We start from the raw sequence: 72,089 nt of genomic DNA, 5'->3' as shown, positions 1-72,089 counted from the left end.
CCGTAAATGTCTACTGGGAGACTGGCCCTGCCCTAAAGATCGTCTGACTCTTGCACTGACCTGCACCTGCCCTCATTTGCAGAACTAACTATCATCTGTAGCTGTAAAGCTTTCTACTCCACATGTGAGTTGCGGACATTTGGCAGCTTATCTGGGTTAGATAATGAGCAGACTTCGTTATTGGCTGACTCAGCTAGCGAATAAAGCTGCGGAATCTGGGGGTAATAACAGACTTGGCGGAAGCTGCACGCGACTAAACAAAGCTTCATGCGATGGCGAATGGCCACACGATTAACGGGTTAAATCGTGTGGGAATTTCCACTGCACTGACGTGCATTTTCGGCCGCTTGCGGCTGCATCCTTGTATGTGTGAGGGGGAGAAACAGCTTTTTTTTTTTAATGTATGGGCCTATATAAAGGCCTTTGTTCTGTTGATAGGCCACTGGATTACTGTTACTATGGTAACTGTGGCACAGAGGCAATTCAAAATGGAATCAGGAGCTGAAGAGGGCCCGAAGAGAGTCACAGGAGCAGGAGTGGCGATGATGCTGATAGGACAGAAGCAACAGCACCAGCGATAGTAAGCCAAGATAAAGAGTCATTGGAGAGAGGAAGCTCCGCCTACCAGAAGACCCCCCCACTGGCCAATAGGAGAGCTGCCTACAGAAAGTCCCACCCCCAAGCAGAGTAGCCAATGGAAATCTTTTCTTTTTTGATGATATTTGAAGAGGACCCAACAGAAGACTGTGACTTAGGAGTTGAGTTATAGACCATAGCCTGTGTCCAGGATAATAATAGCCTCTGTATAGGCTGACAGTGAGATTGGACTGCAGTCATTACCTATATGAGGATTACAAATAGAGCCAGTGAGAGTCAACCAAACTACCTGTGAATGACAGTTGGAGCCACTGAGAGTCTACCTATCTTCGTGTGGATGACAATTGGAGCCAGGGAGAGTCTACCTATCTTTGTGTGGATGACAGTTGGACCCATGGTGAGTCTACCTATCTTTGTGTGGATGGCAGTTGGACCCATGGTGAGTCTACCTATCTTTGTGTGGATGGCAGTTGAACCTGTGTGGTGGCCTCTGTGTGGGTTGCCTCTGAGATGGGCCTACAGTGAGGAAATATCTGCCTACTACTTGTGGATTATAAAGAAAACCAGTGAGGATTCATCTGTGGTATTACCTGTGGATTATAAGAAGACCAATAGAGCCCCCTCCATATTGTAATGAGAATCATTTGTGAGTATACACTGTATGTGAAGATGAGAATATCTTTAGTGGTATCTATATACATCTGATTTAGAGTTGCTGAGACTTATAGTTCTACAAAAGAACATTGTAAAGTGCCTGTTTTTTTATGAACTCCATTGAACTGAAATTGCTGGGATCTGTGGTTCTACCAACCATTATTTGAATACATTTGCTGGGACTTCTAGTTCTTCTGCTTGGTTTTAGTATAAACAGCATTGTCTTTGCTATAACTAGAGTTTGTATGTGTATATATATATATATATATATATATATATATATATATGGTTGTATATTTAGATTAGATGAACTTGATATAAAGTTGTCTACTGATGATATGTGGTAATTTATATGGATTCTGTATTAACCCCTTCCCTCCGCAGCCATTTTTCGGATTTGAACATTTGTTTTTTCCTCCCCACCTTCCAAAAACCATAACTCTTTTATTTTTCCATCAATATTGCCGTATGGGACTTGTTTTTTGCGGGACGAGTTGTAGATTTTCACAGCAGCATTTTTTGTACCATATAATATAGTGGGAAACATGAAAAAATATATATCTCGTGAGGAATAGGAAAAAAACAGCGATTCCTCAACCTTTTGGGTGGTTTTGTTTTTACGGCGTTCACCGTCCGATAAAAACGGCATGTTAAATTTATTCTGCGGGTCGATACGATTACAGCGATACCAAATTTATATTGTTTTCTTTATGTTTTACTACTTTTACAAGGAAAAAACTGATTGTTAAAAATAAAATTTGAGTTTTGTCGCCACATTCTGAGAGCCATAACGTTTTTATTTTTCTGTTGATTTAGCCGTGTGAGGGCTTATTTTTGCAGGGCGAGCTGCAGTTTATATTGGTACCATTTTGGGGTACGTGAGACTTTTTGATCACTTGTTATTTCATTTAATTTTATATCATCGTTAGATCGCTTGCACGATATACTGCAATACTAATGTATTGCAGTATAACACGACTCTGAGGCCTCATTCACACGACATGGTCCGAGTGTCGGCCGGGAAAATCGGCCGTTTTTGGCCGATTTTCCCGGCCGGTTTGCATCCGGTTTGCATCCGTTCCAATTCCGTTCCGGCCCGAGTTGCCGTTTTTACCGGCCGATTTGGATCCGATTTGCATCCGTTTTTTTCCCTGTCCGTTTTAAAATCGGATGAATTTCAATTAAATTTGTTGCCACACGCAGCCCTTTGTAGATAATGCCACAGCCCCCCTGGTAGGTAATGCCACCCAGCCCCCTGTAGGTAATGCCACCCAGCCCCCTGTAGGTGATGCCACCCAGCCCCCTGCCACAGGTCGGGAATTCCGCTTCAGAAGTGAGTGACGTCACTGTGTCCATATATGTACAGTGTAGTCACTCACTTCTCCTGTAGCAGCATCCCCGGCCATAGAATGGGAAGCTTATATTGAAGGTATGCGGATTGTAAATTTAGACGGTGGATCCATCTAGTGGCTGCTGTGGAGTATGACATCTTTCTGACACCAAATACCGTGCAATTGAACCCCCTTCCCGCCCCAGCCACGTAAATTAGTGGGCTAATGGACTCATCCCTGTGCCAGGAACCTGTTCATTTACATGTGTTTATAACACTGCGCGATCCTGCATACAATCCCATCGTTACGATCGGGCTGTCACACTGGCAGCCCGATCCTGTAAAGTGACAGGGAATAAAATAATGAATTCCCTGTTACAAAAAGCCCTAAACACGCGCTCATATGGATAGCTGCCGGATGTTAAAGAGCTGCTTCTGCATTGGCGAAGTTGATAGGGAACCCTGTGACATCACTAATGATGTCACAGGGATTCTCTGTGCAGAGAGGGTTTGTAAGCTTGCATGCCAGACAAGATGCGATCTGTGGCACCAAGACGTTATAGTATTTTCTTTTCCCAACAGTTTGGCATGCACTGAAGGCTTGCACACATGTTGTTAAATTTATTTTTTATAGCCTGATAGTCCAGAATACATACAAGTTTATTAATGTTAAGACAAAGAAAGTTTTCCAGTTCGAATTGGCGTTGTGCCCCTCATTCTTTCCCATATTGTGGGAAAAGAATGGGTCATTTGTTGTAGGTAGAAGAGGAATGGTGTACTAATATTGGTACCAGAAGAACGCGCCTCCAAGGGATGAAGAGGAACTTGGCGCGCTACACACCTGTTGGATCGTGGAGTAACACATTTAGGAAAGGTATGGACAGCACTTGCGATCGGGAGCATTGGATATTCTGGGCCAGCAGGTACTATCCTATATTTAAACTAGATGTTAGGAAATATTGGTGTAATAATACTTCTAAAAATGCACCAATTCTGGAGATGGAATGGCCGGCTGAAGGGGTAGGAGGAGGCCGGATTTTTTTTAACACCATGTGTGCATGCACTGAAGGCTTGCACACATGTTGTTAAATTCATTTTTTATAGCCTGATAGTCCAGAATACATACAAGTTTGTCACACGTTAAGACAAAGAATGTTTTCCAGTTCGAATTGGCGTTGTGCCCCTCATTCTTTCCCATATTGTGGGCAAAAAATGGGTCATTTGTTGTAGGTAGAAGAGGAATGGTGTACTAATATTGGTACCAGAAGAACGCGCCTCCAAGGGATGAAGAGGAACTTGGCGCGTTACACACCTGTTGGATCGTGGAGTAACACATTTAGGAAAGGTATGGACAGCACTTGCGATCGGGAGCGTTGGATATTCTGGGCCAGCAGGTACTATCCTATATTTAAACTAGATGTTAGGAAATATTGGTGTAATAATACCCCTAAAAATGCACCACTTATGGAGATGGAATGGCCGGCTGAAGGGGTAGGAGGAGGCCGGATTTTTTTTAACACCATGTGTGCATGCACTGAAGGCTTGCACACATGTTATTAAATTCATTTTTTACAGCCTGATAGTCCAGAATACATACAGGTTTGTCACACGTTAAGACAAAGAATGTTTTCCAGTTCGAATTGGCGTTGTGCCCCTCATTCTTTCCCATATTGTGGGCAAAGAATGGGTCATTTGTTGTAGGTAGAAGAGGAATGGTGTACTAATATTGGTACCAGAAGAACGTGCCTCCAAGGGATGAAGAGGAACTTGGCGCGCTACACACCTGTTGGATCCTGGAGTAACACATTTTAGAAAGGTATGGACAGCACTTGCCATCGGGAGCGTTGGATATTCTAGACCAGCAGGTACTATCCTATCTTTAAACTAGATGTTAGGAAATATTGGTGTAATAATACTCCTAAAAATGCACCAATTCTGGAGATGGAATGGCCGTCTGAAAGGGTAGGAAGAGGCCGGATTTTTTTTAACACCATGTGTGCATGCACTGAAGGCTTGCACACATGTTGTTAAATTCATTTTTTATAGCCTGATAGTCCAGAATACATACAAGTTTGTCACATGTTAAGACAAAGAATGTTTTCCAGTTCGAATTGGCGTTGTGCCCCTCATTCTTTCCCATATTGTGGGCAAAGAATGGGTCATTTGTTGTAGGTAGAAGAGGAATGGTGTACTAATATTGGTACCAGAAGAACGCGCCTCCAAGGGATGAAGAGGAAGTTGGAGCGCTACAAACCTGTTGGATCGTGGAGTAACACATTTAGGAAAGGTATGTACAGCACTTGCGATCGGGAGCTTTGGATATTCTTGGCCAGCAGGTACTATCCTATATTTAAACTAGATGTTAGGAAATATTGGTGTAATAATACTCCTAAAAATGCACCAATTCTGGAGATGGAATGGCCGGCTGAAGGGGTAGGAGGAGGCCGGATTTTTTTTAACACCATGTGTGCATGCACTGAAGGCTTGCACACATGTTGTTAAATTCATTTTTTACTGTCTGATAGTCCAGAATACATACAAGTTTGTCACACGTTAAGACAAAGAATGTTTTCCAGTTCGAATTGGCGTTGTGCCCCTCATTCTTTCCCTTATTGTGGGCAAAGAGTGGGTCATTTGTTGTAGGTAGAAGAGGAATGGTGTACTAATATTGGTACCAGAAGAACGCGCCTCCAAGGGATGAAGAGGAACTTGGCGCGCTACACACCTGTTGGATCGTGGAGTAACACATTTAGGAAAGGTATGGACAGGACTTGCGATCGGGAGCGTTGGATATTCTGGACCAGCAGGTACTATCCTAACTTTAAACTAGATGTTAGGAAATATTGGTGTAATAATACTCCTAAAAATGCACCAATTCTGGAGATGGAATGGCCGGCTGAAGGGGTAGGAGGAGGCCGGATTTTTTTTAACACCATGTGTGCATGCACTGAAGGCTTGCACACATGTTGTTAAATTCATTTTTTACTGTCTGATAGTCCAGAATACATACAAGTTTGTCACACGTTAAGACAAAGAATGTTTTCCAGCTCGAATTGGCGTTGTGCCCCTCATTCTTTCCCATATTGTGGGCAAAAAATGGGTCATTTGTTTTAGGTAGAAGAGGAATGGTGTACTAATATTGGTACCAGAAGAACGTGCCTCCAAGGGATGAAGAGGAACTTGGCGCGCTACACACCTGTTGGATCGTGGAGTAACACATTTAGGAAAGGCATGGACAGCACTCGCGATCGGAAGCGTTGGATATTCTGGGCAAGCAGGCACTATTCTATATTTAAACTAGATGTTAGGAAATATTGGTGTAATAATACTCCTAAAAATGCACCAATTCTGGAGATGGAATGGCCGGCTGAAGGGGTAGGAGGAGGCCGGATTTTTTTAACACCATGTGTGCATGCACTGAAGGCTTGCACACATGTTGTTAAATTTATTTTTTATAGCCTGATAGTCCAGAATACATACAAGTTTGTTCATGTTAAGACAAAGAATGTTTTCCAGTTCGAATTGGCGTTGTGCCCCTCATTCTTTCCCATATTGTGGGCAAAGAGTGGGTCATTTGTTGTAGGTAGAAGAGGAATGGTGTACTAAGATTGGTACCAGAAGAATGTGACTCCAAGGGATGAAGAGGAACTTGGCGCGCTACACACCTGTTGGATCGTGGAGTAACAAATTTAAGAAAGATATGGACAGCACTTGCAATCGGGAGCGTTGGATATTCTGGGCCAGCAGGTACTATCCTATATTTAAACTAGATGTTAGGAAATATTGGTGTAATAATACTCCTAAAAATGCACCAATTCTGGAGATGGAATGGCCGGCTGAAGGGGTAGGAGGAGGCCGGATTTTTTTTAACACCATGTGTGCATGCACTGAAGGCTTGCACACATGTTGTTAAATTTATTTTTTATAGCCTGATAGTCCAGAATACATACAAGTTTGTTCATGTTAAGACAAAGAATGTTTTCCAGTTCGAATTGGCGTTGTGCCCCTCATTCTTTCCCATATTGTGGGCAAAGAGTGGGTCATTTGTTGTAGGTAGAAGAGGAATGGTGTACTAAGATTGGTACCAGAAGAATGTGACTCCAAGGGATGAAGAGGAACTTGGCGCGCTACACACCTGTTGGATCGTGGAGTAACAAATTTAAGAAAGATATGGACAGCACTTGCAATCGGGAGCGTTGGATATTCTGGGCCAGCAGGTACTATCCTATATTTAAACTAGATGTTAGGAAATATTGGTGTAATAATACTCCTAAAAATGCACCAATTCTGGAGATGGAATGGCCGGCTGAAGGGGTAGGAGGAGGCCGGATTTTTTTTAACACCATGTGTGCATGCACTGAAGGCTTGCACACATGTTGTTAAATTTATTTTTTATAGCCTGATAGTCCAGAATACATACAAGTTTGTTCATGTTAAGACAAAGAATGTTTTCCAGTTCGAATTGGCGTTGTGCCCCTCATTCTTTCCCATATTGTGGGCAAAGAGTGGGTCATTTGTTGTAGGTAGAAGAGGAATGGTGTACTAATATTGGTACCAGAAGAACGTGACTCCAAGGGATGAAGAGGAACTTGGCGCGCTACACACCTGTTGGATCGTGGAGTAACAAATTTAAGAAAGATATGGACAGCACTTGCAATCGGGAGCGTTGGATATTCTGGGCCAGCAGGTACTATCCTATATTTAAACTAGATGTTAGGAAATATTGGTGTAATAATACTCCTAAAAATGCACCAATTCTGGAGATGGAATGGCCGGCTGAAGGGGTAAGAGGAGGCCGGATTTTTTTTAACACCATGTGTGCATGCACTGAAGGCTTGCACACATGTTGCTAAATTTATTTTTTATAGCCTGATAGTCCAGAATACATACAAGTTTGTTCATGTTAAGACAAAGAATGTTTTCCAGTTCGAATTGGCGTTGTGCCCCTCATTCTTTCCCATATTGTGGGAAAAGAATGGGTCATTTGTTGAAGGTAGAAGAGGAATGGTGTACTAATATTGGTACCAGAAGAACGCACCTCCAAGGGATGAAGAGGAACTTGGCGCGCTACACACCTGTTGGATCGTGGAGTAACACATTTAAGAAAGGTATGGACAGGACTTGCGATCAGGAGCGTTGGATATTCTGGACCAGCAGGTACTATCCTAACTTTAAACTAGATGTTAGGAAATATTGGTGTAATAATACTCCTAAAAATGCACCAATTCTGGAGATGGAATGGCCGGCTGAAGGGGTAAGAGGAGGCCGGATTTTGTTTAACACCATGTGTGCATGCACTGAAGGCTTGCACACATGTTGTTAAATTTATTTTTTATAGCCTGATAGTCCAGAATACATACAAGTTTGTTCATGTTAAGACAAAGAATGTTTTCCAGTTCGAATTGGCATTGTGCCCCTCATTCTTTCCCATATTGTGGGCAAAGAATGGGTCATTTGTTGAAGGTAGAAGAGGAATGGTGTACTAATATTGGTACCAGAAGAACGTGCCTCCAAGGGATGAAGAGGAACTTGGCGCGCTACACACCTGTTGGATCGTGGAGTAACAAATTTAAGAAAGATATGGACAGCACTTGCAATCGGGAGCGTTGGATATTCTGGGCCAGCAGGTACTATCCTATATTTAAACTAGATGTTAGGAAATATTGGTGTAATAATACTCCTAAAAATGCACCAATTCTGGAGATGGAATGGCCGGCTGAAGGGGTAGGAGGAGGCCGGAATTTTTTTAACACCATGTGTGCATGCACTGAAGGCTTGCACACATGTTGTTAAATTTATTTTTTATAGCCTGATAGTCCAGAATACATACAAGTTTGTTCATGTTAAGACAAAGAATGTTTTCCAGTTCGAATTGGCGTTGTGCCCCTCATTCTTTCCCATATTGTGGGCAAAGAGTGGGTCATTTGTTGTAGGTAGAAGAGGAATGGTGTACTAATATTGGTACCAGAAGAACGTGACTCCAAGGGATGAAGAGGAACTTGGCGCGCTACACACCTGTTGGATCGTGGAGTAACAAATTTAAGAAAGATATGGACAGCACTTGCAATCGGGAGCGTTGGATATTCTGGGCCAGCAGGTACTATCCTATATTTAAACTAGATGTTAGGAAATATTGGTGTAATAATACTCCTAAAAATGCACCAATTCTGGAGATGGAATGGCCGGCTGAAGGGGTAGGAGGAGGCCGGATTTTTTTTAACACCATGTGTGCATGCACTGAAGGCTTGCACACATGTTGCTAAATTTATTTTTTATAGCCTGATAGTCCAGAATACATACAAGTTTGTTCATGTTAAGACAAAGAATGTTTTCCAGTTCGAATTGGCGTTGTGCCCCTCATTCTTTCCCATATTGTGGGAAAAGAATGGGTCATTTGTTGAAGGTAGAAGAGGAATGGTGTACTAATATTGGTACCAGAAGAACGCGCCTCCGAGGGATGAAGAGGAACTTGGCGCGCTACACACCTGTTGGATCGTGGAGTAACAAATTTAAGAAAGATATGGACAGCACTTGCAATCGGGTGCGTTGTATATTCTGGGCCAGCAGGTACTATCCTATATTTAAACTAGATGTTAGGAAATATTGGTGTAATAATACTCCTAAAAATGCACCAATTCTGGAGATGGAATGGCCGGCTGAAGGGGTAGGAGGAGGGCGGATTTTTTTTAACACCATGTGTGCATGCACTGAAGCCTTGCACACATGTTGTTAAATTAATTTTTTACAGTCTAATAGTCCAGAATACATACAAGTTTGTTACACGTTAAGACAAAGAATGTTTTCCAGTTCGAATTGGCGTTGTGCCCCTCATCCTTTCCCATATTGTGGGCAAAGAGTGGGTCATTTGTTGTAGGTAGAAGAGGAATGGTGTACTAATATTGGTACCAGAAGAACGTGCCTCCAAGGGATGTAGAGGAACTTGGCGCGCTACACACCTGTTGGATCGTGGAGTAACAAATTTAAGAAAGATATGGACAGCACTTGCAATCGGGAGCGTTGGATATTCTGGGCCAGCAGGTACTATCCTATATTTAAACTAGATGTTAGGAAATATTGGTGTAATAATACTCCTAAAAATGCACCAATTCTGGAGATGGAATGGCCGGCTGAAGGGGTTAGGAGGAGGCCGGATTTTTTTTAACACCATGTGTGCATGCACTGAAGGCTTGCACACATGTTGTTACATTTATTTTTTATAGCCTGATAGTCCAGAATACATACAAGTTTGTCACACGTTAAGACAAAGAATGTTTTCCAGTTCGAATTAGCAATGTGCCCCTCATTCTTTCCCATATTGTGGGCAAAGAGTGGGTCATTTGTTGTAGGTAGAAGAGGAATGGTGTACTAATATTGGTACCAGAAGAACGTGCCTCCAAGGGATGAAGAGGAACTTGGCGCGCTACACACCTGTTGGATCGTGGAGTAACAAATTTAAGAAAGATATGGACAGCACTTGCAATCAGGTGCGTTGGATATTCTGGGCCAGCAGGTACTATCCTATATTTAAACTAGATGTTAGGAAATATTGGTGTAATAATACTCCTAAAAATGCACCAATTCTGGAGATGGAATGGCCGGCTAAAGGGGTAGGAGGAGGCCGGATTTTTTTTAACACCATGTGTGCATGCACTGAAGCCTTGCACACATGTTGTTAAATTAATTTTTTACACTCTAATAGTCCAGAATACATACAAGTTTGTTACACGTTAAGACAAAGAATGTTTTCCAGTTCGAATTGGCGTTGTGCCCCTCATTCTTTCCCATATTGTGGGCAAAGAGTGGGTCATTTGTTGTAGGTAGAAGAGGAATGGTGTACTAATATTGGTACCAGAAGAACGTGCCTCCAAGGGATGAAGAGGAACTTGGCGCGCTACACACCTGTTGGATCGTGGAGTAACAAATTTAAGAAAGATATGGACAGCACTTGCGATCGGGAGCGTTGGATATTCTGGGCCAGCAGGTACTATCCTATATTTAAACTAGATGTTAGGAAATATTGGTGTAATAATACTCCTAAAAATGCACCAATTCTGGAGATGGAATGGCCGGCTGAAGGGGTAGGAGGAGGCCGGATTTTGTTTAACACCATGTGTGCATGCACTGAAGGCTTGCACTCATGTTGTTAAATTTATTTTTTATAGCCTGATAGTCCAGAATACATACAAGTTTGTTCATGTTAAGACAAAGAATGTTTTCCAGTTCGAATTGGCGTTGTGCCCCTCATTCTTTCCCATATTGTGGGCAAAGAATGGGTCATTTGTTGTAGGTAGAAGAGGAATGGTGTACTAATATTGGTACCAGAATAACGTGCCTCCAAGGGATGAAGAGGAACTTGGCGCGCTACACACCTGTTGGATCGTGGAGTAACAAATTTAAGAAAGATATGGACAGCACTTGCAATCGGGAGCGTTGGATATTCTGGGCCAGCAGGTACTATCCTATATTTAAACTAGATGTTAGGAAATATTGGTGTAATAATACTCCTAAAAATGCACCAATTCTGGAGATGGAATGGCCGGCTGAAGGGGTAGGAGGAGGCCGGATTTTTTTTAACACCATGTGTGCATGCACTGAAGGCTTGCACACATGTTGTTACATTTATTTTTTATAGCCTGATAGTCCAGAATACATACAAGTTTGTCACACGTTAAGACAAAGAATGTTTTCCAGTTCGAATTAGCAATGTGCCCCTCATTCTTTCCCATATTGTGGGAAAAGAGTGGGTCATTTGTTGTAGGTAGAAGAGGAATGGTGTACTAATATTGGTACCAGAAGAACGTGCCTCCAAGGGATGAAGAGGAACTTGGCGCGCTACACACCTGTTGGATCGTGGAGTAACAAATTTAAGAAAGATATGGACAGCACTTGCAATCGGGTGCGTTGGATATTCTGGGCCAGCAGGTACTGTCCTATATTTAAACTAGATGTTAGGAAATATTGGTGTAATAATACTCCTAAAAATGCACCAATTCTGGAGATGGAATGGCCGGCTAAAGGGGTAGGAGGAGGCCGGATTTTTTTTAACACCATGTGTGCATGCACTGAAGCCTTGCACACATGTTGTTAAATTAATTTTTTACACTCTAATAGTCCAGAATACATACAAGTTTGTTACACGTTAAGACAAAGAATGTTTTTCAGTTCGAATTGGCGTTGTGCCCCTCATTCTTTCCCATATTGTGGGCAAAGAGTGGGTCATTTGTTGTAGGTAGAAGAGGAATGGTGTACTAATATTGGTACCAGAAGAACGTGCCTCCAAGGGATGAAGAGGAACTTGGCGCGCTACACACCTGTTGGATCGTGGAGTAACAAATTTAAGAAAGATATGGACAGCACTTGCGATCGGGAGCGTTGGATATTCTGGGCCAGCAGGTACTATCCTATATTTAAACTAGATGTTAGGAAATATTGGTGTAATAATACTCCTAAAAATGCACCAATTCTGGAGATGGAATGGCCGGCTGAAGGGGTAGGAGGAGGCCGGATTTTGTTTAACACCATGTGTGCATGCACTGAAGGCTTGCACTCATGTTGTTAAATTTATTTTTTATAGCCTGATAGTCCAGAATACATACAAGTTTGTTCATGTTAAGACAAAGAATGTTTTCCAGTTCGAATTGGCGTTGTGCCCCTCATTCTTTCCCATATTGTGGGCAAAGAATGGGTCATTTGTTGTAGGTAGAAGAGGAATGGTGTACTAATATTGGTACCAGAAGAACGTGCCTCCGAGGGATGAAGAGGAACTTGGCGCGCTACACACCTGTTGGATCGTGGAGTAACAAATTTAAGAAAGATATGGACAGCACTTGCAATCGGGTGCGTTGTATATTCTGGGCCAGCAGGTACTATCCTATATTTAAACTAGATGTTAGGAAATATTGGTGTAATAATACTCCTAAAAATGCACCAATTCTGGAGATGGAATGGCCGGCTGAAGGGGTAGGAGGAGGGCGGATTATTTTTAACACCATGTGTGCATGCACTGAAGCCTTGCACACATGTTGTTAAATTAATTTTTTACAGTCTAATAGTCCAGAATACATACAAGTTTGTTACACGTTAAGACAAAGAATGTTTTCCAGTTCGAATTGGCGTTGTGCCCCTCATTCTTTCCCATATTGTGGGCAAAGAGTGGGTCATTTGTTGTAGGTAGAAGAGGAATGGTGTACTAATATTGGTACCAGAAGAACGTGCCTCCAAGGGATGAAGAGGAACTTGGCGCGCTACACACCTGTTGGATCGTGGAGTAACAAATTTAAGAAAGATATGGACAGCACTTGCAATCGGGAGCGTTGGATATTCTGGGCCAGCAGGTACTATCCTATATTTAAACTAGATGTTAGGAAATATTGGTGTAATAATACTCCTAAAAATGCACCAATTCTGGAGATGGAATGGCCGGCTGAAGGGGTAGGAGGAGGCCGGATTTTTTTTAACACCATGTGTGCATGCACTGAAGGCTTGCACACATGTTGTTAAATTTATTTTTTATAGCCTGATAGTCCAGAATACATACAAGTTTGTTCATGTTAAGACAAAGAATGTTTTCCAGTTCGAATTGGCGTTGTGCCCCTCATTCTTTCCCATATTGTGGGCAAAGAATGGGTCATTTGTTGTAGGTAGAAGAGGAATGGTGTACTAATATTGGTACCAGAAATTGTGCATCCAAGGGATGAAGAGGAACTTGGCGCGCTACACACCTGTTGGATCCTGGAGTAACACATTTAAGAAAGGTATGGACAGCACTTGCGATCGGGAGCGTTGGATATTCTGGACCAGCAGGTACTATCCTAACTTTAAACTAGATGTTAGCAAATATTGGTGTAATAATACTAAAAATGCACCACTTATGGAGATGGAATGGCCGGCTGAAGGGGTAGGAGGAGGCCGGATTTTTTTCAACACCATGTGTGCATGCACTGAAGGCTTGCACACATGTTGTTAAATTCATTTTTTATAGCCTGATAGTCCAGAATACATACAAGATTGTCACACGTTAAGACAAAGAATGTTTTCCAGTTCGAATTGGCGTTGTGCCCTCATTCTTTCCCATATTGTGGATAAAGAATGGGTCATTTGTTGTAGGTAGAAGAGGAATGGTGTACTAATATTGGTAACAGAAGAACGCGCCTCCACGGGATGAAGAGGAACATGGCGCGCTACACACCTGTTGGATCGTGGAGTAACACATTTAGGAAAGGTATGGACAGCACTTGCGATCGGGAGCAGTGGATATTCTGGGCCAGAAGGTACTATCCTATATTTAAACCAGATGTTAGGAAATATTGGTGTAATAATACTCCAAAAAATGCACCAATTCTGGACATGGAATGGCCGGCTGAAGGGTTAGGAGGAGGCCGGATTTTTTTTTAACACCATGTGTGCATGCACTGAAGGCTTGCACACATGTTGTTACATTAATTTTTTATACCCTGATAGTCCAGAATACATACAAGTTTGTCACACGTTAAGACAAAGAATGTTTTCCAGTTCGAATTGGCGTTGTGCCCCTCATTCTTTCCCATATTGTGGTCAAAGAATGGGTCATTTGTTGTATGTAGAAGAGGAATGGTGTACTAATATTGGTACCAGAAGAACGCGCCTCCAAGGGATAAAGAGGAACACAGCGCGCTACACACCTGTTGGATCGTGGAGTAACACATTTAGGAAAGGTATGGACAGCAATTGTGAACGGGATCATTGGATATTCTGGACCAGCAAGTACTATCCTATCTTTAAACTAGATGTTAGGAAATATTGGTGTAATAATACTCCTAAAAATGCACCAATTCTGGAGATGGAATGGCCAGCTGAAGGGGTAGGAGGAGGCCGGATTTTTTTTAACACCATGTGTGCATGCACTGAAGGCTTGCACACATGTTGTTAAATTCATTTTTTACAGTCTGATAGTCCAGAATACATACAAGTTTGTTCATGTTAAGACAAAGAATGTTTTCCAGTTAGAATTGGCATTGTGCTCCTCATTCTTTCCCATATTGTGGGCAAAGAATGGGTCATTTGTTGTAGGTAGAAGAGGAATGGTGTAATAATACTGGTACCAGAAGAACGTGCATCAAAGGGATGAAGAGGAACTTGGCGCGCTACACACCTGTTGGATCCTGGAGTAACACATTTAAGAAAGGTATGGACAGCACTTGCGATCGGGAGCGTTGGATATTCTGGATCAGCAGGTACTATCCTATCTTTAAACTAGATGTTAGGAAATATTGGTGTTATAATACTCCTAAAAATGCACCAATTCTGGAGATGGAATGGCCGGCTGAAGGGGTAGGAGGAGGCCGGATTTTTTTTAACACCATGTGTGCATGCACTGAAGGCTTGCACACATGTTGTTAAATTTATTTTTTATAGCCTGATAGTCCAGAATACATACAAGTTTGTTCATGTTAAGACAAAGAATGTTTTCCAGTTCGAATTGGCAATGTGCCCCTCATTCTTTCCTATATTGTGGGCGAAGAGTGGGTCATTTGTTGTAGGTAGAAGAGGAATGGTGTACTAATATTGGTACCAGAAGAACGTGCCTCCAAGGGATGAAGAGGAGCTTGGCGCGCTACACACCTGTTGGATCGTGGAGTAACAAATTTAAGAAAGATATGGACAACACTTGCAATCGGGTGCGTTGGATATTCTGGGCCAGCAGGTACTATCCTATATTTAAACTAGATGTTAGGAAATATTGGTGTAATAATACTACTAAAAATGCACCAATTCTGGAGATGGAATGGCCGGCTGAAGGGGTAGGAGGAGGCCGGATTTTTTTTAACACCATGTGTGCATGCACTGAAGGCTTGCACACATGTTGTTAAATTTATTTTTTATAGCCTGATAGTCCAGAATACATACAAGTTTGTCACACGTTAAGACAAAGAATGTTTTCCAGGTCGAATTAGCAATGTGCCCCTCATTCTTTCCCATATTGTGGGCAAAGAGTGGGTCAATTGTTGTAGGTAGAAGAGGAATGGTGTACTAATATTGGTACCAGAAGAACGTGCCTCCAAGGGATGAAGAGGAACTTGGCGCGCTACACACCTGTTGGATCGTGGAGTAACAAATTTAAGAAAGATATGGACAGCACTTGCAATCGGGTGCGTTGGATATTCTGGGCCAGCAGGTACTATCCTATATTTAAACTAGATGTTAGGAAATATTGGTGTAATAATACTCCAAAAAATGCACCAATTCTGGAGATGGAATGGCCGGCTGAAGGGGTAGGAGGAGGCCGGATTTTTTTTAACACCATGTGTGCATGCACTGAAGCCTTGCACACATGTTGTTAAATTAATTTTTTACAGTCTAATAGTCTAGAATACATACAAGTTTGTTACACGTTAAGATAAAGAATGTTTTCCAGTTCGAATTGGCGTTGTGCCCCTCATTCTTTCCCATATTGTGGGCAAAGAGTGGGTCATTTGTTGTAGGTAGAAGAGGAATGGTGTACTAATATTGGTACCAGAAGAACGCGCCTCCAAGGGATGAAGAGGAACTTGGCGCGCTACACACCTTTTGGATCGTGGAGTAACACATTTAAGAAAGGTTTGGACAGGACTTGCGATCGGGAGCTTTGGATATTCTGGACCAGCAGGTACTATCCTGACTTTAAACTAGATGTTAGCAAATATTGGTGTAATAATACTAAAAATGCACCACTTATGGATATGGAATGGCCGGCTGAAGGGGTAGGAGGAGGCCGGATTTGTTTTAACACCATGTGTGCATGCACTGAAGGCTTGCACACATGTTGTTAAATTCATTTTTTACAGTCTGATAGTCCAGAATACATACAAGTTTGTTCATGTTAAGACAAAGAATGTTTTCCAGTTCGAATTGGCATTGTGCCCCTCATTCTTTCCCATATTGTGGGCAAAGAATGGGTCATTTGTTGTAGGTAGAAGAGGAATGGTGTACTAATCTTGGTACCAGAAGAACGTGCATCCAAGGGATGAAGAGGAACTTGGCGCGCTACACACCTGTTGGATCCTGGAGTAACACATTTAAGAAAGGTATGGACAGCACTTGCGATTGGGAGCGTTGGATATTCTGGATCAGCAGGTACTATCCTATCTTTAAACTAGATGTTAGGAAATATTGGTGTAATAATACTCCTAAAAATGCACCAATTCTGGAGATGGAATGGCCGGCTGAAGGGGTAGGAGGAGGCCGGATTTTTTTTAACACCATGTGTGCATGCACTGAAGCCTTGCACACATGTTGTTAAATTAATTTTTTACAGTCTAATAGTCCAGAATACATACAAGTTTGTTACACGTTAAGACAAAGAATGTTTTCCAGTTCGAATTGGCGTTGTGCCCCTCATTCTTTCCCATATTGTGGGCAAAGAGTGGGTCATTTGTTGTAGGTAGAAGAGGAATGGTGTACTAATATTGGTACCAGAAGAACGTGCCTCCAAGGGATGAAGAGGAACTTGGCGCTACACACCTGTTGGATCGTGGAGTAACAAATTTAAGAAAGATATGGACAGCACTTGCAGGTACTATCCTATATTTAAACTAGATGTTAGGAAATATTGGTGTAATAATACTCCTAAAAATGCACCAATTCTGGAGATGGAATGGCCGGCTGAAGGGGTAGGAGGAGGCCGGATTTTTTTTAACACCATGTGTGCATTCACTGAAGGCTTGCACACATGTTGTTAAATTTATTTTTTATAGCCTGATAGTCCAGAATACATACAAGTTTGTCACACGTTAAGACAAAGAATGTTTTCCAGTTCGAATTAGCAATGTGCCCCTCATTCTTTCCCATATTGTGGGCAAAGAGTGGGTCAATTGTTGTAGGTAGAAGAGGAATGGTGTACTAATATTGGTACCAGAAGAACGTGCCTCCAAGGGATGAAGAGGAACTTGGCGCGCTACACACCTGTTGGATCGTGGAGTAACAAATTTAAGAAAGATATGGACAGCACTTGCAATCGGGTGCGTTGGATATTCTGGGCCAGCAGGTACTATCCTATATTTAAACTAGATGTTAGGAAATATTGGTGTAATAATACTCCTAAAAATGCACCAATTCTGGAGATGGAATGGCCGGCTGAAGGGGTAGGAGGAGGCCGGATTTTTTTTAACACCATGTGTGCATGCACTGAAGCCTTGCACACATGTTGTTAAATTAATTTTTTACAGTCTAATAGTCCAGAATACATACAAGTTTGTTACACGTTAAGACAAAGAATGTTTTCCAGTTCGAATTGGCGTTGTGCCCCTCATTCTTTCCCATATTGTGGGCAAAGAGTGGGTCATTTGTTGTAGGTAGAAGAGGAGTGGTGTACTAATATTGGTACCAGAAGAACATGCCTCCAAGGGATGAAGAGGAACTTGGCGCTACACACCTGTTGGATCGTGGAGTAACAAATTTAAGAAAGATATGGACAGCACTTGCAATCGGGAGCGTTGGATATTCTGGGCCAGCAGGTACTATCCTATATTTAAACTAGATGTTAGGAAATATTGGTGTAATAATACTCCTAAAAATGCACCAATTCTGGAGATGGAATGGCCGGCTGAAGGGGTAGGAGGAGGCTGGATTTTTTTTAACACCATGTGTGCATGCACTGAAGGCTTGCACACATGTTGTTAAATTTATTTTTTATAGCCTGATAGTCCAGAATACATACAAGTTTGTTCATGTTAAGACAAAGAATGTTTTCCAGTTCGAATTGGCGTTGTGCCCCTCATTCTTTCCCAAATTGTGGGAAAAGAATGGGTCATTTGTTGTAGGTAGAAGAGGAATGGTGTACTAATATTGGTACCAGAAGAACGCGCCTCCAAGGGATGAAGAGGAACTTGGCGCGCTACACACCTGTTGGATCGTGGAGTAACACATTTAAGAAAGGTATGGACAGGACTTGCGATCGGGAGCGTTGGATATTCTGGACCAGCAGGTACTATCCTAACTTTAAACTAGATGTTAGGAAATATTGGTGTAATAATACTCCTAAAAATGCACCAATTCTGGAGATGGAATGGCCGGCTGAAGGGGTAGGAGGAGGCCGGATTTTGTTTAACACCATGTGTGCATGCACTGAAGGCTTGCACACATGTTGTTACATTTATTTTTTATAGCCTGATAGTCCAGAATACATACAAGTTTGTTCATGTTAAGACAAAGAATGTTTTCCAGTTCGAATTGGCGTTGTGCCCCTCATTCTTTCCTATATTGTGGGCAAAGAATGGGTCATTTGTTGTAGGTAGAAGAGGAATTGTGTACTAATATTGGTACCAGAAGAACGTGCATCCAAGGGATGAAGAGGAACTTGGCACGCTACACACCTGTTGGATCCTGGAGTAACACATTTAAGAAAGGTATGGACAGCACTTGCAATCGGGAGCGTTGGATATTCTGGACCAGCAGGTACTATCCTAACTTTAAACTAGATGTTAGCAAATATTGGTGTAATAATACTAAAAATGCACCACTTATGGAGATGGAATGGCCGGCTGAAGGGGTAGGAGGAGGCCGGATCTGTTTTAACACCATGTGTGCATGCACTGAAGGCTTGCACACATGTTGTTCAATTCATTTTTTACAGTCTGATAGTCCAGAATACATACAAGTTTGTTCATGTTAAGACAAAGAATGTTTTCCAGTTCGAATTGGCGTTGTGCCCCTCATTCTTTCCCATATTGTGGGCAAAGATTGGGTCATTTGTTGTAGGTAGAAGAGGAATGGTGTACTAATATTGGTACCAGAAGAACGTGCCTCCAAGGGATGAAGAGGAACTTGGCGCGCTACACACCTGTTGGATCGTGGAGTAACAAATTTAAGAAAGATATGGACAGCACTTGCAATCGGGAGCGTTGGATATTCTGGGCCAGCAGGTACTATCCTATATTTAAACTAGATGTTAGGAAATATTGGTGTAATAATACTCCTAAAAATGCACCAATTCTGGAGATGGAATGGCCGGCTGAAGGGGTAGGAGGAGGCCAGATTTTTTTTAACTCCATGTGTGCATGCACTGAAGGCTTGCACACATGTTGTTAAATTCATTTTTTATAGCCTGATAGTCCAGAATACATACAAGTTTGTCACACGTTAAGACAAAGAATGTTTTCCAGTTCGAATTGGCGTTGTGCCCTCATTCTTTCCCATATTGTGGACAAAGAATGGGTCATTTGTTGTAGGTAGAAGAGGAATGGTGTACTAATATTGGTACCAGAAGAACGCGCCTCCAAGGGATGAAGAGGAACTTGGCGCGCTACACACCTGTTGGATCGTGGAGTAACACATTTAAGAAAGGTATGGACAGCACTTGCGATCGGGAGCGTTGGATATTCTGGACCAGCAGGTACTATCCTAACTTTAAACTAGATGTTAGCAAATATTGGTGTAATAATACTAAAAATGCACCACTTATGGAGATGGAATGGCCGGCTGAAGGGGTAGGAGGAGGCCGGATTTTTTTTAACTCCATGTGTGCATGCACTGAAGGCTTGCACACATGTTGTTAAATTTATTTTTTATAGCCTGATAGTCCAGAATACATACAAGTTTGTTCATGTTAAGACAAAGAATGTTTTCCAGTTCGAATTGGCGTTGTGCCCCTCATTCTTTCCCAAATTGTGGGAAAAGAATGGGTCATTTGTTGTAGGTAGAAGAGGAATGGTGTACTAATATTGGTACCAGAAGAACGCGCCTCCACGGGATGAAGAGGAACTTGGCGCGCTACACACCTGTTGGATCGTGGAGTAACAAATTTAAGAAAGATATGGACAGCACTTGCAATCGGGTGCGTTGGATATTCTGGGCCAGCAGGTACTATCCTATATTTAAACTAGATGTTAGGAAATATTGGTGTAATAATACTCCTAAAAATGCACCAATTCTGGAGATGGAATGGCCGGCTGAAGGGGTAGGAGGAGGCCGGATTTTTTTTAACACCATGTGTGCATGCACTGAAGGCTTGCACACATGTTGTTAAATTTATTTTTTATAGCCTGATAGTCCAGAATACATACAAGTTTGTCACACGTTAAGACAAAGAATGTTTTCCAGTTCTAATTAGCAATGTGCCCCTCATTCTTTCCCATATTGTGGGCAAAGAGTGGGTCAATTGTTGTAGGTAGAAGAGGAATGGTGTACTAATATTGGTACCAGAAGAACGTGCCTCCAAGGGATGAAGAGGAACTTGGCGCACTACACACCTGTTGGATCGTGGAGTAACAAATTTAAGAAAGATATGGACAGCACTTGCAATCGGGTGCGTTGGATATTCTGGGCCAGCAGGTACTATCCTATATTTAAACTAGATGTTAGGAAATATTGGTGTAATAATACTCCTAAAAATGCACCAATTCTGGAGATGGAATGGCCGGCTGAAGGGGTAGGAGGAGGCCGGATTTTTTTTAACACCATGTGTGCATGCACTGAAGGCTTGCACACATGTTGTTAAATTTATTTTTTATAGCCTGATAGTCCAGAATACATACAAGTTTGTCACACGTTAAGACAAAGAATGTTTTCCAGTTCTAATTAGCAATGTGCCCCTCATTCTTTCCCATATTGTGGGCAAAGAGTGGGTCAATTGTTGTAGGTAGAAGAGGAATGGTGTACTAATATTGGTACCAGAAGAACGTGCCTCCAAGGGATGAAGAGGAACTTGGCGCGCTACACACCTGTTGGATCGTGGAGTAACAAATTTAAGAAAGATATGGACAGCACTTGCAATCGGGTGCGTTGGATATTCTGGGCCAGCAGGTACTATCCTATATTTAAACTAGATGTTAGGAAATATTGGTGTAATAATACTCCTAAAAATGCACCAATTCTGGAGATGGAATGGCCGGCTGAAGGGGTAGGAGGAGGCCGGATTTTTTTTAACACCATGTGTGCATGCACTGAAGCCTTGCACACATGTTGTTAAATTAATTTTATACAGTCTAATAGTCCAGAATACATACAAGTTTGTTACACGTTAAGACAAAGAATGTTTTCCAGTTCGAATTGGCGTTGTGCCCCTCATTCTTTCCCATATTGTGGGCAAAGAGTGGGTCATTTGTTGTAGGTAGAAGAGGAATGGTGTACTAATATTGGTACCAGAAGAACGTGCCTCCAAGGGATGAAGAGGAACTTGGCGCTACACACCTGTTGGATCGTGGAGTAACAAATTTAAGAAAGATATGGACAGCACTTGCAATCGGGAGCGTTGGATATTCTGGGCCAGCAGGTACTATCCTATATTTAAACTAGATGTTAGGAAATATTGGTGTAATAATACTCCTAAAAATGCACCAATTCTGGAGATGGAATGGCCGGCTGAAGGGGTAGGAGGAGGCCGGATTTTTTTTAACACCATGTTAGCATGCACTGAAGGCTTGCACACATGTTGTTAAATTTATTTTTTATAGCCTGATAGTCCAGAATACATACAAGTTTGTTCATGTTAAGACAAAGAATGTTTTCCAGTTCGAATTGGCGTTGTGCCCCTCATTCTTTCCCAAATTGTGGGAAAAGAATGGGTCATTTGTTGTAGGTAGAAGAGGAATGGTGTACTAATATTGGTACCAGAAGAACGCGCCTCCAAGGGATGAAGAGGAACTTGGCGCGCTACACACCTGTTGGATCGTGGAGTAACACATTTAAGAAAGGTATGGATAGGACTTGCGATCGGGAGCGTTGGATATTCTGGACCAGCAGGTACTATCCTAACTTTAAACTAGATGTTAGGAAATATTGGTGTAATAATACTCCTAAAAATGCACCAATTCTGGAGATGGAATGGCCGGCTGAAGGGGTAGGAGGAGGCCGGATTTTGTTTAACACCATGTGTGCATGCACTGAAGGCTTGCACACATGTTGTTAAATTTATTTTTTATAGCCTGATAGTCCAGAATACATACAAGTTTGTTCATGTTAAGACAAAGAATGTTTTCCAGTTCGAATTGGCGTTGTGCCCCTCATTCTTTCCTATATTGTGGGCAAAGAATGGGTCATTTGTTGTAGGTAGAAGAGGAATTGTGTACTAATATTGGTACCAGAAGAACGTGCATCCAAGGGATGAAGAGGAACTTGGCGCGCTACACACACCTGTTGGATCCTGGAGTAACACATTTAAGAAAGGTATGGACAGCACTTGCAATCGGGAGCGTTGGATATTCTGGACCAGCAGGTACTATCCTAACTTTAAACTAGATGTTAGCAAATATTGGTGTAATAATACAAAAAATGCACCACTTATGGAGATGGAATGGCCGGCTGAAGGGGTAGGAGGAGGCCGGATTTGTTTTAACACCATGTGTGCATGCACTGAAGGCTTGCACACATGTTGTTCAATTCATTTTTTACAGTCTGATAGTCCAGAATACATACAAGTTTGTTCATGTTAAGACAAAGAATGTTTTCCAGTTCGAATTGGCGTTGTGCCCCTCATTCTTTCCCATATTGTGGGCAAAGATTGGGTCATTTGTTGTAGGTAGAAGAGGAATGGTGTACTAATATTGGTACCAGAAGAACGTGCCTCCAAGGGATGAAGAGGAACTTGGCGCGCTACACACCTGTTGGATCGTGGAGTAACAAATTTAAGAAAGATATGGACAGCACTTGCAATCGGGAGCGTTGGATATTCTGGGCCAGCAGGTACTATCCTATATTTAAACTAGATGTTAGGAAATATTGGTGTAATAATACTCCTAAAAATGCACCAATTCTGGAGATGGAATGGCCGGCTAAAGGGGTAGGAGGAGGCCGGATTTGTTTTAACACCATGTGTGCATGCACTGAAGGCTTGCACACATGTTGTTCAATTCATTTTTTACAGTCTGATAGTCCAGAATACATACAAGTTTGTTCATGTTAAGACAAAGAATGTTTTCCAGTTCGAATTGGCGTTGTGCCCCTCATTCTTTCCCATATTGTGGGCAAAGAGTGGGTCATTTGTTGTAGGTAGAAGAGGAATGGTGTACTAATATTGGTACCAGAAGAACGTGCCTCCAAGGGATGAAGAGGAACTTGGCGCGCTACACACCTGTTGGATCGTGGAGTAACAAATTTAAGAAAGATATGGACAGCACTTGCAATCGGGAGCGTTGGATATTCTGGGCCAGCAGGTACTATCCTATATTTAAACTAGATGTTAGGAAATATTGGTGTAATAATACTCCTAAAAATGCACCAATTCTGGAGATGGAATGGCCGGCTAAAGGGGTAGGAGGAGGCCGGATTTGTTTTAACACCATGTGTGCATGCACTGAAGGCTTGCACACATGTTGTTAAATTCATTTTTTATAGCCTGATAGTCCAGAATACATACAAGTTTGTCACACGTTAAGACAAAGAATGTTTTCCAGTTCGAATTGGCGTTGTGCCCCTCATTCTTTCCCATATTGTGGGCAAAGAATGGGTCATTTGTTGTATGTAGAAGAGGAATGGTGTACTAATATTGGTACCAGAAGAACGTGCCTCCAAGGGATGAAGAGGAACTTGGCGCGCTACACACCTGTTGGATCGTGGAGTAACAAATTTAAGAAAGATATGGACAGCACTTGCAATCGGGTGCGTTGGATATTCTGGGCCAGCAGGTACTATCCTATATTTAAACTAGATGTTAGGAAATATTGGTGTAATAATACTCCTAAAAATGCACCAATTCTGGAGATGGAATGGCCGGCTGAAGGGGTAGGAGGAGGCCGGATTTTGTTTGACACCATGTGTGCATGCACTGAAGGCTTGCACACATGTTGTTACATTTATTTTTTATAGCCTGATAGTCCAGAATACATACAAGTTTGTTCATGTTAAGACAAAGAATGTTTTCCAGATCGAATTGGCGTTGTGCCCCTCATTCTTTCCCATATTGTGTGCAAAGAATGGGTCATTTGTTGTAGGTAGAAGAGGAATGGTGTACTAATATTGGTACCAGAAGAACGTGCATCCAAGGGATGAAGAGGAACTTGGCGCGCTACACACCTGTTGGATCCTGGAGTAACACATTTAAGAAAGGTATGGACAGCACTTGCGATCGGGAGCGTTGGATATTTAGGACCAGCAGGTACTATCCTAACTTTAAACTAGATGTTAGCAAATATTGGTGTAATAATACTAAAAATGCACCACTTATGGAGATGGAATGGCCGGCTGAAGGGGTAGGAGGAGGCCGGATTTTTTTTAACACCATATGTGCATGCACTGAAGGCTTGCACACATGTTGTTAAATTCATTTTTTACAGTCTGATAGTCCAGAATACATACAAGTTTGTTCATGTTAAGACAAAGAATGTTTTCCAGTTCGAATTGGCATTGTGCCCCTCATTCTTTCCCATATTGTGGGCAAAGAATGGGTCATTTGTTGTAGGTAGAATAGGAATGGTGTACTAATATTGGTACCAGAAGAACGTGCCTCCAAGGGATGAAGAGGAACTTGGCGCGCTACACACCTGTTGGATCCTGGAGTAACACATTTAAGAAAGGTATGGACAGCACTTGCGATCGGGAGCGTTGGATATTCTGGATCAGCAGGTACTATCCTATCTTTAAACTAGATGTTAGGAAATATTGGTGTAATAATACTCCTAAAAATGCACCAATTCTGGAGATGGAATGGCCGGCTGAAGGGGTAGGAGGAGGCCGGATTTTTTTTAACTCCATGTGTGCATGCACTGAAGGCTTGCACACATGTTGTTAAATTCATTTTTTATAGCCTGATAGTCCAGAATACATACAAGTTTGTCACACGTTAAGACAAAGAATGTTTTCCAGTTCGAATTGGCGTTGTGCCCTCATTCTTTCCCATATTGTGGACAAAGAATGGGTCATTTGTTGTAGGTAGAAGAGGAATGGTGTACTAATATTGGTACCAGAAGAACGTGCCTCCACGTGATGAAGAGGAACTTGGCGCGCTACACACCTGTTGGATCGTGGAGTAACACATTTAGGAAAGGTATGGACAGCACTTGCGATCGGGAGCAGTGGATATTCTGGGCCAGAAGTTACTATCCTATATTTAAACCAGATGTTAGGAAATATTGGTGTAATAATACTCCAAAAAATGCACCAATTCTGGACATGGAATGGTCGGCTGAAGGGTTAGGAGGAGGCCGGATTTTTTTTTAACACCATGTGTGCATGCACTGAAGGCTTGCACACATGTTGTTAAATTCATTTTTTATAGCCTGATAGTCCAGAATACATACAAGTTTGTCACACGTTAAGACAAAGAATGTTTTCCAGTTCGAATTGGCGTTGTGCCCCTCATTCTTTCCCATATTGTGGGCAAAGAATGGGTCATTTGTTGTATGTAGAAGAGGAATGGTGTACTAATATTGGTACCAGAAGAACGTGCCTCCAAGGGATGAAGAGGAACTTGGCGCGCTACACACCTGTTGGATCGTGGAGTAACAAATTTAAGAAAGATATGGACAGCACTTGCAATCGGGTGCGTTGGATATTCTGGGCCAGCAGGTACTATCCTATATTTAAACTAGATGTTAGGAAATATTGGTGTAATAATACTCCTAAAAATGCACCAATTCTGGAGATGGAATGGCCGGCTGAAGGGGTAGGAGGAGGCCGGATTTTTTTTAACACCATATGTGCATGCACTGAAGGCTTGCACACATGTTGTTAAATTCATTTTTTACAGTCTGATAGTCCAGAATACATACAAGTTTGTCACACGTTAAGACAAAGAATGTTTTCCAGTTCGAATTGGCGTTGTGCCCTCATTCTTTCCCATATTGTGGACAAAGAATGGGTCATTTGTTGTAGGTAGAAGAGGAATGGTGTACTAATATTGGTACCAGAAGAACGTGCCTCCACGGGATGAAGAGGAACTTGGCGCGCTACACACCTGTTGGATCGTGGAGTAACACATTTAGGAAAGGTATGGACAGCACTTGCGATCGGGAGCAGTGGATATTCTGGGCCAGAAGTTACTATCCTATATTTAAACCAGATGTTAGGAAATATTGGTGTAATAATACTCCAAAAAATGCACCAATTCTGGACATGGAATGGTCGGCTGAAGGGTTAGGAGGAGGCTGGATTTTTTTTTAACACCATGTGTGCATGCACTGAAGGCTTGCACACATGTTGTTAAATTCATTTTTTATAGCCTGATAGTCCAGAATACATACAAGTTTGTCACACGTTAAGACAAAGAATGTTTTCCAGTTCGAATTGGCGTTGTGCCCCTCATTCTTTCCCATATTGTGGGCAAAGAATGGGTCATTTGTTGTAGGTAGAATAGGAATGGTGTACTAATATTGGTACCAGAAGAACGTGCCTCCAAGGGATGAAGAGGAACTTGGCGCGCTACACACCTGTTGGATCCTGGAGTAACACATTTAAGAAAGGTATGGACAGCACTTGCGATCGGGAGCGTTGGATATTCTGGATCAGCAGGTACTATCCTATCTTTAAACTAGATGTTAGGAAATATTGGTGTAATAATACTCCTAAAAATGCACCAGTTCTGGAGATGGAATGGCCGGCTGAAGGGGTAGGAGGAGGCCGGATTTTTTTTAACTCCATGTGTGCATGCACTGAAGGCTTGCACACATGTTGTTAAATTCATTTTTTATAGCCTGATAGTCCAGAATACATACAAGTTTGTCACACGTTAAGACAAAGAATGTTTTCCAGTTCGAATTGGCGTTGTGCCCCTCATTCTTTCCCATATTGTGGGCAAAGAATGGGTCATTTGTTGTATGTAGAATAGGAATGGTGTACTAATATAGGTACCAGAAGAACGCGCCTCCAAGGGATAAAGAGGAACACGGCGCGCTACACACCTGTTGGATCGTGGAGTAACACATTTAGGAAAGGTATGGACAGCAATTGTGAACGGGATCGTTAGATATTCTGGACCAGCAAGTACTATCCTATCTTTAAACTAGATGTTAGGAAATATTGGTGTAATAATACTCCTAAAAATGCACCAATTCTGGAGATGGAATGGCCGGCTGAAGGGGTAGGAGGAGGCCGAATTTTTTTTAGCACCATGTGTGCATGCACTGAAGGCTTGCACACATGTTGTTAAATTTATTTTTTATAGCCTGATAGTCCAGAATACATACAAGTTTGTCACACGTTAAGACAAAGAATGTTTTCCAGTTCGAATTGGAGTTGTGCCCCTCATTCTTTCCCAAATTGTGGGAAAAGAATGGGTCATTTGTTGTAGGTAGAAGAGGAATGGTGTACTAATATTGGTACCAGAAGAACGCGCCTCCAAGGGATGAAGAGGAACTTGGCGCGCTACACACCTGTTGGATCGTGGAGTAACACATTTAAGAAAGGTATGGACAGGACTTGCGATCGGGAGCGTTGGATATTCTGGACCAGTAGGTACTATCCTAACTTTAAACTAGATGTTAGGAAATATTGGTGTAATAATACTCCTAAAAAGGCACCAATTCTGGAGATGGAATGGCCGGCTGAAGGGGTAGGAGGAGGCCGGATTTTGTTTAACACCATGTGTGCATGCACTGAAGGCTTGCACACATGTTGTTAAATTTATTTTTTTTAGCCTGATAGTCCAGAATACATACAAGTTTGTTCATGTTAAGACAAAGAATGTTTTCCAGTTCGAATTGGCGTTGTGCCCCTCATTCTTTCCCATATTGTGGGCAAAGAATGGGTCATTTGTTGTAGGTAGAAGAGGAATGGTGTACTAATATTGGTACCAGAAGAACGTGCATCCAAGGGATGAAGAGGAACTTGGCGTGCTACACACCTGTTGGATCCTGGAGTAACACATTTAAGAAAGGTATGGACAGCACTTGCGATCGGGAGCGTTGGATATTCTGGACCAGCAGGTACTATCCTAACTTTAAACTAGATGTTAGCAAATATTGGTGTAATAATACTAAAAATGCACAACTTATGGAGATGGAATGGCCGGCTGAAGGGGTAGGAGGAGGCCGGATTTTTTTTAACACCATGTGTGATTGCACTGAAGGCTTGCATACATGTTGTTAAATTCATTTTTTACAGTCTGATAGTCCAGAATACATACAAGTTTGTTCATGTTAAGACAAAGAATGTTTTCCAGTTCGAATTGGCATTGTGCCCCTCATTCTTTCCCATATTGTGGGCAAAGAATGGGTCATTTGTTGTAGGTAGAAGAGGAATGGTGTACTAATCTTGGTACCAGGAGAACGTGCATCAAAGGGATGAAGAGGAACTTGGCGCGCTACACACCTGTTGGATCCTGGAGTAACACATTTAAGAAAGGTATGGACAGGACTTGCGATCGGGAGCGTTGGATATTCTGGACCAGTAGGTACTATCCTAACTTTAAACTAGATGTTAGGAAATATTGGTGTAATAATACTCCTAAAAAGGCACCAATTCTGGAGATGGAATGGCCGGCTGAAGGGGTAGGAGGAGGCCGGATTTTGTTTAATACCATGTGTGCATGCACTGAAGGCTTGCACACATGTTGTTAAATTTATTTTTTTTAGCCTGATAGTCCAGAATACATACAAGTTTGTTCATGTTAAGACAAAGAATGTTTTCCAGTTCGAATTGGCGTTGTGCCCCTCATTCTTTCCCATATTGTGGGCAAAGAATGGGTCATTTGTTGTAGGTAGAAGAGGAATGGTGTACTAATATTGGTACCAGAAGAACGTGCATCCAAGGGATGAAGAGGAACTTGGCGTGCTACACACCTGTTGGATCCTGGAGTAACACATTTAAGAAAGGTATGGACAGCACTTGCGATCGGGAGCGTTGGATATTCTGGACCAGCAGGTACTATCCTAACTTTAAACTAGATGTTAGCAAATATTGGTGTAATAATACTAACAATGCACAACTTATGGAGATGGAATGGCCGGCTGAAGGGGTAGGAGGAGGCCGGATTTTTTTTAACACCATGTGTGATTGCACTGAAGGCTTGCATACATGTTGTTAAATTCATTTTTTACAGTCTGATAGTCCAGAATACATACAAGTTTGTTCATGTTAAGACAAAGAATGTTTTCCAGTTCGAATTGGCATTGTGCCCCTCATTCTTTCCCATATTGTGGGCAAAGAATGGGTCATTTGTTGTAGGTAGAAGAGGAATGGTGTACTAATCTTGGTACCAGGAGAACGTGCATCAAAGGGATGAAGAGGAACTTGGCGCGCTACACACCTGTTGGATCCTGGAGTAACACATTTAAGAAAGGTATGGACAGCACTTGCGATCGGGAGCGTTGGATATTCTGGATCAGCAGGTACTATCCTATCTTTAAACTAGATGTTAGGAAATATTGGTGTAATAATACTCCTAAAAATGCACCAATTCTGGAGATGGAATGGCCGGCTGAAGGGGTAGGAGGAGGACGGATTTTGTTTAACACCATGTGTGCATGCACTGAAGGCTTGCACATATGTTGTTAAATTTATTTTTTATAGCCTGATAGTCCAGAATACATACAAGTTTGTTCATGTTAAGACAAAGAATGTTTTCCAGTTCGAATTGGCGTTGTGCCCCTCATTCGTTCCCATATTGTGGGCAAAGAATGGGTCATTTGTTGTAGGTAGAAGAGGAATGGTGTACTAATATTGGTACCAGAAGAACGTGCATCCAAGGGATGAAGAGGAACTTGGCGCGCTACACACCTGTTGGATCCTGGAGTAACACATTTAAGAAAGGTATGGACAGCACTTGCGATCGGGAGCGTTGGATATTCAGGACCAGCAGGTACTATCCTAACTTTAAACTAGATGTTAGCAAATATTGGTGTAATAATACTAAAAATGCACCACTTATGGAGATGGAATGGCCGGCTGAAGGGGTAGGAGGAGGCCGGATTTTTTTTAACACCATGTGTGCATGCACTGAAGGCTTGCACACATGTTGTTAAATTCATTTTTTACAGTCTGATAGTCCAGAATACATACAAGTTTGTTCATGTTAAGACAAAGAATGTTTTCCAGTTCGAATTGGCGTTGTGCCCCTCATTCTTTCCCATATTGTGGGCAAAGAATGGGTCATTTGTTGTAGGTAGAAGAGGAATGGTGTACTAATATTGGTACCAGAAGAACGTGCATCCAAGGGATGAAGAGGAACTTGGCGCGCTACACACCAGTTGGATCCTGGAGTAACACATTTAAGAAAGGTATGGACAGCACTTGCGATCGGGAGCGTTGGATATTCAGGACCAGCAGGTACTATCCTAACTTTAAACTAGATGTTAGCAAATATTGGTGTAATAATACTAAAAATGCACCACTTATGGAGATGGAATGGCCGGCTGAAGGGGTAGGAGGAGGCCGGATTTTTTTTAACTCCATGTGTGCATGCACTGAAGGCTTGCACACATGTTGTTAAATTCATTTTTTATAGCCTGATAGTCCAGAATACATACAAGTTTGTCACACGTTAAGACAAAGAATGTTTTCCAGTTCGAATTGGCGTTGTGCCCTCATTCTTTCCCATATTGTGGGCAAAGAATGGGTCATTTGTTGTATGTAGAAGAGGAATGGTGTACTAATATTGGTACCAGAAGAACGCGCCTCCAAGGGATAAAGTGGAACACGGCGCGCTACACACCTGTTGGATCGTGGAGTAACACATTTAGGAAAGGTATGGACAGCAATTGTGAAAGGGATCGTTGGATATTCTGGACCAGCAAGTACTATCCTATCTTTAAACTAGATGTTAGGAAATATTGGTGTAATAATACTCCTAAAAATGCACCAATTCTGGAGATGGAATGGCCGGCTGAAGGGGTAGGAGGAGGCCGGATTTTTTTTAGCACCATGTGTGCATTCACTGAAGCCTTGCACACATGTTGTTAAATTAATTTTTTACAGTCTAATAGTCCAGAATACATACAAGTTTGTCACACGTTAAGACAAAGAATGTTTTCCAGTTCGAATTGGCGTTGTGCCCCTCATTCTTTCCCATATTGTGGGCAAAGAATGGGTCATTTGTTGTATGTAGAAGAGGAATGGTGTACTAATATTGGTACCAGAAGAACGTGCTTCCAAGGGATGAAGAGGAACTTGGCGCGCTACACACCTGTTGGATCCTGGAGTAACACATTTAAGAAAGGTATGGACAGCACTTGCGATCGGGAGCATTGGATATTCTGGATCAGCAGGTACTGTCCTATCTTTAAACTAGATGTTAGGAAATATTGGTGTAATAATACTCCTAAAAATGCACCAATTCTGGAGATGGAATGGCCGGCTGAAGGGGTAGGAGGAGGCCGGATTTTTTTTAACACCATGTGTGCATGCACTGAAGCCTTGCACACATGTTGTTAAATTAATTTTTTACAGTCTAATAGTCCAGAATACATACAAGTTTGTCACACGTTAAGACAAAGAATGTTTTCCAGTTCGAATTGGCGTTGTGCCCCTCATTCTTTCCCAAATTGTGGGAAAAGAATGGGTCATTTGTTGTAGGTAGAAGAGGAATGGTGTACTAATATTGGTACCAGAAGAACGCGCCTCCAAGGGATGAAGAGGAACTTGGCGCGCTACACACCTGTTGGATCGTGGAGTAACACATTTAAGAAAGGTATGGACAGGACTTGCGATCGGGAGCGTTGGATATTCTGGACCAGCAGGTACTATCCTAACTTTAAACTAGATGTTAGGAAATATTGGTGTAATAATACTCCTAAAAATGCACCAATTCTGGAGATGGAATGGCCGGCTGAAGGGGTAGGAGGAGGCCGGATTTTGTTTAACACCATGTGTGCATGCACTGAAGGCTTGCACACATGTTGTTAAAAAAATTTTTTATAGCCTGATAGTCCAGAATACATACAAGTTTGTTCATGTTAAGACAAAGAATGTTTTCCAGTTCGAATTGGCGTTGTGCCCCTCATTCTTTCCCATATTGTGGGCAAAGAATGGGTCATTTGTGGTAGGTAGAAGAGGAATGGTGTACTAATATTGGTACCAGAAGAACGTGCATCCAAGGGATGAAGAGGAACTTGGCGCGCTACACACCTGTTGGATCCTGGAGTAACACATTTAAGAAAGGTATGGACAGCACTTGCGATCGGGAGCGTTGGATATTCAGGACCAGCAGGTACTATCCTAACTTTAAACTAGATGTTAGCAAATATTGGTGTAATAATACTAAAAATGCACCACTTATGGAGATGGAATGGCCGGCTGAAGGGGTAGGAGGAGGCCGGATTTTTCTTAACTCCATGTGTGCATGCACTGAAGGCTTGCACACATGTTGTTAAATTCATTTTTTATAGCCTGATATTCCAGAATACATACAAGTTTGTCACACGTTAAGACAAGGAATGTTTTCCAGTTCGAATTGGCGTTGTGCCCTCATTCTTTCCCATATTGTGGACAAAGAATGGGTCATTTGTTGTAGGTAGAAGAGGAATGGTGTACTAATATTGGTACCAGAAGAACGCGCCTCCACGGGATGAAGAGGAACTTGGCGCGCTACACACCTGTTGGATCGTGGAGTAACACATTTAGGAAAGGTATGGACAGCACTTGCGATCGGGAGCAGTGGATATTCTGGGCCAGAAGGTACTATCCTATATTTAAACCAGATGTTAGGAAATATTGGTGTAATAATACTCCAAAAAATGCACCAATTCTGGACATGGAATGGCCGGCTGAAGGGTTAGGAGGAGGCCGGATTTTTTTTTAACACCATGTGTGCATGCACTGAAGGCTTGCACACATGTTGTTAAATACATTTTTTATAGCCTGATAGTCCAGAATACATACAAGTTTGTCACACGTTAAGACAAAGAATGTTTTCCAGTTCTAATTGGCATTGTGCCCCTCATTCTTTCCCATATTGTGGGCAAAGAGTGGGTCATTTGTTGTAGGTAGAAGAGGAATGGTGTACTAATATTGGTACCAGAAGAACGTGCCTCCAAGGGATGAAGAGGAACTTGGCGCGCTACACACCTGTTGGATCGTGGAGTAACAAATTTAAGAAAGATATGGACAGCACTTGCAATCGGGTGCGTTGGATATTCTGGGCAAGCCGGTACTATCCTATATTTAAACTAGATGTTAGGAAATATTGGTGTAATAATACTCCTAAAAATGCACCAATTCTGGAGATGGAATGGCCGGCTGAAGGGGTAGGAGGAGGCCGGATTTTTTTTAACACCATGTGTGCATGCACTGAAGCCTTGCACACATGTTGTTAAATTAATTTTTTACAGTCTAATAGTCCAGAATACATACAAGTTTGTTACACGTTAAGACAAAGAATGTTTTCCAGTTCGAATTGGCGTTGTGCCCCTCATTCTTTCCCATATTGTGGGCAAAGAGTGGGTCATTTGTTGTAGGTAGAAGAGGAATGGTGTACTAATATTGGTACCAGAAGAACGTGCCTCCAAGGGATGAAGAGGAACTTGGCGCGCTACACACCTGTTGGATCGTGGAGTAACAAATTTAAGAAAGATATGGACAGCACTTGCAATCGGGAGCGTTGGATATTCTGGGCCAGCAGGTACTATCCTATATTTAAACTAGATGTTAGGAAATATTGGTGTAATAATACTCCTAAAAATGCACCAATTCTGGAGATGGAATGGCCGGCTGAAGGGGTAGGAGGAGGCCGTATTTTGTTTAACACCATGTGTGCATGCACTGAAGGCTTGCACACATGTTGTTAAAAAATTTTTTTATAGTCTGATAGTCCAGAATACATACAAGTTTGTTCATGTTAAGACAAAGAATGTTTTCCAGTTCGAATTGGCGTTGTGCCCCTCATTCTTTCCCATATTGTGGGCAAAGAATGGGTCATTTGTTGTAGGTAGAAGAGGAATGGTGTACTAATATTGGTACCAGAAGAACGTGCATCCAAGGGATGAAGAGGAACTTGGCGCGCTACACACCTGTTGGATCCTGGAGTAACACATTTAAGAAAGGTATGGACAGCACTTGCGATCGGGAGCGTTGGATATTCAGGACCAGCAGGTACTATCCTAACTTTAAACTAGATGTTAGCAAATATTGGTGTAATAATACTAAAAATGCACCACTTATGGAGATGGAATGGCCGGCTGAAGGGGTAGGAGGAGGCCGGATTTTTTTTAACTCCATGTGTGCATGCACTGAAGGCTTGCACACATGTTGTTAAATTCATTTTTTATAGCCTGATATTCCAGAATACATACAAGTTTGTCACACGTTAAGACAAGGAATGTTTTCCAGTTCGAATTGGCGTTGTGCCCTCATTCTTTCCCATATTGTGGACAAAGAATGGGTCATTTGTTGTAGGTAGAAGAGGAATGGTGTACTAATATTGGTACCAGAAGAACGCGCCTCCACGGGATGAAGAGGAACTTGGCGCGCTACACACCTGTTGGATCGTGGAGTAACACATTTAGGAAAGGTATGGACAGCACTTGCGATCGGGAGCAGTGGATATTCTGGGCCAGAAGGTACTATCCTATATTTAAACCAGATGTTAGGAAATATTGGTGTAATAATACTCCAAAAAATGCACCAATTCTGGACATGGAATGGCCGGCTGAAGGGTTAGGAGGAGGCCGGATTTTTTTTTAACACCATGTGTGCATGCACTGAAGGCTTGCACACATGTTGTTAAATACATTTTTTATAGCCTGATAGTCCAGAATACATACAAGTTTGTCACACGTTAAGACAAAGAATGTTTTCCAGTTCTAATTGGCATTGTGCCCCTCATTCTTTCCCATATTGTGGGCAAAGAGTGGGTCATTTGTTGTAGGTAGAAGAGGAATGGTGTACTAATATTGGTACCAGAAGAACGTGCCTCGAAGGGATGAAGAGGAACTTGGCGCGCTACACACCTGTTGGATCGTGGAGTAACAAATTTAAGAAAGATATGGACAGCACTTGCAATCGGGTGCGTTGGATATTCTGGGCAAGCAGGTACTATCCTATATTTAAACTAGATGTTAGGAAATATTGGTGTAATAATACTCCTAAAAATGCACCAATTCTGGAGATGGAATGGCCGGCTGAAGGGGTAGGAGGAGGCCGGATTTTTTTTAACACCATGTGTGCATGCACTGAAGCCTTGCACACATGTTGTTAAATTAATTTTTTACAGTCTAATAGTCCAGAATACATACAAGTTTGTTACACGTTAAGACAAAGAATGTTTTCCAGTTCGAATTGGCGTTGTGCCCCTCATTCTTTCCCATATTGTGGGCAAAGAGTGGGTCATTTGTTGTAGGTAGAAGAGGAATGGTGTACTAATATTGGTACCAGAAGAACGTGCCTCCAAGGGATGAAGAGGAACTTGGCGCGCTACACACCTGTTGGATCGTGGAGTAACAAATTTAAGAAAGATATGGACAGCACTTGCAATCGGGAGCGTTGGATATTCTGGGCCAGCAGGTACTATCCTATATTTAAACTAGATGTTAGGAAATATTGGTGTAATAATACTCCTAAAAATGCACCAATTCTGGAGATGGAATGGCCGGCTGAAGGGGTAGGAGGAGGCCGGATTTTTTTTAACACCATGTATGCATGCACTGAAGGCTTGCATACAAGTTGTTAAATTTATTTTTTATAGCCTGATAGTCCAGAATACATACAAGTTTGTTCATGTTAAGACAAAGAATGTTTTCCAGTTCGAATTGGCGTTGTGCCCCTCATTATTTCCCAAATTGTGGGAAAAGAATGGGTCATTTGTTGTAGTTAGAAGAGGAATGGTGTACTAATATTGGTACCAGAAGAACGCGCCTCCAAGGGATGAAGAGGAACTTGGCGCGCTACACACCTGTTGGATCGTGGAGTAACACATTTAAGAAAGGTATGGACAGGACTTGCGATCGGGAGCGTTGGATATTCTGGACCAGCAGGTACTATCCTAACTTTAAACTAGATGTTAGGAAATATTGGTGTAATAATACTCCTAAAAATGCACCAATTCTGGACATGGAATGGCCGGCTGAAGGGGTAGGAGGAGGCCGGATTTTTTTTAACACCATGTGTGCATGCACTGAAGCCTTGCACACATGTTGTTAAATTAATTTTTTACAGTCTAATAGTCCAGAATACATACAAGTTTGTCACACGTTAAGACAAAGAATGTTTTCCAGTTCTAATTGGCATTGTGCCCCTCATTCTTTCCCATATTGTGGGCAAAGAGTGGGTCATTTGTTGTAGGTAGAAGAGGAATGGTGTACTAATATTGGTACCAGAAGAACGTGCCTCCAAGGGATGAAGAGGAACTTGGCGCGCTACACACCTGTTGGATCGTGGAGTAACAAATTTAAGAAAGATATGGACAGCACTTGCAATCGGGTGCGTTGGATATTCTGGGCCAGCAGGTACTATCCTATATTTAAACTAGATGTTAGGAAATATTGGTGTAATAATACTCCTAAAAATGCACCAATTCTGGAGATGGAATGGCCGGCTGAAGGGGTAGGAGGAGGCCGGATTTTTTTTAACACCATGTGTGCATGCACTGAAGCCTTGCACACATGTTGTTAAATTAATTTTTTACAGTCTAATAGTCCAGAATACATACAAGTTTGTTACACGTTAAGACAAAGAATGTTTTCCAGTTCGAATTGGCGTTGTGCCCCTCATTCTTTCCCATATTGTGGGCAAAGAGTGGGTCATTTGTTGTAGGAAGAAGAGGAATGGTGTACTAATATTGGTACCAGAAGAACGTGCCTCCAAGGGATGAAGAGGAACTTGGCGCGCTACACACCTGTTGGATCGTGGAGTAACACATTTAGGAAAGGTATGGACAGCACTTGCGATCGGGAGCAGTGGATATTCTGGGCCAGAAGGTACTATCCTATATTTAAACCAGATGTTAGGAAATATTAGTGTAATAATACTCCAAAAAATGCACCAATTCTGGACATGGAATGGCCGGCTGAAGGGTTAGGAGGAGGCCGGATTTTTTTTTAACACCATGTGTGCATGCACTGAAGGCTTGCACGCATGTTGTTAAATACATTTTTTATAGCCTGATAGTCCAGAATTAGAGATGAGCGAACTTATCAAAAGTTCGGTTCGGCTAGTTCGCCGAATTTCACAAAAAAGTTTGGTTCGGACCGAACTAGTTCTGACCGAACCTGTCACTTACGTGCGCCGAGCATGCTACTGTCCAGGGTGCTGATAGAGTTAATGGGCTGCACTAACTCTTTCAGCAACCTTCACAGTACATGCTCGGCGCGCGGAAAATACCATTTAAATGTAATAAAAAAATAAAAATTATACGTTCGTACTTACTTTCCTCCTGTCCGGCCTCCAGCGATGACGTTTCATCCCTTTCGCCGCTGCAGCCAATCACAGGCTGTAGTGGCGGTCACGCACGTCAGGATGACGCTTCATCCCACGTGACCGCCTCTGCAGCCAATCACAGGCTGCAGCGGCGACATGAATGAAACGTCATCGCTGGAGGCCGGACAGGAGGAAAGTAAGTATGAACGTATTATTATTATTTTTTGGCATGTATGTATGTTGGCATGTATGTATGTATGTATATCTGTGCATGTATGTTTGCATGTATGTTGGCATGTATGTATATATGTGCATGTTTGTATGTATATTTGCATGTATATATTTGCATGTATGTATGTTTGCATGTATGTATTTTTGCATGTATGTTGTCATGTATGTATGTATGTATGTTGTCATGTATGTATATATGTGCATGTGTGTATGTATATTTGTATGTATGTATGTATGTTTGCATGAATGTATGTATATTTGCATGTGTGTATATATATATATATATGTATGTATGTTGTCATGTATGTATGTATGTTGTCATGTATGTATATATGTGCATGTATGTTGGCATGTATGTATATATGTGCATGTGTGTATGTATGTATATTTGCATGTATGTATGTTGTCATGTATGTATGTATATATGTGCATGTATGTTTGCATGTATGTTGGCATGTATGTATACATGTGCATGTTTGTATGTATATTTGCATGTATATATGTTTGCATGTGTGTATGTATGTTTGCATGTATGTATGTTTGCATGTATGTATGTTGTCATGTATGTTTGTATGTATGTTGTCATGTATGTATGTATATATGTGCATGTATGTATGTTTGCATGTTTTTATTTTTGCATGTATGTTTGCATGTATGTTTATATATGTGCATGTATGTAATTATGTTTGCATGTATTTATGTTTGCATGTATATTTGTGCATGCTTGTATATATGTATGTATGTATCTTTGCATGTTTGTTTGTATGTATGTATGTTTTCATGTGTGTGTGTATGCATGTATGTATGATAGTTTGCATGTATATATGTGTGTATGTTTGCATGTATGTATATTTGCATGTATATATGTGCATGCTTGTATATATGTATGTATGTTTGTATATATGTATGTATATTTGTATATATGTATGTATGGCCATGTATGATACTGTCTGCTGGCGCCCTGTATCTAAGTCAACTTCGCGGCAGGCTTCTATACATGGTATAACAGTCAGTATCACACATTAAACTGAATCTAAGCCTACAACATGTTTTATTTCATTATTTTATTTTTTTACAGGTTTGGTGTTTGGACTACGTCGGTTTCGAGGACTACTTCGATGACGGTTTTTTTTCTACAATAAAATGGTTAATGAGGGTTGTGTTGGGGGTGCTTTATTTCAATAAAATATTTTATCTATATCTTTGTCTTTTTCTTTTCAAATTTTATTATTACCACTTTAGTAATGGCCGCTGTCTGAGTGACAACATCCATTACTAAGGCGAGGCTTAGTGTTAGCCGGTGCAGAGGCTAACACTAGCCACCATTATTACCCCGGTACCCACCACCACCAGGGGTGCCGGGAAGAGCCAGGTACGATCCAGTACCCGACCATCTGTTGTGATGGTCGGGCCCTGGGGCGGCCGCAGGCTGGTATTATGAGGCTGGGAAGCGCCAAAAACAGTGGACCTTCCCACCCTTGTAATGCTAGGCTGCTGCTGCTGTGTTGTATCTGGCTGGTTATAAAAGTGGGGGGGACCCCACGTCATTTTTTTAAATTATTTATTTATTTACATTTTTTTTTTAAAAAAGACATGGGGTTCCACCCAATTTATCATAACCAGCCACATACAACACAGTGTTAGCCTGGGAATGGACAAAACCAGTGGCCCTTCCCACCCATGTAATGCCAGACTGCTGCGGCCTTGTATATGGCTGGTTATTAAAAATGTGGGGGACCCGTCTATTGCTAAATTTGTTAAATTCCAAAAAAAAAACGACGTGGGGGTCCCCCCCATTTTTATAACCAGCCCGATACAACACAACAGCAGCAGCCTAGCATTACAAGGGTGGGAAGGTCCACTGATTTTGGCCCTTCCCAGCCTCATAATACCAGCCTACGGCCGCCCCAGTACCCGACCATCACAACAGATGGTCGGGTACTGGATCGTACCAAGCTCTTCCCGGCACCCCTGGTGGTGGTGGGTACCGGGGTAATAATGGGTGGTTAGTGCTAGCCTCTGCACCGGCTAACACTAAGTACCGCCTTAATAATGGACGCTGTCAATCAGCCAACTACCATTATCTAGGCACTAATAAAGTTTGAAAAAAAAAACACAAAGACAATTCTTTTTTATTGAAATAAGAAATCCCCAACAAAACCCTCGTTAACCATTTTATTAAAATTTGAAAAAACGTAGATCTACACAGTAGTCCAACGAATCGAAGATGTAGTCCAATCGGTACATCAAAATCTGCAACAACATAAAAAAACAGTTATCAATGTGAACAATACCAATACTTCTACTCACCTACACACATATATACACGCACACACAAACAAACAACCATACACAGACACACACATATATACACAAACACAACAAGATATACACACACACATAAACAGACAAACACACACATATACACGAACTCACACATATACAAACAAAAACACACATATCCAAACACACACACACACACACAGTTATACACACATACACGAACACATATACACAAACACATATACAAACAAAAACACACATACCCAAACACACATATACACAAACACATATACACAAACACACCCATATATACACACAAACACACACCCATATACACACATATACACATATACAAAAACACACACAAACATCTACACACAAACATATACACAAATACACCCATATATACACAAACATATACACAAAACACATATACACAAACACACCCATATATACACACACACATATAAAAACAAAAACAGACAAAGTCACATACCCAAACACACATATATACACAAACACACACATACACAAACACGGTTTCTTTTAAATGCTGCTGGGGAACCCGCTCGATCCACTATATACGGCTGCGCTACAGTGCAGCATTTAAAAGAAACAGGATCCTGACCTGTCCATAGAGTTTAAGGCAGCACAGAGTATTTCAGGAGATGAGCGTGCAGATTCAGTGCTGCTGCGAACTCTGCTCTTACCATTACGTAGCTCTCAGTCTGTTACCTCTCCTCCACTCCTGTCCTCCAGAACACCTTCACATGATTGGCAAGTCACCACGTAATGGTAAGAGCAGAGTTCACAGCAGCACAGAGTATTTCAGGAGATGAGCGTGCGGATCTTGTGCGGGGTGGTGACTTGCCAATCACGTGAAGGTGTTATTGAGGACAGGAGTGGAGGAGAGGTAACAGACTGAGCTACGTAATGGTAAGAGCAGAGTTCACAGCAGCACTGAATCTGCACGCTCCTCTCCTGAAATACTCTGTGCTGCTGTGAACTCTGTTCTTACCATTACGTAGCTCAGTCTGTTACATCTCCTCCACTCCTGTCCTCTATAACACGTTCACATGATTGGCAAGTCACCACCACGCACAAGATCCGCACGCTCATCTCCTGAAATACTCTGTGCTGCTGTGAACTCTGCTCTTACCATTACGTGGTGACTTGCCAATCATGTGAAGGTGTTCTTGAGGACAGGAGTGGAGGAGAGATAACAGACTGAGAGCTACGTAATGGTAAGAGCAGAGTTCACAACAGCACTGAATCTGCACGCTCATCTCCTGAAATACTCTGTGCTGCCTTAAACTCTGTGGACAGGTCAGGATCCTGTTTCTTTTAAATGCTGCACTGTAGCGTAGCCTTATATAGTGGATCGAGCGGGTTCCCTAGCAGCATTTAAAAGAAACAGGATCCTGACCTGTCCACAGAGTTTAAGGCAGCACAGATTATTTCAGGAGATGAGCACGGGCAGCCGTTCGTTTTTCCGAGCCGTGCTCCCATCATGCACACGACCGTAAAAACACCCGTTATTGCGGGTCGTAATTACGACCCGCAATAACGGGCTCATAGACTTCTGTTACCCACGGGTACCTTTCCGTATTCTCACGGGAAGGTGCCCGTGCCGTTAAAAAAATAGAACATGTTCTATTTTACGGGCCGTGCTGCTATAATTATAATGACAGCACGGTTCGCAAAAGCGGCCAGCTGCCCGTGGCCGGCCGGCCGTGCTCGTACTTACGAGTCGTAATTACGAGCACGGCCCGTAAAATAAAAAAATAGAACATGTTCTATCTTTTTAACGGCACGGGCACCTTCCCGTGAGAAAACGGGAAGGTACCCGTGGCTAACAGAAGTCTATGGGCCCGCTATTTCGGGTCGTAATTACGACCCGTGATAACGGGTGTTTTTATGGTCGTGTGCATGAGGCCCCGTAATGACGGGTGGCTACATGTGTGCACCCGTCATTACGGCAGCGTTGCTAGGCGACGTCAGTAAGGGTATGTGCACACACACTAATTACGTCCGTAATTGACGGACGTATTTCGGCCGCAAGTACCGGACCGAACACCCTGCAGGGAGCCGGGCTCCTAGCATCATATTTATGTACGATGCTAGGAGTCCCTGCCTCTCCGTGGAACTACTGTCCCGTACTGAAAACATGATTACAGTACGGGACAGTTGTCCTGCAGAGAGGCAGGGACTCCTAGCATCGTACATAAGTATGATGCTAGGAGCCCGGCTCCCTGCACGGTGTTCGGTCCGGTACTTGCGGCCGAAATACGTCCGTCATTTACGGACGTAATTAGTGTGTGTGCACATACACTAAATAGTCACTGTTCAGGGTGCTGAAAGAGTTAACTGATCGGCAGTAACTGTTTCAGTACCCTGGACAGTGACTACCGATCACAGTACCTGTAAAAAAAAAAGACGTTCATACTTACCGAGAACTTTCTGCTTCCTCCAGTCCGGTCTCCTGGCCGTTGCCTTGGTGACGCGTCCCTCTCGACATCCGGCCCGACATTCCTTGATGACGATGCAGCCTTGTGAGCGCTGCAGCCAATCACAGGCTGCAGAGGCCTCTGCAGCCAATCACAGGCTGCCGCGTCAGAAAAGGTCGGACTGGAGGAAGAAGAGGGACTCGTCAACAAGACAACGACCGGGTACGTATGAAATGCTTTTTATTTTATTTTTAATCAGCCGCCTCTTTTCTCTATCAGTGATTGATAGAGATAAGTGGCTCCTGATTTGTATAATGTTTTTGACCGGGTTCGGTCAAAACGGGTTCGGCCGAACCCGGTGAAGTTCGGATTCGCTGCGAACCGAACTTTACCGGAAGTTCGGACCGAAACCGGGTTCGGTTGTCCCGGTTCGCTCATCTCTATCCAGAATACATACAAGTTTGTCACACGTTAAGACAAAGAATGTTTTCCAGTTCTAATTGGCATTGTGCCCCTCATTCTTTCCCATATTGTGGGCAAAGAGTGGGTCATTTGTTGTAGGTAGAAGAGGAATGGTGTACTAATATTGGTACCAGAAGAATGTGCCTCCAAGGGATGAAGAGGAACTTGGCGCGCTACACACCTGTTGGATCGTGGAGTAACAAATTTAAGAAAGATATGGACAGCACTTGCAATCGGGTGCTTTGGATATTCTGGGCCAGCAGGTACTATCCTATATTTAAACTAGATGTTAGGAAATATTGGTGTAATAATACTCCTAAAAATGCACCAATTCTGGAGATGGAATGGCCGGCTGAAGGGGTAGGAGGAGGCCGGATTTTTTTTAACACCATGTGTGCATGCACTGAAGCCTTGCACACATGTTGTTAAATAAATTTTTTACAGTCTAATAGTCCAGAATACATACAAGTTTGTTACACGTTAAGACAAAGAATGTTTTCCAGTTCGAATTGGCGTTGTGCCCCTCATTCTTTCCCAAATTGTGGGAAAAGAATGGGTCATTTGTTGTAGTTAGAAGAGGAATGGTGTACTAATATTGGTACCAGAAGAACGCGCCTCCAAGGGATGAAGAGGAACTTGGCGCGCTACACACCTGTTGGATCGTGGAGTAACACATTTAAGAAAGGTATGGACAGGACTTGCGATCGGGAGCGTTGGATATTCTGGACCAGCAGGTACTATCCTAACTTTAAACTAGATGTTAGGAAATATTGGTGTAATAATACTCCTAAAAATGCACCAATTCTGGAGATGGAATGGCCGGCTGAAGGGGAAGGAGGAGGCCGGATTTTTTTTAACACCATGTGTGCATGCACTGAAGCCTTGCACACATGTTGTTAAATTAATTTTTTACAGTCTAATAGTCCAGAATACATACAAGTTTGTCACACGTTAAGACAAAGAATGTTTTCCAGTTCTAATTGGCATTGTGCCCCTCATTCTTTCCCATATTGTGGGCAAAGAGTGGGTCATTTGTTGTAGGTAGAAGAGGAATGGTGTACTAATATTGGTACCAGAAGAACGTGCCTCCAAGGGATGAAGAGGAACTTGGCGCGCTACACACCTGTTGGATCGTGGAGTAACAAATTTAAGAAAGATATGGACAGCACTTGCAATCGGGTGCGTTGGATATTCTGGGCCAGCAGGTACTATCCTATATTTAAACTAGATGTTAGGAAATATTGGTGTAATAATACTCCTAAAAATGCACCAATTCTGGAGATGGAATGGCCGGCTGAAGGGGTAGGAGGAGGCCGGATTTTTTTTAACACCATGTGTGCATGCACTGAAGGCTTGCACACATGTTGTTAAATTTATTTTTTATAGCCTGATAGTCCAGAATACATACAAGTTTGTTACACGTTAAGACAAAGAATGTTTTCCAGTTCGAATTGGCGTTGTGCCCCTCATTCTTTCCCATATTGTGGGCAAAGAGTGGGTCATTTGTTGTAGGTAGAAGAGGAATGGTGTACTAATATTGGTACCAGAAGAACATGCCTCCAAGGGATGAAGAGGAACTTGGCGCGCTACACACCTGTTGGATCGTGGAGTAACACATTTAGGAAAGGTATGGACAGCACTTGCGATCGGGAGCAGTGGATATTCTGGGCCAGAAGGTACTATCCTATATTTAAACCAGATGTTAGGAAATATTAGTGTAATAATACTCCAAAAAATGCACCAATTCTGGACATGGAATGGCCGGCTGAAGGGTTAGGAGGAGGCCGGATTTTTTTTTAACACCATGTGTGCATGCACTGAAGGCTTGCACACATGTTGTTAAATACATTTTTTATAGCCTGATAGTCCAGAATACATACAAGTTTGTCACACGTTAAGACAAAGAATGTTTTCCAGTTCTAATTGGCATTGTGCCCCTCATTCTTTCCCATATTGTGGGCAAAGAGTGGGTCATTTGTTGTAGGTAGAAGAGGAATGGTGTACTAATATTGGTACCAGAAGAATGTGCCTCCAAGGGATGAAGAGGAACTTGGCGCGCTACACACCTGTTGGATCGTGGAGTAACAAATTTAAGAAAGATATGGACAGCACTTGCAATCGGGTGCTTTGGATATTCTGGGCCAGCAGGTACTATCCTATATTTAAACTAGATGTTAGGAAATATTGGTGTAATAATACTCCTAAAAATGCACCAATTCTGGAGATGGAATGGCCGGCTGAAGGGGTAGGAGGAGGCCGGATTTTTTTTAACACCATGTGTGCATGCACTGAAGCCTTGCACACATGTTGTTAAATAAATTTTTTACAGTCTAATAGTCCAGAATACATACAAGTTTGTTACACGTTAAGACAAAGAATGTTTTCCAGTTCGAATTGGCGTTGTGCCCCTCATTCTTTCCCATATTGTGGGCAAAGAGTGGGTCATTTGTTGTAGGTAGAAGAGGAATGGTGTACTAATATTGGTACCAGAAGAACGTGCCTCCAAGGGATGAAGAGGAACTTGGCGCGCTACACACCTGTTGGATCGTGGAGTAACAAATTTAAGAAAGATATGGACAGCACTTGCAATCGGGAGCGTTGGATATTCTGGGCCAGCAGGTACTATCCTATATTTAAACTAGATGTTAGGAAATATTGGTGTAATAATACTCCTAAAAATGCACCAATTCTGGAGATGGAATGGCCGGCTGAAGGGGTAGGAGGAGGCCGGATTTTTTTTAACACCATGTGTGCATGCACTGAAGGCTTGCACACAAGTTGTTAAATTTATTTTTTATAGCCTGATAGTCCAGAATACATACAAGTTTGTTCATGTTAAGACAAAGAATGTTTTCCAGTTCGAATTGGCGTTGTGCCCCTCATTCTTTCCCAAATTGTGGGAAAAGAATGGGTCATTTGTTGTAGTTAGAAGAGGAATGGTGTACTAATATTGGTACCAGAAGAACGCGCCTCCAAGGGATGAAGAGGAACTTGGCGCGCTACACACCTGTTGGATCCTGGAGTAACACATTTAAGAAAGGTATGGACAGGACTTGCGATCGGGAGCGTTGGATATTCTGGACCAGCAGGTACTATCCTAACTTTAAACTAGATGTGAGGAAATATTGGTGTAATAATACTCCTAAAAATGCACCAATTCTGGAGATGGAATGGCCGGCTGAAGGGGTAGGAGGAGGCCGGATTTTGTTTAACACCATGTGTGCATGCACTGAAGGCTTGCACACATGTTGTTAAATATTTTTTTTATAGCCTGATAGTCCAGAATACATACAAGTTTGTTCATGTTAAGACAAAGAATGTTTTTCAGTTCGAATTGGCGTTGTGCCCCTCATTCTTTCCCATATTGTGGGCAAAGAATGGGTCATTTGTTGTAGGTAGAAGAGGAATGGTGTACTAATATTGGTACCAGAAGAACGTGCATCCAAGGGATGAAGAGGAACTTGGCGCGCTACACACCTGTTGGATCCTGGAGTAACACATTTAAGAAAGGTATGGACAGCACTTGCGATCGGGAGCGTTGGATATTCAGGACCAGCAGGTACTATCCTAACTTTAAACTAGATGTTAGCAAATATTGGTGTAATAATACTAAAAATGCACCACTTATGGAGATGGAATGGCCGGCTGAAGGGGTAGGAGGAGGCCGGATTTTTTTTAACACCATGTGTGCATGCACTGAAGGCTTGCACACATGTTGTTAAATTCATTTTTTACAGTCTGATAGTCCAGAATACATACAAGTTTGTTCATGTTAAGACAAAGAATGTTTTCCAGTTCGAATTGGCGTTGTGCCCCTCATTCTTTCCCATATTGTGGGCAAAGAGTGGGTCATTTGTTGTAGGTAGAAGAGGAATGGTGTACTAATATTGGTACCAGAAGAACATGCCTCCAAGGGATGAAGAGGAACTTGGCGCGCTACACACCTGTTGGATCGTGGAGTAACAAATTTAAGAAAGATATGGACAGCACTTGCAATCGGGTGCGTTGGATATTCTGGGCCAGCAGGTACTATCCTATATTTAAACTAGATGTTAGGAAATATTGGTGTAATAATACTCCTAAAAATGCACCAATTCTGGAGATGGAATGGCCGGCTGAAGGGGTAGGAGGAGGCCGGATTTTTTTTAACACCATGTGTGCATGCACTGAAGCCTTGCACACATGTTGTTAAATTAATTTTTTACAATCTATTAGTCCAGAATACATACAAGTTTGTTACACGTTAAGACAAATAATGTTTTCCATTCGAATTGGCGTTGTGCCCCTCATTCTTTCCCATATTGTGGGTCATTTGTTGTAGGTAGAAGAGGAATGATGTACTAATATTGGTACCAGAAGAACGTGCCTCCAAGGGATGAAGAGGAACTTGGCACGCTACACACCTGTTGGATCGTGGAGTAACAAATTTAAGAAAGATATGGACAGCACTTGCAATCGGGAGCGTTGGATATTCTGGGCCAGCAGGTACTATCCTATATTTAAACTAGATGTTAGGAAATATTGGTGTTATAATACTCCTAAAAATGCACCAATTCTGGAGATGGAATGGCCGGCTGAAGGGGTAGGAGGAGGCCGGATTTTTTTTAACACCATGTGTGCATGCACTGAAGGCTTGCACACATGTTGTTACATTTATTTTTTATAGCCTGATAGTCCAGAATACATACAAGTTTGTTCATGTTAAGACAAAGAATGTTTTCCAGTTCGAATTGGCGTTGTGCCCCTCATTCTTTCCCAAATTGTGGGAAAAGAATGGGTCATTTGTTGTAGGTAGAAGAGGAATGGTGTACTAATATTGGTACCAGAAGAACGCGCCTCCAGGGGATGAAGAGGAACTTGGCGCGCTACACACCTGTTGGATCGTGGAGTAACACATTTAAGAAAGGTATGGACAGGACTTGCGATTGGGAGTGTTGGATATTCTGGACCAGCAGGTACTATCCTAACTTTAAACTAGATGTTAGGAAATATTGGTGTAATAATACTCCTAAAAATGCACCAATTCTGGAGATGGAATGGCCGGCTGAAGGGGTAGGAGGAGGCCGGATTTTTTTTAACACCATGTGTGCATGCACTGAAGGCTTGCACACATGTTGTTAAATTCATTTTTTACAGTCTGATAGTCCAGAATACATACAAGTTTGTTCATGTTAAGACAAAGAATGTTTTCCAGTTCGAATTGGCATTGTGCCCCTCATTCTTTCCCATATTGTGGGCAAAGAGTGGGTCATTTGTTGTAGGTAGAAGAGGAATGGTGTACTAATATTGGTACCAGAAGAACGTGCATCCAAGGGATGAAGAGGAACTTGGCACGCTACACACCTGTTGGATCGTGGAGTAACAAATTTAAGAAAGATATGGACAGCACTTGCAATCGGAAGCGTTGGATATTCTGGGCCAGCAGGTACTATCCTATATTTAAACTAGATGTTAGGAAATATTGGTGTAATAATACTCCTAAAAATGCACCAATTCTGGAGATGGAATGGCCAGCTGAAGGGGTAGGAGGAGGCCGGATTTTTTTTAACACCATGTGTGCATGCACTGAAGCCTTGCACACATGTTGTTAAATTAATTTTTTACAGTCTAATAGTCCAGAATACATACAAGTTTGTCACACGTTAAGACAAAGAATGTTTTCCAATTCTAATTGGCGTTGTGCCCCTCATTCTTTCCCATATTGTGGGCAAAGAGTGGGTCATTTGTTGTAGGTAGAAGAGGAATGGTGTACTAATATTGGTACCAGAAGAACGTGCCTCCAAGGGATGAAGAGGAACTTGGCGCGCTACACACCTGTTGGATCGTGGAGTAACAAATTTAAGAAAGATATGGACAGCACTTGCAATCGGGTGCGTTGGATATTCTGGGCCAGCAGGTACTATTCTATCTTTAAAGTAGATAATAGGAAATATTGGTGTAATAATACTCCTAAAAATGCACCACTTATGGAGATGGAATGGCCGGCTGAAGGGGTAGGAGGAGGCCGGATTTTTTTTAACACCATGTGTGCATGCACTGAAGCCTTGCACACATGTTGTTAAATTCATTTTTTACTGTCTGATAGTCCAGAATACATACCAGTTTGTCACTTGTTAAGACAAAGAATGTTTTCCAGTTCGAATTGGCGTTGTGCCCCTCATTCTTTCCCATACTGTGGGCAAAGAATGGGTCATTTTTTGTAGTTAGAAGAGGAATGGTGTACTAATATTGGTACCAGAAAAACGCGCCTGCAAGGGATGAAGAGGAACTTGGCGCGCTACACACCTGTTGGATCGTGGAGTAACACATTTAAGAAAGGTATGGACAGCACTTGCGATCGGGAGCGTTGGATGTTCTGGACCAGCAGGTACTATCCTATCTTTAAACTAGATGTTAGGAAATACAGGTGTAATAATACTCCTAAAAATGCACCAATTCTGGAGATGGAATGGCCGGCTGAAGGGGTAGGAGGAGGCCGGATTTTTTTTAACACCATGTGTGCATGCACTGAAGGCTTGCACACATGTTGTTACATTTATTTTTTGTAGCCTGATAGTCCAGAATACATACAAGTTTGTTCATGTTAAGACAAAGAATGTTTTCCAGTTCGAATTGCCGTTGTGCGCCTCATTCTTTCCCATATTGTGGGCAAAGAGTGGGTCATTTGTTGTAGGTAGAAGAGATATGGTGTACTAATATTGGTACCAGAAGAACGTGCCTCCAAGGGATGAAGAGGAACTTGGCACGCTACACACCTGTTGGATCGTGGAGTAACAAATTTAAGAAAGATATGGACAGCACTTGCAATCGGGAGCGTTGGATATTCTGGGCCAGCAGGTACTATCCTATATTTAAACTAGATGTTAGGAAATATTGGTGTAATAATACTCCTAAAAATGCACCAATTCTGGAGATGGAATGGCCGGCTGAAGGGGTAGGAGGAGGCCGGATTTTTTTTAACACCATGTGTGCATGCACTGAAGGCTTGCACACATGTTGTTACATTTATTTTTTATAGCCTGATAGTCCAGAATACATACAAGTTTGTTCATGTTAAGACAAATAATGTTTTCCAGTTCGAATTGCCGTTGTGCTCCTCATTCTTTCCCAAATTGTGGGCAAAGAATGGGTCATTTGTTGTAGGTAGAAGAGAAATGGTGTACTAATAATGGTACCAGAAGAACGTGCATCCAAGGGATGAAGAGGAACTTGGCGCGCTACACACCTGTTGGATCCTGGAGTAACACATTTAAGAAAGGTATGGACAGCACTTGCGATCAGGAGCGTTGGATATTCTGGACCAGCAGGTACTATACTAACTTTAAACTAGATGTTAGCAAATATTGGTGTAATAATACTAAAAATGCACCACTTATGGAGATGGAATGGCCGGCTGAAGGGGTAGGAGGAGGCCGGATTTTTTTTAACACCATGTGTGCATGCACTGAAGGCTTGCACACATGTTGTTAAATTCATTTTTTACAGTCTGATAGTCCAGAATACATACAAGTTTGTTCATGTTAAGACAAAGAATGTTTTCCAGTTCGAATTGGCATTGTGCCCCTCATTCTTTCCCATATTGTGGGCAAAGAGTGGGTCATTTGTTGTAGGTAGAAGAGGAATGGTGTACTAATATTGGTACCAGAAGAACGTGCCTCCAAGGGATGAAGAGGAACTTGGCACGCTACACACCTGTTGGATCGTGGAGTAACAAATTTAAGAAAGATATGGACAGCACTTGCAATCAGGAGCGTTGGATATTCTGGGCCAGCAGGTACTATCCTATATTTAAACTAGATGTTAGGAAATATTGGTGTAATAATACTCCTAAAAATGCACAAATTCTGGGGATGGAATGGCCGGCTGAAGGGGTAGGAGGAGGCCGGATTTTTTTTAACACCATGTGTGCATACCCTGAAGCCTTGCACACATGTTGTTAAATTAATTTTTTACAGTCTAATAGTCCAGAATACATACAAGTTTGTTACACGTTAAGACAAAGAATGTTTTCCAGTTCGAAATGGCGTTGTGCCCCTCATTCTTTCCCATATTGTGGGCAAAGAGTGGGTCATTTGTTGTAGGTAGAAGAGGCATGGTGTACTAATATTGGTACCAGAAGAACGTGCCTCCAAGGGATGAAGAGGAACTTGGCGCGCTACACACCTGTTGGATCGTGGAGTAACACATTTAGGAAAGGTATGGACAAGACTTGCGATCGGGAGCGTTGGATATTCTGGACCAGTAAGGTACTATCCTAACTTTAAACTAGATGTTAGGAAATATTGGTGTAATAATACTAAAAATGCACCACTTATGGAGATGGAATGGCCGGCTGAAGGGGTAGGAGGAGGCCGGATTTTGTTTAACACCATGTGTGCATGCACTGAAGGCTTGCACACATGTTGTTAAATTCATTTTTTACAGTCTGATAGTCCAGAATACATACAAGTTTGTTCATGTTAAGACAAAGAATGTTTTCCAGTTCGAATTGGCATTGTGCCCCTCATTCTTTCCCATATTGTGGGCAAAGAATGGGTCATTTGTTGTAGGTAGAAGAGGAATGGTGTACTAATCTTGGTACCAGAAGAACGTGCCTCCAAGGGATGAAGAGGAACTTGGCACGCTACACACCTGTTGGATCGTGGAGTAACAAATTTAAGAAAGATATGGACAGCACTTGCAATCAGGAGCGTTGGATATTCTGGGCCAGCAGGTACTATCCTATATTTAAACTAGATGTTAGGAAATATTGGTGTAATAATACTCCTAAAAATGCACCACTTATGGAGATGGAATGGCCGGCTGAAGGGGTAGGAGGAGGCCGGATTTTTTTTAACACCATGTGTGCATGCACTGAAGCCTTGCACACATGTTGTTAAATTCATTTTTTACTGTCTGATAGTCCAGAATACATACCAGTTTGTCACTTGTTAAGACAAAGAATGTTTTCCAGTTCGAATTGGCGTTGTGCCCCTCATTCTTTCCCATACTGTGGGCAAAGAATGGGTCATTTTTTGTAGTTAGAAGAGGAATGGTGTACTAATATTGGTACCAGAAAAACGCGCCTGCAAGGGATGAAGAGGAACTTGGCGCGCTACACACCTGTTGGATCGTGGAGTAACACATTTAAGAAAGGTATGGACAGCACTTGCGATCGGGAGCGTTGGATGTTCTGGACCAGCAGGTACTATCCTATCTTTAAACTAGATGTTAGGAAATACAGGTGTAATAATACTCCTAAAAATGCACCAATTCTGGAGATGGAATGGCCGGCTGAAGGGGTAGGAGGAGGCCGGATTTTTTTTAACACCATGTGTGCATGCACTGAAGGCTTGCACACATGTTGTTACATTTATTTTTTGTAGCCTGATAGTCCAGAATACATACAAGTTTGTTCATGTTAAGACAAAGAATGTTTTCCAGTTCGAATTGCCGTTGTGCGCCTCATTCTTTCCCATATTGTGGGCAAAGAGTGGGTCATTTGTTGTAGGTAGAAGAGATATGGTGTACTAATATTGGTACCAGAAGAACGTGCCTCCAAGGGATGAAGAGGAACTTGGCACGCTACACACCTGTTGGATCGTGGAGTAACAAATTTAAGAAAGATATGGACAGCACTTGCAATCGGGAGCGTTGGATATTCTGGGCCAGCAGGTACTATCCTATATTTAAACTAGATGTTAGGAAATATTGGTGTAATAATACTCCTAAAAATGCACCAATTCTGGAGATGGAATGGCCGGCTGAAGGGGTAGGAGGAGGCCGGATTTTTTTTAACACCATGTGTGCATGCACTGAAGGCTTGCACACATGTTGTTACATTTATTTTTTATAGCCTGATAGTCCAGAATACATACAAGTTTGTTCATGTTAAGACAAATAATGTTTTCCAGTTCGAATTGCCGTTGTGCTCCTCATTCTTTCCCAAATTGTGGGCAAAGAATGGGTCATTTGTTGTAGGTAGAAGAGAAATGGTGTACTAATAATGGTACCAGAAGAACGTGCATCCAAGGGATGAAGAGGAACTTGGCGCGCTACACACCTGTTGGATCCTGGAGTAACACATTTAAGAAAGGTATGGACAGCACTTGCGATCAGGAGCGTTGGATATTCTGGACCAGCAGGTACTATACTAACTTTAAACTAGATGTTAGCAAATATTGGTGTAATAATACTAAAAATGCACCACTTATGGAGATGGAATGGCCGGCTGAAGGGGTAGGAGGAGGCCGGATTTTTTTTAACACCATGTGTGCATGCACTGAAGGCTTGCACACATGTTGTTAAATTCATTTTTTACAGTCTGATAGTCCAGAATACATACAAGTTTGTTCATGTTAAGACAAAGAATGTTTTCCAGTTCGAATTGGCATTGTGCCCCTCATTCTTTCCCATATTGTGGGCAAAGAGTGGGTCATTTGTTGTAGGTAGAAGAGGAATGGTGTACTAATATTGGTACCAGAAGAACGTGCCTCCAAGGGATGAAGAGGAACTTGGCACGCTACACACCTGTTGGATCGTGGAGTAACAAATTTAAGAAAGATATGGACAGCACTTGCAATCAGGAGCGTTGGATATTCTGGGCCAGCAGGTACTATCCTATATTTAAACTAGATGTTAGGAAATATTGGTGTAATAATACTCCTAAAAATGCACAAATTCTGGGGATGGAATGGCCGGCTGAAGGGGTAGGAGGAGGCCGGATTTTTTTTAACACCATGTGTGCATACCCTGAAGCCTTGCACACATGTTGTTAAATTAATTTTTTACAGTCTAATAGTCCAGAATACATACAAGTTTGTTACACGTTAAGACAAAGAATGTTTTCCAGTTCGAAATGGCGTTGTGCCCCTCATTCTTTCCCATATTGTGGGCAAAGAGTGGGTCATTTGTTGTAGGTAGAAGAGGCATGGTGTACTAATATTGGTACCAGAAGAACGTGCCTCCAAGGGATGAAGAGGAACTTGGCGCGCTACACACCTGTTGGATCGTGGAGTAACACATTTAGGAAAGGTATGGACAAGACTTGCGATCGGGAGCGTTGGATATTCTGGACCAGTAAGGTACTATCCTAACTTTAAACTAGATGTTAGGAAATATTGGTGTAATAATACTAAAAATGCACCACTTATGGAGATGGAATGGCCGGCTGAAGGGGTAGGAGGAGGCCGGATTTTGTTTAACACCATGTGTGCATGCACTGAAGGCTTGCACACATGTTGTTAAATTCATTTTTTACAGTCTGATAGTCCAGAATACATACAAGTTTGTTCATGTTAAGACAAAGAATGTTTTCCAGTTCGAATTGGCATTGTGCCCCTCATTCTTTCCCATATTGTGGGCAAAGAATGGGTCATTTGTTGTAGGTAGAAGAGGAATGGTGTACTAATCTTGGTACCAGAAGAACGTGCCTCCAAGGGATGAAGAGGAACTTGGCACGCTACACACCTGTTGGATCGTGGAGTAACAAATTTAAGAAAGATATGGACAGCACTTGCAATCAGGAGCGTTGGATATTCTGGGCCAGCAGGTACTATCCTATATTTAAACTAGATGTTAGGAAATATTGGTGTAATAATACTCCTAAAAATGCACAAATTCTGGGGATGGAATGGCCGGCTGAAGGGGTAGGAGGAGGCCGGATTTTTTTTAACACCATGTGTGCATACCCTGAAGCCTTGCACACATGTTGTTAAATTAATTTTTTACAGTCTAATAGTCCAGAATACATACAAGTTTGTTACACGTTAAGACAAAGAATGTTTTCCAGTTCGAAATGGCGTTGTGCCCCTCATTCTTTCCCATATTGTGGGCAAAGAGTGGGTCATTTGTTGTAGGTAGAAGAGGCATGGTGTACTAATATTGGTACCAGAAGAACGTGCCTCCAAGGGATGAAGAGGAACTTGGCGCGCTACACACCTGTTGGATCGTGGAGTAACACATTTAAGAAAGGTATGGACAAGACTTGCGATCGGGAGCGTTGGATATTCTGGACCAGTAAGGTACTATCCTAACTTTAAACTAGATGTTAGGAAATATTGGTGTAATAATACTAAAAATGCACCACTTATGGAGATGGAATGGCCGGCTGAAGGGGTAGGAGGAGGCCGGATTTTGTTTAACACCATGTGTGCATGCACTGAAGGCTTGCACACATGTTGTTAAATTCATTTTTTACAGTCTGATAGTCCAGAATACATACAAGTTTGTTCATGTTAAGACAAAGAATGTTTTCCAGTTCGAATTGGCATTGTGCCCCTCATTCTTTCTCATATTGTGGGCAAAGAATGGGTCATTTGTTGTAGGTAGAAGAGGAATGGTGTACTAATCTTGGTACCAGAAGAACGTGCATTCAAGGGATGAAGAGGAACTTGGCGCGCTACACACCTGTTGGATCCTGGAGTAACACATTTAAGAAAGGTATGGACAGCACTTGCGATCGGGAGCAGTGGATATTCTGGGCCAGCAGGTACTATACTAACTTTAAACTAGATGTTAGCAAATATTGGTGTAATAATACTAAAAATGCACCACTTATGGAGATGGAATGGCCGGCTGAAGGGGTAGGAGGAGGCCGGATTTTTTTTAACACCATGTGTGCATGCACTGAAGGCTTGCACACATGTTGTTAAATTCATTTTTTACAGTCTGATAGTCCAGAATACATACAAGTTTGTTCATGTTAAGACAAAGAATGTTTTCCAGTTCGAATTGGCATTGTGCCCCTCATTCTTTCCCATATTGTGGGCAAAGAATGAGTCATTTGTTGTAGGTAGAAGAGGAATGGTGTACTAATCTTGGTACCAGAAGAACGTGCATTCAAGGGATGAAGAGGAACTTGGCGCGCTACACACCTGTTGGATCCTGGAGTAACACATTTAAGAAAGGTATGAACAGCACTTGCGATCGGGAGCATTGGATATTCTGGATCAGCAGGTACTATCCTATCTTTAAAGTAGATGTTAGGAAATATTGGTGTAATAATATTCCTAAAAATGCACCAATTCTGGAGATGGAATGGCCGGCTGAAGGGGTAGGAGGAGGCCGGATTTTTTTTAACTCCATGTGTGCATGCACTGAAGGCTTGCACACATGTTGTTAAATTCATTTTTTATAGCCTGATAGTCCAGAATACATACAAGTTTGTCACACGTTAAGACAAAGAACGTTCTCCAGTTCGAATTGGCGTTGTGCCCCTCATTCTTTCCCATATTGTGGACAAAGAATGGGTCATTTGTTGTAGGTAGAAGAGGAATGGTGTACTAATATTGGTACCAGAAGAACGCGCCTCCACAGGATGAAGAGGAACTTGGCGCGCTACATACCTGTTGGATCGTGGAGTAACACATTTAGAAAAAGGTATGGACAGCACTTGCGATCGGGAGCAGTGGATATTCTGGGCCAGCAGGTACTATCCTATATTTAAACCAGATGTTAGGAAATATTGGTGTAATAATACTCCAAAAAATGCACCAATTCTGGAGATGGAATGGCCGGCTGAAGGGGTAGGAGGAGGCCGGATTTTTTTTAACACCATGTGTGCATGCACTGAAGGCTTGCACACATGTTGTTAAATTCATTTTTTACAGTCTGATAGTCCAGAATACATACAAGTTTGTTCATGTTAAGACAAAGAATGTTTTCCAGTTCGAATTGGCATTGTGCCCCTCATTCTTTCCCATATTGTGGGCAAAGAGTGGGTCATTTGTTGTAGGTAGAAGAGGAATGGTGTACTAATATTGGTACCAGAAAAACGTGCATCCAAGGGATGAAGAGGAACTTGGCACGCTACACACCTGTTGGATCGTGGAGTAACAAATTTAAGAAAGATATGGACAGCACTTGCAATCGGGAGCGTTGGATATTCTGGGCCAGCAGGTACTATCCTATATTTAAACTAGATGTTAGGAAATATTGGTGTAATAATACTCCTAAAAATGCACCAATTCTGGAGATGGAATGGCCGGCTGAAGGGGTAGGAGGAGGCCGGATTTTTTTTAACACCATGTGTGCATGCACTGAAGCCTTGCACACATGTTGTTAAATTAATTTTTTACAGTCTAATAGTCCAGAATACATACAAGTTTGTCACACGTTAAGACAAAGAATGTTTTCCAATTCTAATTGGCGTTGTGCCCCTCATTCTTTCCCATATTGTGGGCAAAGAGTGGGTCATTTGTTGTAGGTAGAAGAGGAATGGTGTACTAATATTGGTACCAGAAGAACGTGCCTCCAAGGGATGAAGAGGAACTTGGCGCGCTACACACCTGTTGGATCGTGGAGTAACAAATTTAAGAAAGATATGGACAGCACTTGCAATCGGGTGCGTTGGATATTCTGGGCCAGCAGGTACTATTCTATCTTTAAAGTAGATAATAGGAAATATTGGTGTAATAATACTCCTAAAAATGCACCACTTATGGAGATGGAATGGCCGGCTGAAGGGGTAGGAGGAGGCCGGATTTTTTTTAACACCATGTGTGCATGCACTGAAGCCTTGCACACATGTTGTTAAATTCATTTTTTACTGTCTGATAGTCCAGAATACATACCAGTTTGTCACTTGTTAAGACAAAGAATGTTTTCCAGTTCGAATTGGCGTTGTGCCCCTCATTCTTTCCCATACTGTGGGCAAAGAATGGGTCATTTTTTGTAGTTAGAAGAGGAATGGTGTACTAATATTGGTACCAGAAAAACGCGCCTGCAAGGGATGAAGAGGAACTTGGCGCGCTACACACCTGTTGGATCGTGGAGTAACACATTTAAGAAAGGTATGGACAGCACTTGCGATCGGGAGCGTTGGATGTTCTGGACCAGCAGGTACTATCCTATCTTTAAACTAGATGTTAGGAAATATAGGTGTAATAATACTCCTAAAAATGCACCAATTCTGGAGATGGAATGGCCGGCTGAAGGGGTAGGAGGAGGCCGGATTTTTTTTAACACCATGTGTGCATGCACTGAAGGCTTGCACACATGTTGTTACATTTATTTTTTGTAGCCTGATAGTCCAGAATACATACAAGTTTGTTCATGTTAAGACAAAGAATGTTTTCCAGTTCGAATTGCCGTTGTGCGCCTCATTCTTTCCCATATTGTGGGCAAAGAGTGGGTCATTTGTTGTAGGTAGAAGAGATATGGTGTACTAATATTGGTACCAGAAGAACGTGCCTCCAAGGGATGAAGAGGAACTTGGCACGCTACACACCTGTTGGATCGTGGAGTAACAAATTTAAGAAAGATATGGACAGCACTTGCAATCGGGAGCGTTGGATATTCTGGGCCAGCAGGTACTATCCTATATTTAAACTAGATGTTAGGAAATATTGGTGTAATAATACTCCTAAAAATGCACCAATTCTGGAGATGGAATGGCCGGCTGAAGGGGTAGGAGGAGGCCGGATTTTTTTTAACACCATGTGTGCATGCACTGAAGGCTTGCACACATGTTGTTACATTTATTTTTTATAGCCTGATAGTCCAGAATACATACAAGTTTGTTCATGTTAAGACAAATAATGTTTTCCAGTTCGAATTGCCGTTGTGCTCCTCATTCTTTCCCAAATTGTGGGCAAAGAATGGGTCATTTGTTGTAGGTAGAAGAGAAATGGTGTACTAATAATGGTACCAGAAGAACGTGCATCCAAGGGATGAAGAGGAACTTGGCGCGCTACACACCTGTTGGATCCTGGAGTAACACATTTAAGAAAGGTATGGACAGCACTTGCGATCAGGAGCGTTGGATATTCTGGACCAGCAGGTACTATACTAACTTTAAACTAGATGTTAGCAAATATTGGTGTAATAATACTAAAAATGCACCACTTATGGAGATGGAATGGCCGGCTGAAGGGGTAGGAGGAGGCCGGATTTTTTTTAACACCATGTGTGCATGCACTGAAGGCTTGCACACATGTTGTTAAATTCATTTTTTACAGTCTGATAGTCCAGAATACATACAAGTTTGTTCATGTTAAGACAAAGAATGTTTTCCAGTTCGAATTGGCATTGTGCCCCTCATTCTTTCCCATATTGTGGGCAAAGAGTGGGTCATTTGTTGTAGGTAGAAGAGGCATGGTGTACTAATATTGGTACCAGAAGAACGTGCCTCCAAGGGATGAAGAGGAACTTGGCGCGCTACACACCTGTTGGATCGTGGAGTAACACATTTAGGAAAGGTATGGACAAGACTTGCGATCGGGAGCGTTGGATATTCTGGACCAGTAAGGTACTATCCTAACTTTAAACTAGATGTTAGGAAATATTGGTGTAATAATACTAAAAATGCACCACTTATGGAGATGGAATGGCCGGCTGAAGGGGTAGGAGGAGGCCGGATTTTGTTTAACACCATGTGTGCATGCACTGAAGGCTTGCACACATGTTGTTAAATTCATTTTTTACAGTCTGATAGTCCAGAATACATACAAGTTTGTTCATGTTAAGACAAAGAATGTTTTCCAGTTCGAATTGGCATTGTGCCCCTCATTCTTTCCCATATTGTGGGCAAAGAATGGGTCATTTGTTGTAGGTAGAAGAGGAATGGTGTACTAATCTTGGTACCAGAAGAACGTGCCTCCAAGGGATGAAGAGGAACTTGGCACGCTACACACCTGTTGGATCGTGGAGTAACAAATTTAAGAAAGATATGGACAGCACTTGCAATCAGGAGCGTTGGATATTCTGGGCCAGCAGGTACTATCCTATATTTAAACTAGATGTTAGGAAATATTGGTGTAATAATACTCCTAAAAATGCACAAATTCTGGGGATGGAATGGCCGGCTGAAGGGGTAGGAGGAGGCCGGATTTTTTTTAACACCATGTGTGCATACCCTGAAGCCTTGCACACATGTTGTTAAATTAATTTTTTACAGTCTAATAGTCCAGAATACATACAAGTTTGTTACACGTTAAGACAAAGAATGTTTTCCAGTTCGAAATGGCGTTGTGCCCCTCATTCTTTCCCATATTGTGGGCAAAGAGTGGGTCATTTGTTGTAGGTAGAAGAGGCATGGTGTACTAATATTGGTACCAGAAGAACGTGCCTCCAAGGGATGAAGAGGAACTTGGCGCGCTACACACCTGTTGGATCGTGGAGTAACACATTTAAGAAAGGTATGGACAAGACTTGCGATCGGGAGCGTTGGATATTCTGGACCAGTAAGGTACTATCCTAACTTTAAACTAGATGTTAGGAAATATTGGTGTAATAATACTAAAAATGCACCACTTATGGAGATGGAATGGCCGGCTGAAGGGGTAGGAGGAGGCCGGATTTTGTTTAACACCATGTGTGCATGCACTGAAGGCTTGCACACATGTTGTTAAATTCATTTTTTACAGTCTGATAGTCCAGAATACATACAAGTTTGTTCATGTTAAGACAAAGAATGTTTTCCAGTTCGAATTGGCATTGTGCCCCTCATTCTTTCTCATATTGTGGGCAAAGAATGGGTCATTTGTTGTAGGTAGAAGAGGAATGGTGTACTAATCTTGGTACCAGAAGAACGTGCATTCAAGGGATGAAGAGGAACTTGGCGCGCTACACACCTGTTGGATCCTGGAGTAACACATTTAAGAAAGGTATGGACAGCACTTGCGATCGGGAGCAGTGGATATTCTGGGCCAGCAGGTACTATACTAACTTTAAACTAGATGTTAGCAAATATTGGTGTAATAATACTAAAAATGCACCACTTATGGAGATGGAATGGCCGGCTGAAGGGGTAGGAGGAGGCCGGATTTTTTTTAACACCATGTGTGCATGCACTGAAGGCTTGCACACATGTTGTTAAATTCATTTTTTACAGTCTGATAGTCCAGAATACATACAAGTTTGTTCATGTTAAGACAAAGAATGTTTTCCAGTTCGAATTGGCATTGTGCCCCTCATTCTTTCCCATATTGTGGGCAAAGAATGAGTCATTTGTTGTAGGTAGAAGAGGAATGGTGTACTAATCTTGGTACCAGAAGAACGTGCATTCAAGGGATGAAGAGGAACTTGGCGCGCTACACACCTGTTGGATCCTGGAGTAACACATTTAAGAAAGGTATGAACAGCACTTGCGATCGGGAGCATTGGATATTCTGGATCAGCAGGTACTATCCTATCTTTAAAGTAGATGTTAGGAAATATTGGTGTAATAATATTCCTAAAAATGCACCAATTCTGGAGATGGAATGGCCGGCTGAAGGGGTAGGAGGAGGCCGGATTTTTTTTAACTCCATGTGTGCATGCACTGAAGGCTTGCACACATGTTGTTAAATTCATTTTTTATAGCCTGATAGTCCAGAATACATACAAGTTTGTCACACGTTAAGACAAAGAACGTTCTCCAGTTCGAATTGGCGTTGTGCCCCTCATTCTTTCCCATATTGTGGACAAAGAATGGGTCATTTGTTGTAGGTAGAAGAGGAATGGTGTACTAATATTGGTACCAGAAGAACGCTCCTCCACAGGATGAAGAGGAACTTGGCGCGCTACATACCTGTTGGATCGTGGAGTAACACATTTAGAAAAAGGTATGGACAGCACTTGCGATCGGGAGCAGTGGATATTCTGGGCCAGCAGGTACTATCCTATATTTAAACCAGATGTTAGGAAATATTGGTGTAATAATACTCCAAAAAATGCACCAATTCTGGACATGGAATGGCCGGCTGAAGGGGTAGGAGGAGGCCGGATTTTTTTTAACACCATGTGTGCATGCACTGAAGGCTTGCACACATGTTGTTAAATTTATTTTTTATAGCCTGATAGTCCAGAATACATACAAGTTTGTTCATGTTAAGACAAAGAATGTTTTCCAGTTCGAATTGCCGTTGTGCGCCTCATTCTTTCCCAAATTGTGGGCAAAGAGTGGGTCATTTGTTGTAGGTAGAAGAGGAATGGTGTACTAATATCGGTACCAGAAGAACGTGCCTCCAAGGGATGAAGAGGAACTTGGCGCGCTACACACCTGTTGGATCGTGGAGTAACAAATTTAAGAAAGATATGGACAGCACTTGCAATCGGGTGCGTTGGATATTCTGGGCCAGCAGGTACTATCCTATATTTAAACTAGATGTTAGGAAATATTGGTGTAATAATACTCCTAAAAATGCACCAATTCAGGAGATGGCATGGCCGGCTGAAGGGGTAGGAGGAGGCCGGATTTTTTTTAACACCATGTGTGCATGCACTGAAGCCTTGCACACATGTTGTTAAATTAATTTTTTTACAGTCTAATAGTCCAGAATACATACAAGTTTGTTACACGTTAAGACAAAGAATGTTTTCCAGTTCGAATTGGCTTTGTGCCCCTCATTCCTTCCCATATTGTGGGCAAAGAGTGGGTCATTTGTTGTAGGTAGAAGAGGAATGGTGTACTAATATTGGTACCAGAAGAACGTGCCTCCAAGGGATGAAGAGAAACTTGGCGCGCTACACACCTGTTGGATCCTGGAGTAACACATTTAAGAAAGGTATGGACAGCACTTGCGATCGGGAGCATTGGATATTCTGGATCAGCAGGTACTATCCTATCTTTAAACTAGATGTTAGGAAATGTTGGTGTAATAATACTCCTAAAAATGCACCAATTCTGGAGATGGAATGGCCGGCTGAAGGGGTAGGAGGAGGCCGGATTTTTTTTAACACCATGTGTGCATGCACTGAAGCCTTGCACACATGTTGTTAAATTAATTTTTTACAGTCTAATAGTCCAGAATACATACAAGTTTGTCACACGTTAAGACAAAGAATGTTTTCCAGTTCGAATTGGCAATGTGCCCCTCATTCTTTCCCATATTGTGGGCAAAGAGAGGGTCATTGTTGTAGGTAGAAGAGGAATGGTGTACTAATATTGGTACCAGAAGAACGTGCCTCCAAGGGATGAAGAGGAACTTGGCGCGCTACACACCTGTTGGATCGTGGATTATCAAATTTAAGAAAGATATGGACAGCACTTGCAATCGGGTGCGTTGGATATTCTGGGCCAGCAGGTACTATCCTATATTTAAACTAGATGTTAGAAAATATTGGTGTAATAATACTCCTAAAAATGCACCAATTCTGGAGATGGAATGGCCGGCTGAAGGGGTAGGAGGAGGCCGGATTTTTTTTAACACCATGTGTGCATGCACTGAAGGCTTGCACACATGTTGTTAAATTTATTTTTTATAGCCTGATAGTCCAGAATACATACAAGATTGTCACACGTTAAGACAAAGAATGTTTTCCAGTTCGAATTAGCAATGTGCCCCTCATTCTTTCCCATATTGTGGGCAAAGAGTGGGTCATTTGTTGTAGGTAGAAGAGGAATGGTGTACTAATATTGGTACCAGAAGAATGTGCCTCCAAGGGATGAAGAGGAACTTGGCGCGCTACACACCTGTTGGATCGTGGAGTAACAAATTTAAGAAAGATATGGACAGCACTTGCAATCGGGTGCGTTGGATATTCTGGGCCAGCAGGTACTATCCTATATTTAAACTAGATGTTAGGAAATATTGGTGTAATAATACTCCTAAAAATGCACCAATTCTGGAGATGGAATGGCCGGCTGAAGGGGTAGGAGGAGGCCGGATTTTGTTTAACACCATGTGTGCATGCACTGAAGCCTTGCACACATGTTGTTAAATTAATTTTTTACAGTCTAATAGTCCAGAATACATACAAGTTTGTTACACGTTAAGACAAAGAATGTTTTCCAGTTCGAATTGGCGTTGTGCCCCTCATTCTTTCCCATATTGTGGGCAAAGAGTGGGTCATTTGTTGTAGGTAGAAGAGGAATGGTGTACTAATATTGGTACCAGAAGAACGTGCCTCCAAGGGATGAAGAGGAACTTGGCGCGCTACACACCTGTTGGATCGTGGAGTAACAAATTTAAGAAAGATATGGACAGCACTTGCAATCGGGAGCGTTGGATATTCTGGGCCAGCAGGTACTATCCTATATTTAAACTAGATGTTAGGAAATATTGGTTTAATAATACTCCTAAAAATGCACCAATTCTGGAGATGGAATGGCCGGCTGAAGGGGTAGGAGGAGGCCGGATTTTTTTTAACACCATGTGTGCATGCACTGAAGGCTTGCACACATGTTGTTAAATTTATTTTTTATAGCCTGATAGTCCAGAATACATACAAGTTTGTTCATGTTAAGACAAAGAATGTTTTCCAGTTCGAATTGGCGTTGTGCCCCTCATTCTTTCCCATATTGTGGGCTAAGAATGGGTCATTTGTTGTAGGTAGAAGAGGAATGGTGTACTAATATTGGTACCAGAAGAACGTGCATCCAAGGGATGAAGAGGAACTTGGCGCGCTACACACCTGTTGGATCCTGGAGTAACACATTTAAGAAAGGTATGGACAGCACTTGCGATCGGGAGCGTTGGATATTCAGGACCAGCAGGTACTATCCTAACTTTAAACTAGATGTTAGCAAATATTGGTGTAATAATACTAAAAATGCACCACTTATGGAGATGGAATGGCCGGCTGAAGGGTTATGAGGAGGCCGGATTTTTTTTAACACCATGTGTGCATGCACTGAAGGCTTGCACACATGTTGTTAAATTCATTTTTTACAGTCTGATAGTCCAGAATACATACAAGTTTGTTCATGTTAAGACAAAGAATGTTTTCCAGTTCGAATTGGCATTGTGCCCCTCATTCTTTCCCATATTGTGGGCAAAGAATGGGTCATTTGTTGTAGGTAGAAGAGGAATGGTGTACTAATCTTGGTACCAGAAGAACGTGCATCCAAGGGATGAAGAGGAACTTGGCGCGCTACACACCTGTTGGATCCTGGAGTAACACATTTAAGAAAGGTATGAACAGCACTTGCGATCTGGAGCGTTGGATATTCTGGATTAGCAGGTACTATCCTAACTTTAAACTAGATGTTAGGAAATATTGGTGTAATAATACTCCTAAAAATGCACCAATTCTGGAGATGGAATGGCCGGCTGAAGGGGTAGGAGGAGGCCGGATTTAGTTTAACACCATGTGTGCATGCAATGAAGGCTTGCACACATGTTGTTAAATTCATTTTTTATAGCCTGATAGTCCAGAATACATACAAGTTTGTCACACGTTAAGACAAAGAATGTTTTCCAGTTCGAATTGGCGTTGTGCCCTCATTCTTTCCCATATTGTGGACAAAGAATGGGTCATTTGTTGTAGGTAGAAGAGGAATGGTGTACTAATATTGGTACCAGAAGAACGCGCCTCCACGGGATGAAAAGGAACTTGGCGCGCTACACACCTGTTGGATCGTGGAGTAACAAATTTAAGAAAGATATGGACAGCACTTGCAATCGGGAGCATTGGATATTCTGGATCAGCAGGTACTATCCTATCTTTAAACTAGATGTTAGGAAATATTGGTGTAATAATACTCCTAAAAATGCACCAATTCTGGAGATGGAATGGCCGGCTGAAGGGGTAGGAGGAGGCCGGATTTTTTTTTAACACAATGTGTGCATGCACTGAAGCCTTGCACACATGTTGTTAAATTATTTTTTTATAGCCTGATAGTCCAGAATACATACAAGTTTGTCACACGTTAAGACAAAGAATGTTTTCCAGTTCTAATTAGCAATGTGCCCCTCATTCTTTCCCAAATTGTGGGAAAAGAATGGGTCATTTGTTGTAGGTAGAAGAGGAATGGTGTACTAATATTGGTACCAGAAGAACGTGCCTCCAAGGGATGAAGAGGAACTTGGCGCGCTACACACCAGCTGGATCGTGGAGTAAGAAATTTAAGAAAGATATGGACAGCACTTGCAATCGGGTGCGCTGGATATTCTGGGCCAGCAGGTACTATCCTATATTTAAACTAGATGTTAGGAAATATTGGTGTAATAATACTCCTAAAAATGCACCAATTCTGGAGATGGAATGGCCGGCTGAAGGGGTAGGAGGAGGCCGGATTTTTTTTAACACCATGTGTGCATGCACTGAAGCCTTGCACACATGTTGTTAAATTAATTTTTTACAGTCTAATAGTCCAGAATACATACAAGTTTGTTACACGTTAAGACAAAGAATGTTTTCCAGTTCGAATTGGCGTTGTGCCCCTCATTCTTTCCCATATTGTGGGCAAAGAGTGGGTCATTTGTTGTAGGTAGAAGAGGAATGGTGTACTAATATTGGTACCAGAAGAACGTGCCTCCAAGGGATGAAGAGGAACTTGGCGCGCTACACACCTGTTGGATCGTGGAGTAACAAATTTAAGAAAGATATGGACAGCACTTGCAATCGGGAGCGTTGGATATTCTGGGCCAGCAGGTACTATCCTATATTTAAACTAGATGTTAGGAAATATTGGTGTAATAATACTCCTAAAAATGCACCAATTCTGGAGATGGAATGGCCGGCTGAAGGGGTAGGAGGAGGCCGGATTTTTTTTAACACCATGTGTGCATGCACTGAAGGCTTGCACACATGTTGTTAAATTCATTTTTTACAGTCTGATAGTCCAGAATACATACAAGTTTGTTCATGTTAAGACAAAGAATGTTTTCCAGTTCGAATTGGCATTGTGCCCCTCATTCTTTCCCATATTGTGGGCAAAGAATGGGTCATTTGTTGTAGGTAGAAGAGGAATGGTGTACTAATCTTGGTACCAGAAGAACGTGCATCCAAGGGATGAAGAGAAACACACCTGTTGGATCCTGGAGTAACACATTTAAGAAAGGTATGGACAGCACTTGCGATCGGGAGCGTTGGATATTCTGGATCAGCAGGTATTATCCTATCTTTAAACTAGATGTTAGGAAATATTGGTGTAATAATACTCCTAAAAATGCACCAATTCTGGAGATGGAATGGCCGGCTGAAGGGGTAGGAGGAGGCCGGATTTTTTTTAACACCATGTGTGCATGCACTGAAGCCTTGCACACATGTTGTTAAATTAATTTTTTACAGTCTAGTAGTCCAGAATACATACAAGTTTGTTACACGTTAAGACAAAGAATGTTTTCCAGTTCGAATTGGCGTTGTGCCCCTCATTCTTTCCCATATTGTGGGTCATTTGTTGTAGGTAGAAGAGGAATGGTGTACTAGTATTGGTACCAGAAGAACGTGCCTCCAAGAGATGAAGAGGAACTTGGCGCGCTACACACCTGTTGGATCGTGGAGTAACACATTTAAGAAAGATATGGACAGCACTTGCAATCGGGAGCGTTGGATATTCTGTGCCAGCAGGTACTATCCTATATTTAAACTAGATGTTAGCAAATATTGGTGTAATAATACTAAAAATGCACCACTTATGGAGATGGAATGGCCGGCTGAAGGGGTAGGAGGAGGCCGGATTTTTTTTAACACCATGTGTGCATGCACTGAAGGCTTGCACACATGTTGTTAAATTCATTTTTTACAGTCTGATAGTCCAGAATACATACAAGTTTGTTCATGTTAAGACAAAGAATGTTTTCCAGTTCGAATTGGCATTGTGCCCCTCATTCTTTCCCATATTGTGGGCAAAGAATGGGTCATTTGTTGTAGGTAGAAGAGGAATGGTGTACTAATCTTGGTACCAGAAGAACGTGCATTCAAGGGATGAAGAGGAACTTGGCGCGCTACACACCTGTTGGATCCTGGAGTAACACATTTAAGAAAGGTATGGACAGCACTTGCGATCGGGAGCGTTGGATATTCTGGATCAGCAGGTACTATCCTATCTTTAAACTAGATGTTAGGAAATATTGGTGTAATAATACTCCTAAAAATGCACCAATTCTGGAGATGGAATGGCCGGCTGAAGGGGTAGGAGGAGGCCGGATTTTTTTTAACTCCATGTGTGCATGCACTGAAGGCTTGCACACATGTTGTTAACCCCTTGCGTACCTTCGACGTAATAGTACGTCGCTGGCCGCTTATGCCAGCGTACCTTCGACGTACTATTACGGCGCAGGAATAAACTGTCACTATGTGAAATCACATAGTGACAGAACAGCGGCGGCAGCTGTCATTGACAGCTAACCGTCTCTGCTACCGGCCTGGGGACCAATTAGCAGTCCCCAATGCCGGCGATTGCTGTGATTGGTCAGTCTCTGAAGACTGACCAATCACAGCCATCTGTGACGTCGTCTGCAGGAGAAAGCTCCTGTCACTTTCTCTGATCTCCTCACTTCTGTGAGATACGTGAGGAGATCAGAGAAAGCAGTGTAAAAAAAAAACACTTTTTATTAACCCCTTCCCGAAAATGGGCATATAGTAACGCCCTGAGGATGAAGCGGGCACAGGAGCTGTGCTCGCTCCATCTTCATCGGATGTCGGCTGTAATATACAGCCGACATCCCACTGCAACTACAGCGATCACTGTCCTCTCGGATCGCTGTAGTTTAACCCCTTAAATGCCGCTGTCAATAGCGACAGCGGCATTTAAGTGATTGATACAGAGGGAGGGGGCTCCCTCTGCACCCCATTGCCCCCCCCCGCGAAAAATCGCGGGGTTCTGATGGTTGCAATGGCAACCAGGAAGCCTAGCAACGGCTTCCTGGTTGCCAGGTACGGGAGCCTATTAGGTCCTGCCCAAGGCAGGACGTAATAGGCTCAACTGTCAGTTGTAAAGTGACAGTTACAATACACTGCACTACATCAGTACATACAGAAGTAGTGCAGTGTATTGTACAGGGGATCAGAAGATCAGATCTTCCAGTCCCCTAGTATGTGTAAAATAAAAAGTGAAAAAAAAGTTAAAAAAAAGTTTTAGATAAATAAATACAAGTTTTATGTAATAAAAACAATAATCGCCTTGTTTCCCTGATCAAGCCCTTTATAATTAGAAAAAAAATGAAAAAAAAGACAAAAACTAGACATAATAGGTATCGCCGCGTTCGTATCGGCCTGACCTAAAAAAATATCATATTATTTATCCCGCACGGTGAACACCGTAAAAAAAATACCATAAAAAACAATGGCAGAATTTCCTTTTTTGGTCACGTTGTTTCCAAAAAAATTGAATAAAAAGTGATCAAAAAGTCGCGCGTAGCCAAACATGGCACCAATAAAAACGGCAGTGTGTCACGCAAAAAATGTATGTACTCCGCACAGATTATATATGCCCCCACATTATAAACTGAAACACCAGTAAAACACTAAACAAAACTACTACCAAGCAAAATCTGCGCTCCAAAAGCCAAATGGCGCTCCTTCTGGGCCTGGCAGTGTGCCCAAACAGCAGTTTATGACCACATATGTGGTATTACCGTACTCTGGAGAACCGCTTAACAATTTATGGGGCGTATGTCTCCAGTGGTACAAGCTGGGCCCAACACATTGGGCACTGAAATAGCATATATGTGGAAAATGTCAATTTTCAATCTGCAACATCCACTGTGCACTAATTTCTGTAAAACCTTTGGGGGTCAAAATGCTCACTACACTTCTAGATGAATTCCTTGAGGGGTGTAGTTTCCTAAATGGGGTCACTTCTCGGGAGTTTTCACTGTACTGGTACCTCAGCGCAATGCAACATGGCGTCAAAAACAAATTTTGTAAAATCTCCACTCCAAAAACGAAATTGCACTTTTTCCGTTTAGACCCTTGCCGTATGTCCAAATAGCCATTTACAACCACATATGGGGTATTTCCGTAATCAGGAGAAATTGTGTAACACATTTTGGGGTGTCTTTTCTCCTGTATTCCTTGTGGAAATGAAAAATTCTGAGCTAAAGCTACAGGTTATTGGAAAAAAAAAATGTTTTCATTTTCACGGACCAATTCTAATAAAATCTATAAAACACCTGAGGGCTCAAAATGCTCACTACACCTCTAATTTAATTCTTTCAGGGGTATAGTCTCCAAATTGGGATCACATCTGGGGAATTTCTACTGTACTGGTACTTCAGGGACTCTGCAAATGCGACATGGCCCCCAGAAACCAATTCAGCAAAATCTGAGCTGCAAAATCCAAATGGTGCTCCGTCCCTTCTGAGCCCTGCCGTGGGTCCAAACAGCAGTTTATTACCACATAATGGGGTATTTCCGTAATCAGGAGAAATTGCTTTACAAATGTTGAGGTGCTTTTTCTCCTTTATTCCTTATAAAAATTAGAAAATTCTGTGTTTTTTCCAAAAAAAAGTCTCTTTTCATCTTCACAGACTAATTCCAATAAATTCAGCAAAAAACCTGTGGGGTCAAAATGATAACTATACCACTAGAAAAATTCCTTGAGGGGTATAGTTTCCAAAATGGGGTCACTTTTGGGGGGATTCCACTGTTTAGGTCCCTCCAGTGTGTTGCAAACGTGACACGGCACTGAAAACTATTCCAGTAAAATCAGAGCTCCAAAATCCAAATGGCGCTCCTTCCCTTCTGAGCCCTGCTGTGGGTCCAAACAGCAGTTTATTACCACATATGGGGTATTTCCGTAATCGCGAGAAATTGCTTTACAAATGTTGGGGTGCTTTCTCTCCTTTATTTCTTGCAAAAATTAGAAATTTTTACGTTTTCCAGAAAAAAAGTAGATTTTCATTTTCACAGACTAACTCCAGAAAATATAGCAAAATACCTGTGGGGTCAAAATGCTAACTATACCCCTAGATAAATTCCCTGAGGGGTGTAGATTAAAAAATGGGGGTCACTTTTGGGGGTTTACACTGTTTTGGCACCACAAGACCTCTTCAAACCTGACATGGTGCCTAAAATATATTCTGAAAAAAGGAGGCCCCAAAATCCAAGAGGTGCTACTTTGCTTCTGAGGCCGGTGTTTCAGTCCATTAGCGCACTAGGGCCACATGTGGGATATTTCTAAAAACTGCAGAATCTGGGCAATAAATATTGAGTTGCGTTTCTCAGGTAAAACCTTCTGTGGTACAGTAGAAAATGTATTACATATGAATTTTGTAAAAAAAAATGAAATTTGAAAATTTCAGCTCTACTTTCCTTCAATTCCTGTAAAACGCCTAAAGGGTTGAAACACTTTCTGAATGCTGTTTTGGATACTTTGAGGGGTGCAGTTTTCAAAATGGGGTGTTTTATGGGCGTTTCTAATATATAGGGCACTCAAAACCACTTCAGAACTGAACTCTTCCCTGAAAAAAAAATCGCTTTTTGACATTTTCTTAAAAATATGAGAAATTGCTGCTAAAGTTCTAAGCCTTGTGAGGTCATAGAAAAATAAAAGGATGTTCAAAAAACGATGCAAACATAAAGTAGACATATGGGGGATGTTAATTGGTAACTATTTTGTGCGGTATTACCATCTGTTTTACAAGCAGATGCATTTAAAATTGGAAAAATCATAATTTCTTCATATTTTCGCTAAATGTTGGTGTTTTTCACAAATAAGCAATGAATTTATCGACCAAATTTTTCCACTAAACTAAAGTACAATATGTCACGAGAAAACAATCTCAGAATCAATTGGATAGGTAAAAGCATTCCGGAGTTATTACCACATAAAGTGATACATGTCAGATTTGAAAAAATGGGTCTGGTCCTCAAGGCCAAAATGAGCTGGGTACTCAAGGGGTTAAATTCATTTTTTTATAGCCTGATAGTCCAGAATACATACAAGTTTGTCACACGTTAAGACAAAGAATGTTTTCCAGTTCGAATTGGCGTTGTGCCCCTCATTCTTTCCCATATTGTGGACAAAGAATGGGTCATTTGTTGTAGGTAGAAGAGGAATGGTGTACTAATATTGGTACCAGAAGAACGCGCCTCCACGGGATGAAGAGGAACTTGGCGCGCAACAAACCTGTTGGATCGTGAAGTAACACATTTAGAAAAAGGTATGGACAGCACTTGCGATCGGGAGCAGTGGATATTCTGGGCCAGCAGGTACTATCCTATATTTAAACCAGATGTTAGGAAATATTGGTGTAATAATACTCCTAAAAATGCACCACTTATGGAGATGGAATGGCCGGCTGAAGGGGTAGGAGGAGGCCGGATTTTTTTTTAACACCATGTGT

This window comes from Rhinoderma darwinii, chromosome 2 (assembly GCF_050947455.1).
Source record: "Rhinoderma darwinii isolate aRhiDar2 chromosome 2, aRhiDar2.hap1, whole genome shotgun sequence".
Taxonomy (NCBI): domain Eukaryota; kingdom Metazoa; phylum Chordata; class Amphibia; order Anura; family Rhinodermatidae; genus Rhinoderma; species Rhinoderma darwinii.
The sequence above is the reverse complement of the archived record's forward strand: the minus strand, read 5'-3'. Positions refer to the sequence as shown.